The 72,089-nt window shown below is 39.9% G+C and overlaps 1 long non-coding RNA gene and 1 pseudogene across 2 annotated transcripts; both read right to left on the bottom strand.

The window, feature by feature from the left end:
- Positions 1–20,879: 20,879 nt before the first annotated feature.
- Positions 20,880–30,308, bottom strand: LOC131537096 (endonuclease G, mitochondrial-like; annotated as a pseudogene).
- Positions 30,309–30,663: 355 nt separating this feature from the next.
- Positions 30,664–49,422, bottom strand: LOC131537128 (uncharacterized). Of its 2 annotated transcripts, XR_009270171.1 has the most exons (6): positions 49,281–49,422; positions 49,146–49,178; positions 33,949–33,984; positions 32,791–32,936; positions 32,453–32,611; positions 30,664–31,415 (listed from the first exon to the last, which is right to left on the bottom strand). It is a non-coding gene; the product is annotated as an uncharacterized LOC131537128 (long non-coding RNA). The 2 variants fall into 2 exon arrangements; XR_009270170.1 differs by lacking the exons at positions 49,146–49,178; positions 49,281–49,422 and having other exon boundaries at positions 33,949–39,192.
- Between the last annotated feature and the right edge of the window lie 22,667 nt (positions 49,423–72,089).

The raw sequence follows: 72,089 nt of genomic DNA, 5'->3' as shown, positions 1-72,089 counted from the left end.
AATAATATGAACAGCAGCTATGCTAAACTTTCTTCTTTTGATTTCCTGTTTCTATCTTAGGATGCCCATCCGAGGTTACTAGAGATGAAGCCAGCTCCAGTTTGGATCCAAACTCACTTGTGAAGATGCCAACGCTCACAAAGACTACAGATGACGGCAACTGTACATGGACACACAAAACACTGGACACACAAAACAAATATTATCCTTATATTGCCTATAAGGGTAAGTTTGACGATTTTCAACCGCTATTGTATTATTGCAACGTCTGTAATATCTGTAAATGAACAATATTTACTCTTTCTCTGAGTTATATGGACCCTATTTGTCCCCTTTTATTTGTAAGCAGCACTTCGCAAGATGACGCAAAATGAAATGAGTTTTGACAAAATGACAAACACTTTTGCAGCATCTAAATGAAAAATGCTGTTTTGCATCAGTTTGCTGACAAATACACTGGGTATCTCGGAGAAAGAATAAACATTGTTCTTTAAATATGTTACCAACATTGTAACAATACAAAATGGACTGAAAATTGTTGAACTTACCCTTTAATAATGTTGAAGGATAATGTTTAACTGAACAGAAAAATAGAGACTTTAAATAAAAATATTTTAGAATTATTATCATGCTATTTAAAATGTTTAACTGCTTATTTATTGTTTGCCTGGTTTTTAATTTGTGTTTATGCAACTGTTATTGTAACTCAGTTTTTGCCATGAAGATAGCCTTCGATGCTGACAGCACAGAACACATGACTTGTTTTATGAACTACTGTCATATGGACATTATTTTGTTGCCAGAAGATGGTCTTCCCCAGTGAGTCTCAGTCACCTCTGGCTGATTAAAGGATGTTTTTAAATTGTAACCTTGAAATATGCATATTCTGTAAACCTACTTTGAAATGATAAGTATTGTGAAAAGTGCTATACTTGTACAATATTTAACCATGGTTTTACTATAGTAAAACTGTAGCAAGCATGATTATAGTAACCATATGTTTTTTTTATTTTTGAAACCACAGTTTCGATGTCATATTCTACTATAGTAATATTGTAGTAATACTTCAGTAAAACTGGTAACTATGACTTATAGTAACCATAGTTTTTGAAATCATGGTTTTATTACTATGGTTTTCCTGCAACAGCCATAGTTAAACCATGGTTACTGTAGTAAAACTATGGTAGATTTTATTTTTACTATGGTTTTACTACTTTAAATGCTATAGTAATGGTTATTTTTGTACTTACTATGGTTTTACTGCAACAGTCATAGTTAAACCATGGTGATTGTAGTAAAACTAAGGTTGATTTTGAGTTTACTATGGTTTTACTGCAAATGCTGTGGTAAAATCATGGTTAATTTTCAAAAGACTACAAATAATCTTGAATTATCCGCTTTTGATCAAAACATCTGGTAAATGTATTTGTATGTGTAATGTGTTAAATGAAAATATGAATAAAGTTGCAGCTGTTCTTGAGAGTGGTGTGTATTGTTTTATTATAAACCAGCGGCGGCAGCTGCAGGTGGTCCGTAACGATGAGCAAACCGCGTCCACGCAGAGCGGCCGGGATTTACAGCTGCGTCGTCCCAACATCGGCCGGAGGGCATGTCCGATCAGAGGCCGACGTCGCGGCGACGTATTGCCGATTAGCAAACGATCCCTGAGCGACATCGTGCCGACGAAATTTTGTACATCGGGCCGACGTCGGCCAGACGTACGTGTGCTGTCTGGGTTGTACCATTTAAAGGTCTGGAGTCTATTTAACAATGAATCCTGAGAAGAAGAAAAAAAGGTTTACACTGAAATGTTTATCAGCACATCTTTTTTATATATATTGTTAATAATCAGAAATGTTTCTTGAGCAGCAAATCAGATTTATTTTTGAAGGATCATGTGACACTGAAGATTGGAGTAATGATGTTAAATTCAGCTTTGATCACAGCGATACATTACAATTTTAACATACTCAAATAATAATAATAAAAAAAAAACAGTTCTCTTGAATTGTAATATCATTTCACAATGTTATTGTTTTAACTGTTTTTTGAGTTGTGAGTATAAGAGACTTCTTTCAAAGATGTAAAAATCCTGACCCCAGAATTTTTAACAGTTGTGTAAATTAGTTATGATGTTCCTCCCAATTCAATAATACTGCGGCATATGTACACTGTAAAAAATCCAATTAACAAAATGTTGAAAGGGCAAAAATATTTGGTTAGGTAACACTTTAGAATAGGGAACACTAATTCACTATTAACTACGACTTTTACCTCATTAAATTCCTAATTAGCTGCTTATTAATAGTTAGTGCGGTAGTTGTTAAGTTTAGGTATTGGGTAGGATTAGGGATGTAGAATAAGGTCAAGTAGAATAAGGCATTAATATGTGCTTAATTACTACTAATAAGTGGCTAATATTCTAGTAATATGCATGCTAATAAGCAACTAGTTAAGAGACCCTAAAATAAAGTGTTACCTTTGGTTACACTTTATTTTGATAGTCCACTTTAGGCATTCTACTTACTATAAGTAACTTTGTAACTACGTGTCAACTAATTCTCATTAATTTGCAACTACATGTCTACTAACTCTCAGTCGGGTAGGTTTAGGGTTAGTAGAATAAGTTGACATATATTTGTAAAGTTTCTGATAGTCAGTATGTTGTATGTTGTGTACCCATCAAAATAAAGTGTTAGAAGTTATTAAGCAGAGATCGAGTCTACTAATACTCTTAATGACTGCTAGTTGACGTGTAGTTGCAAAGTTTCTTACTGTTAGTAGAATGTCTAAAGTGGACTATCAAAATAAAGTGTTACCAAATATTTAAGTTGAACTCTTTTTATTGCTTGTGCTTAGTTGAGAAGACATATTAAGTCTGCACAAGTATATTTTAAAAAATATTAAATTAATGGTTATTTTCAAATCCAGTCAACATTCAGAATGCTAAATGTTGCAACTTTTTTGAGTGGACATTTAGAAAGTGTTTTATGAGTTGTTAAGTGGATATAATTTAACTTTTTTTAACTTAAAATGTACTTTTCTTTCTCCATCAGGGTGTGGCCAAAGGTTTCTTTGGTGCTTTGTCATCACTGCAAGATTTCAGATGCAACCCAGTCAGTTCTTCCAAGGCACCAAACACCAGACCGCTCCACTACAACTACATACTGTGTGTACCTTCAAGACTAGGAGTTTATTGTTTTCATTCCAGGTAATGTGTGTAAATGTTTAGAGTGTTTACCACAATTAAAATGTGCTTTATTGTTCTCAGTGGCATCTACGCTTATATTAGTCTGTTTCTTATTCTGAGGTCACCATAGCCACCCAGATCCAGTCCGTATCCAGATCAGATGGTGGATCAGCACCTAGAGACGACCTCTACAGCCAGAACCAGACAAGTCCTCTGCTCAGTCTGACCTGTGCAGGAATTAAACCATGCCATGCTGGTTTTGTCTGGCCAGAGGAGAACTGCCCCTCGACTGAGCCTGGTTTCTCCCAAGGTTTTCTACTCCGTTTCTGTCACCGATGGAGTTTTGAGTCCTTGCCGCTGTCGCCTTTGGCTTGCTTATTTGGGGACGCTTGGCTGATTGCATAGACACTATTGGAAGAGAGCTGAACTGAATGATGATTTCATTCTGTTTGACTGTAAAGCTGCTTTGACACGATCAGTATTGTATAAAGTGCATTATAAATAAAGGTGACTTGACTTGATTTTATATACTGTAACTCCTGCTTCATTTTTTTTATTTTTTATTTTTTTGTGACTTCTGCCTCATTTTAAAGATGTAATTGTGAACAGTAGTAATATTTGTAAATGTTTTTTTGCTAACATTTTGTTTAGCTTGTTTAGGTTTTTCTTAGTTCATTAAAGTTTAAACTGAATTTTGCAGTTATATTACAGATGTAATGTTTGTCAGCCGGAGCTTTAAAGGGATAGTTCACCCAAAAATGAAAATTTGCTGTTAATTTACTGACCCTTAGGCCATCCGAGATGTAGGTGACTTGTTTTCTTTAAGCCTGTATGTTTAGTCTGTATGACAAATGTTATAAATGGAGATTGTTATTAAAGAATGGCTATTATGTGTTGTAAATTGTGTGTTTTTAGTGATTGATAAACACCAGTTAATAATTTTTAATAATTTTGTTAAACTATAAAAATATTTTAGTTCCCACGCAATTTCTTATTATGCCTAAATAATAAATCTTAGTTGAGGTAACATATGAAACACATGGAGTAAAGTGTTAAATTTTAATTGACATAACTTGCTGTAGTCTTCTAAATGTTTGACCAATTAAAACATTTTATTTGAATGGACTATAAAACGACTTTTTAGAGTGAGACTGTGTCTGTTCCCTGAATACCGAGGACAAATTATATGCTTACTAAGGGATATAGAATAAAATCAGATTGCGATTTAACCAAATTATAGCAAAGTAAGCTAAATAATGTCACAAAACTCTGGACTATCGATAGTACCCAGAATATCAAAGTCCAGTAAAGGAGGCAGAGATTTTTCGCATTTTACTCTTAAATTCTCAAATAGCCTTCTGATAATGGTTGGGGCTCAGACACACTCTGTTTAAATCTAGATTAAAAATACATCTTTTAGCCAAGCATTCACATAACAACTCATAACCTTGTACTCTAGTAATAAATGCACGTGATCATCTTTTGCCTGAAATAATATGAACAGCATCTCTGCTAATTCTTCTTTTGTTTTCCTGTTTCTATCTCTCAGGTTTCCCATCCCAGTGTTACTACAGCTTGGATCCAGCCTCACTTGTGGTTACTTCAGATGAAGACCCCAGATGACGGCTATAGATGAACATACCAACATGACAAATGTTATATATTGTAATCATTGCCTTAAAGCATACATCGAGTGATTTTCAACCCACTTTGTATTATTACTATGATGGTAATATATGTGAACGAACAATGTTTAATCTTTCTCTGAGTTCCATGAGATATACCCATTTATTTGTCAGCCAAATAATATTTAGCATTATCCGAGTATTGTTTATTTACATATTACACACTTTGTGACAGTATAAAGTGGACTTAAATTCACCAAACTTACCATTTAATGCTTGTCTATTTAACTGAACATGACTTTGAACACATAACTTGTATTATCTTAGAGTTATTGACATATAGACATTAATTTGTTGCCAGAAGATGCTCCCCATTGAGTCACAGTCACCTCAGGCTGTTGATGGGATTTTTTTTTTTGAAACCTTGACATTTTCTAAAGCTGCTTTGATTGTGAAAATCAGTGTACCCTTACAACATTTAACTATGTTTTTACTAAGGTAAAACTAGTAATCATAATTGTAGTAATCAGGGTTTTTTAGTTTTTCTCAAACTTTTGACATCATGGTTCTACAATAGTAATATTTTAGTAATGCTTGAGTAAAACTGTAGTAACCATAGTTGTTGAAACCATGGTGAAGTTTGTAGTTACTATAGGTTTACTACTATGCCGTAGTAAGACCATGGTTATGGTAGTTACTGTGAATTTACTACAATAATCATAGTTAAACCATGGTTAATTTTGTGGTTGACTTTTGTATGGACATATGTGAATTTAATGCTTTTATTTGAAAGTCACATTGGATACTATCTGATAAATATACTGTATGCATTTGTATGTTTAATCTGTGAAAATAAATTAGCAATTATCATTGTACATTGTTTTTGATCCATTATTGTGTGCAAGGATATTTTGGTTAGCGTAATCGAACTGATTATGAACCACGGACCGACCGTGGACCGCCAGCAAACAGTAATTATAAACAGTGGCTCGTCAGCGGACCGCTGCCGGAAAAGTGGTGGCTGCCGCTGGTGGTCCGCTGGAATAACGATGAGCAAAACGCCGGTGAACCGCGGGTGGCGTCCGCCAGTGGGCCGCCGACTCTGCTACCAGAGGGCCGCCAGTGGCCCGCTGGTCTTATGTTAGCTGGGACTATAAAAAGAATCAAACAAAACCAAACCCAAAACAAAACAGCACTTTTTAAAGATGCAGAAATGAGTGCAATGAGTGTATGCGTGTCTGTGATTGGAGGAAACACTGACCAAGCTGGCAGTACGGGTGACTAGAGTGACTCGGGAACATCAGCAGCGGAAGCCGGTCTCGGCTCCTTCCTTTCTGACAGCTCCCAATCACCGATTTTAAGAGTATGGTGCAAAACTCCAGCTCAAATCCCGAATTAACAAAAAGGCATTCACTGGCCAAGAGAAATGCCCATTAGCAACAGGCTAAACAGGTAGCACCACCTCCTCTCCACGATCTACACACTCCGAATCGAAAAATCCACCCGCAAGGACTGCCTCCAAAAGGTACGTAACTGGTCAGACCAACCCTCCAGTCTCTGAACCTTGCACTATATAAACATTGACTCCTCCTCTTAATTAGTGCTCGCCTCCAATCGGATTACATTTCATTAGGAAGAAGGCGATAGAGGAAAATTAAAATAAACAAAGGGGCAGTACAGAAAATATCTGTAATGCCACAACATAAACATGAAGAAAAGTCAAGCGTGTCAATTACAAGTAAGAAAAGTGTCAGGAACAGTTGTATGTAATATTTGTGTGATTTTAGGGACTAAACTCACCTGAAAACGGTGAAAACAGCAGTGAGAGATGCAGTGCTGCAGCTGTCAGTTGGAGTGGTGTGCTCCGTTTCCATTATAACTCCCTTGCTGCAGCATTTGAATGGAAGGTGCATTTTTGTCTCAACTGTACTGGTGTACAGTTGAGACACCCATTCGTAATGCTCTAAAGCTGGCTAACAATTTATTTCTAATGTAATAAATTACAAAATTAGTTTTAAATAATTAGTTTAAAAATAAATGTATTTATTTGCTTTATTTAATTCAGACTATTTCTTATGTTTCATACCTGTTTTTTTATATTCTAATGCAAATATGTATTGGTGTTGCCATGTTGTTTTTATTATTGTTGTTTTAATTATTGAGTTTAAAAAATAAAAATAAATAACTATTTCAAAGGTCATGACTTAGCGGTATAGGCAAAAACATGGTTTAAAATGACCAATCACAGGAGCGGAGACATCTGACATTTGATCCCCGCCTCTAAAGTCTCAAAAGTCAACTTGTCGAGCGAGCAGGGGTTGAGCAGTTGAGAGGGTGTAGAGAGGGTCGAGTGAGCGCTACCCAGCACCATTCTCGCGAGAGCGAATTTTTGCGCGTTGTGTGCCTGGGCCTGCATCACGCGCAGTCAGCGCTTAGCGGCCTGTCAAAATGTCACCACTGTGACAGCCTGTGACTGAAAGTTCTGCGCTCAAGGGTAGAAGTTTTCTCCAAGGTCGCCCCTGCTGTGTCGCTTCTGTGGTTGCCGAGGCGCCACATGAGGCGATGGCTTGGGGCGACATGTGCAACCCGGACCGTGTAGATGGTGCTGCGCTGGAGTTTTCTCCATTTCGCTCGCTCTCCCCCACTCGAGTGCAAGAGGTTGGCGGAAACTTCGTGGAGTCCGTTGTTTTCGCCGACAAGGATCAAACTCCTTCGGCGACGTTTTGTCCACCGCAGCCTCGGAGTCGGAGGATTTACTGGCCGACACATGCGAATATCTCCCTCCTAGCGGACAGGAGAGACGGAGCTCCCCGTCCTACAGAGAGCTGTTGGACGTGGTCACTCGCGCAGTGGATTAGCTGAGGCTGGATTGGCAGGCGGACGCGGCCCGGGCCCAGTCCCAATCTAAGTTGGACGACTGTTTCCTAACTAGTCGTGCACCTGCTCAGCCCTGTAAACCGCTCCCCTTCTTCCCGGACCTCCACCAGGAGGTTTCGAGGTCCTGGAAGCAGCCGTTTTCAGTATCACAAATGCCGCGGCCGCGGATTTCGCCACCATTGGCTGGCCGTGGTTATGCAACAATGCCGCTGGTGGAAGAGACTTTGGCTGAACATCTCGCGCCGAACTCGGCCACAACTTGGAAGTCTCGCCCCCTCCTCCTGTCGAAGCCGTGTCGAGTCCCGTCGAACCTCGTCAGAAAATCTTACTCAGCTGCGGGTCAGGCAGCGGCCACGCTCCACTCGATGGCGGTGCTTCAGGCCTACCAGGCGGAGCTACTGAAGGAGCTCGACAAGGGAGAAGGCATCACACCGAAGGCTGTGAAGGAACTGCGGCGGGCCACGGACTTGGCGCTATGTGCCATCAAGCACGCTGCCCGAACAGTCGGACGTTCGATGGCGGGGATGGTGACGGTTGAGCGCCACCTTTGGCTCAACCTCACCGACATCAAAGAAAAGAAAAGGACAAATCTTTTCTTATGGATGCCCCAATCGCCAAGGATGGACTGTTTGGAGGGTTGGGGTTATCCACCGGCTCGCCAGCACCAGCGGAAAAGATTAGACCTGAGCTCAACGGCGAAAACCTCTCGTCCTCATGGCCCCTAACAGCAGTTCCTGATCCTTCTGCTGCTCAAACATTGACTGTCTCACCGCAGAACGCGCCTCAAGCAACATTGGAGCGAGCCACCACTCCGAGCGCCCCCTCAGACTATCTGCGCGCTTCAGCCTTCAGAGTTCGAGGGACAGCCCAAGGGTCTGGCAAGGACAGCCCGTTTATGACGGCCCACAAAGCTGCCGCATCCTGTTGGAATGAATCCTGCCGTAAACACGCTTCAGGTTCCTATACAACGAAACACAGTGACCTTGACACATGCACTTCCCATTCTTATGGACGCCGTGAGTTTTCCGTGCTCGGAAATTCTAACGCATGTGGAGACATCACAGCCACAGACGGAGGTCTTGAGGCCATTAACCCTCTGGGGTCGACAAACGCGGATACGCGTTTTGTGGCAGATTTTCCTGATAAGGCCGAAATGAGCTTGAATTACTCTGCCATTTTTGATCGTTTGCATGTGCAAACACCCAACACAAACAAAGAGCGAGGAGATCCTTCATCAGGGCTACTGTTCGTTTCTGGAAGAAGACGCGCTGCGTAAAGGCAGGATTTCCTTCGAAAGAAGAACACGATTTCATCCAGTAGAGGAGATCAATCTGATGAGTAAGTAATGTTTATTTTTTGCATTAGTTAACGTGTTGTTGTGACATAAACTTGAACACATTTACTAACAGTTAGTTGGGTTTTTCCCAAACTACAACATGATAAATGCTACGCGTCTAAGAATGTTTAGACCATGTTTATTATTAATACTCTGTTCACAAATATATTTTAATAGCGTGTTAAACAATAACAATTAGTTTCTCAGATATAAAATATCCTTTTTTTTTGTAGTATAAAGCATTCGTGAGTCTATGGCTGCAGAATAATATCATAGGCTACTATAAAATCATAAATACTAGGCTATCATAGTTGGGTTTTTCCCAAACTATAATTCCTGACTACAATGTTTGAAATCGAGTAAAACATTTTGAATATGAAAGGCAATTCATTGTATTTTAATTTCTTATGGCATGATGATGTTTTCATGCTCTATATAAAACAATAAAAGTAATATGAGTGTACACTGTAACATGATGAATGCTACGAGTCTAAGTATGTTTAGAACATGTTTATTGTTAATAGCCTAGCCTACTCTGTTTAAAAACAATAATGATTAGTTTCTCAGATATAAAATGTCTTTTATTTTTTTATTTTTTCGATAGTACAAAGCATGCGTGAGTCTATGGCTACAAAACCTATATATATATATATATATATATATATATATACAGATGCTCCTGATATTTACATGCTCACAAATGTTGTTTTTTTTTTTTGGTTGTTTGTTTGTATTTTATTGAATCAGAGACCTGCATCACAGATGAATACTAATGACTTTCTTCAAACTGTTTTCCTCTGAGGGCACTGTACCAACATCAGATTTTCAACTACACTGATATTCTATGGTAAAACAAGCTCCTTGACTACTGATTATGTTTTTTTTTCTTCTTCTTGCAGAAACACTTAAATAAAACACGTAAATATCAGGTATGATTCACTTGTTGGACAGAATCTGTTGCAGGAATGACACACTACCAGTCCAAACTTTTTGAACAGTAGGATTTTTAATGTTTTTGTAAAGAATAACTGCTTTCTGTTTGAATATATTTTAAAATGTAATTTATTCCTGTGATCAAAGCTACATTTTCAGCATCATTACTCCAATCTTACTCCAAGTGTAACAATATACACTATACCATTCAAAAGCTTGGAGTCAGTACGTATAGAAATTAAAACTTTTTTTTATCACACAAGTGATGATAAAGACATTTATCATGTTACAAACGATGCTGTTCTTCTGAACTTTCTTTTCATCAAAAAAACCTGCAAAACCTCAGCTCTTTTCAAAATAATAATTATTGTAATAAATGTTTTTTGAGCAGCAAATCAGAATATTAGAATGATTTCTGAAGGATCATGTGACTGGAGTAATGATGCTAAAAAGTCAGCTTTGAAAGACAGCTTTGATTGTTCCCAATAAACTGTTTAACTGTTCACAGCAAGTGAATCTCAAGTTGTTTTGTGTGATAGCTAAATATATTCTTAATGAACTACAAACAAAAAATATATAAATTTATTTTGTCCTCATATTCTTTCTTGTAACTCTTCCCTCTCAGTCACATACCTGCCTGAATGGTTCATTATGCAGCTCATTATGCGGGCCTTTGTCTTCTCAGGTGTGAATGTGAAGGTTGACGCCTTCTCTCATAGACCCTTTCTACTCAAAAATTGTCTTAGAACATTTAAATCAATATATTGTTTTCTGTGAGCAAGTAAACAAGAAGATTTTCATATCATTTTGAAGCAAAAACACTAGGCTACAAGATCCAGTTCTCAAAAGTCTTGTGAACAAATGTTCTGTATGTGTTTTATGGCCTTATTTCAGTGACTTCAAAATTGTAGTTTTTCACTAACCACGCATAAACGTTTCTTTCTCAAAAACACAATCATGTACATAAATGCTGCTAACATATTTGTTACGAATCTGGTCTGTACTTCCATTCACTCACCACCAGAGGTCACTCACTCACCATCATCCATCGCACAGATCACACAGCTGTCACATATTACAATTGCACTGATTGCACACACAGCTCTCACTAATCACACACTCTATTTCAATCCTGGTCTTCCGTCACTGCCGAGTATTGTACGCATTATTGCTGCCCTACAGAGCCCCGTTAGCTTTCCTAGTCTTGCCTTGCCTTTGTCGGATTGTGTTTTCCCCTGCCTGGACTATCGCTGACGTTTTGGATTACCTCTCCTGTCTCGCCCCTTTGGATACTGTTCGCTGATCGTCGACCCACGCTTGTCTCTGTTTACTCTTTGTCTCGCCCATGTTATACCTGTTTGCCACTGTTTGACGCTGCCTGTTATGACCACGTCTCTTGTCAATAAAAGTCTGCAGATGGATCCGCACGTCTCACGTCTCATCAGCCCCGTAACAGAATACTCGGCCGCACAAGGATCCAGCGGCTTTTCATGCGGATATTGGCCAGGTATGGACACTGCGAGACTGTTATTAACCCTTGAGCAGGGCTTGCGATCGCTCGAGGATTATATACAGGATTACTTAGAGCTCGCATATTTTTCTGATCTGCCGGACTGTGTGCTCATAGATTTCTTTTGCGAGGGCATTAACCAGCTGCTCAAATCATTATTAACCCTTGAAGGTCCCTGTTCGTCTCTAAGGGATTTTATGGATTACGCTCTCTTGACTGTGGGTTCATTGTTCACTGTGGGTGTTGCGGAGGAATGCGACACCGCACTCAATTGTGTGATCGCAACCGCGCAGGAGCATGCTCACAAGATGGCGGTGACAGCTGAGCCCGTTCACAAAATGGCGGCCACAACAACACCCCGTCATGTTCTTGCTGCCAGCCAGTTAAGCCAAGTCACAGCTTCTCTTTGTGAGTCAAGCCAAGTTGCAGCTGATCTTCATGAATCAGGCCAAGACACAGCTGATCTTCACGAATCAAGCCAAGTCATAGCTGATCTTCAAGTCGCAGCTGATCTTCACGAGTCAAGACAAGCCGAAGCTGATCTTCACGAGTCAAGACAAGCCAAAGCTGATCTTCACGAGTCAAGACAAGCCAAAGCTGATCTTCACGAGTCAAGACAAGCCAAAACTGATCTTCACGAGTCAAGACAAGCCAAAGCTGATCTTCACGAGTCAAGACAAGCCAAAGCTGAGCTTCACGATCCAAGTCAAGTCACAGTTGATCTTAAAGAACCAAGTCAAGTCACAGTTTATGTCAGAGAGTCAAGCCAAGTCACAGTTGGTCGTCATCAACCGAGTCACGTCTCAGCTGACCATCCAGAGTCACTTCACGTCTCAGCTGACCATCCAGAGTCACTTCACGTCTCAGCTGACCGTCCAGAGTCACTTCACGTCTCCGCTGACCGTCCAGAGTCACGTCACGTCCAGGCTGACACACCCAGATCATCAAGGTCAGTCTTCCACTATCCCAGATTGATGTCTAGTTTGAGGGATGTACTGCTGGTGTCTGCACGCACAGCTGGTATCCCCAAACCAACTCACTCTAACCCTCCTGTTCTTATGCATATTCCCCTGTCTTAGGCACTTCCCCTGATGGGAATCGGTTTGTGTTGCGTTTGGGCTGCGTACACCACCGCAGAACTGCCCAAGGTGGCGGCGCCCGCTGTAGCTTCTCCAGAGGTGGCGGTCCACGCTGCAGAACCTCCAGAAGCGGCGGGGCTTGCGTCAGCCCCTTGTATGGTGGTGGCACCCAGCAATGAACTCTCCTGTCACGGCTATGGAGGCCGTCAATGAACTCTCGTTCTGTCCTGTCACAGCTATGGAGACTAATTATGAACCTCGGTCCTTGGGTCCGTGCATGTTCTCTCTCCTTTCTATGTCTCCGTTCTCCTTAGGTCCCAGGCTCTGCTGTGGGTTCCTGATCCATCGTGGTGGGCTCCTGCTCTATCTGCTCCACTGTGGTGGTCTTCGGGTCCGTCTGGTCCGCTCTGGTGGTCTTCTGCTCCGCCCTGGTGGGCTCCTGCTCTATCTGCGCCGCCGTGGTGGTCTGCTGTCTGGCTCTGGTGGTCTTCTGCTCTGCCCTGGTGGGCTCCAGTCCCGTCGGCTCCGCCCTGGTGGGCTTCAGTCCCGTCTGCTCCGCCCTGGTGGGCTCCAGTCCCGTCCACTCTGCCCTGGCTTCCTGCCCTGGGGGGCTCTGTCACGAATCTGGTCTGTACTTCCATTCACTCACCACCAGAGGTCACTCACTCACCATCATCCATTGTACAGATCACACAGCTGTCACATATTACAATTGCACTGATTGCACACACAGCTCTCACTAATCACACACTCTATTTCAACCCTGGACTTTCCTTCCTTCACTGCAGAGTATTATACGCATTATCGCTGCCCTACAGAGCCCCGTTAGTTTTCCTAGTCTTGCCTTGCCTCGCCTAGCCTTGCCTTTGTCGGATTGTGTTTTCCCCTGCCTGGACTATCGCTGACGTTTTGGATTACCTCTCCTGTCTCACCCCTTTGGATACTGTTCGCCGATCGTCGACCCACGCTTGTCTCTGTTTACTCTTTGTCTCGCCCATGTTATACCTGTTTGCCACTGTTTGACCCTGCCTGTTATGACCACGTCTCTTGTCAATAAAAGTCTGCAGATGGATCCACACGTCTCAAGTCTCGTCAGCCCCGTAACAATATTACTGTAGCCCAGTTTGTGCTGTTTACAGTGTTATTAGTCTTTAGCTATTTATATATTTATAAGCAACTGAAAAAAGCACAAATGTCAGGGCATGTCAAAACTTCTCCAGGCCCCCAAAACAAATTTGATTGGTTTGTCGATAGTGAGCGCAAATGCAGGTGATAAGCGGTTTTATTAAGCGAGTCATTGAGTCGTTCATTCAAACGATTAATTCAAACGGCCGATTCATCAAGAATGAGACCGATGTTTGTGCATGGGTCATTGAATCTTTGACTCAACCGACTCGTTCAAAACACTGAATCATTCAAAACACGATTGAGTGTTGCTGTGAGATGCGCTATGCTGTGATCTTTGTTTGGATTCATCGGATCTATTTTCGCTGCTAAAATAGACCAAAACAGTCATTATTTCGTCTAAAATGTAAGTGACTTAATATTATTAACTTGTTTGTTGAACTGCCATATGAAATCAGTGTCACATTTTCAATCGTGAGGTGATGGTAAATTAAGTGATGGTCAGTTGTCAGCTCTCTTGGTCGTCAGGTCGTGTGATGCATGTTGCTGAACTGTATTCAAATGTTATAAATATAAAAATACCACATTTTGAAATTTAACTGCAGTATGTCAATTTAGTTTATTTGTGTGTGCTGTGCTCATAGACTTTAGAAAACGTCTGGCTCTGGTGGTCTTCTGCTCTGCCTGTTTGGTCTGCGCCGCCGTGGTGGTCTGCTGTCTGGCTCTGGTGGTCTTCTGCTCTGCCCTGGTGGGCTCCGGTCTCGTTTACTCCGCCCTAGTGGGCTCCGGTCTCGTCTGCTCCACCCTGGTGGGCACCAGGTCCGTCGGCTCCTTCCTGGTAGACTCCAGTCCCGCCGGCTCCACCCAGGTTTCCTGCTCTGCCGGCTCTACCTCGGTCCCAGATCACTCCGCTTCCACAGGGACCTGGCCCTCCATCCCTCCCCCTGTTCCGCCTCCGCTAGACTGTGTGGAGCGTCTGGAAGCCGCTCTTTTTTTGGGGGGGGGTTCTGTCACGAATCTGGTCTGTAACTTCCATTCACTCACCACCAGAGGTCACTCACTCACCACAGTATTCATTGCACTGATCACATTACTGTTGCACTTCACCATCTACTCAATTTCCCATCATCCATTGCACTGATTGCACACACAGCTGAAGGCACTGATCACATACAGTGAGGAAAATAAGTATTTGAACACCCTGCTATTTTGCAAGTTCTCCCACTTAGAAATCATGGAGGGGTCTGAAATTGTCATCGTAGGTGCATGTCCACTGTGAGAGACATAATCTAAAAAAAATCCAGAAATCACAATGTATGATTTTTAACTATTTATTTGTATGATACAGCTGCAAATAAGTATTTGAACACCTGAGAAAATCAATGTTAATATTTGGTACAGTAGCCTTTGTTTGCAATTACAGAGGTCAAACGTTTCCTGTAGTTTTTCACCAGGTTTGCACACACTGCAGGAGGGATTTTGGCCCACTCCTCCACACAGATCTTCTCTAGATCAGTCAGGTTTCTGGCCTGTCGCTGAGAAACACGGAGTTTGAGCTCCTCCAAAGATTCTCTATTGGGTTTAGGTCTGGAGACTGGCTAGGCCACGCCAGAACCTTGATATGCTTCCTACAGAGCCACTCCTTGGTTATCCTGGCTGTGTGCTTCGGGTCATTGTCATGTTGGAAGACCCAGCCTCGACCCATCTTCAATGCTCTAACTGAGGGAAGGAGGTTGTTCCCCAAAATCTCGCAATACATGGCCCCACTCATCCTCTCCTTAATACAGTGCAGTCGCCCTGTCCCATGTGCAGAAAAACACCCCAAAGCATGATGCTACCACCCCATGCTTCACAGTAGGGATGGTGTTCTTGGGACGGTACTCATCATTCTTCTTCCTCCAAACACGTTTAGTGGAATTATGACCAAAAGTTCTATTTTGGTCTCATCTGACCACATGACTTTCTCCCATGACTCCTCTGGATCATCCAAATGGTCATTGGCAAACTTAAGTCGGGCCTGGACATGTGCTGGTTTAAGCAGGGGAACCTTCCGTGCCATGCATGATTTCAAACCATGACGTCTTAGTGTATTACCAACAGTAACCTTGGAAACGGTGGTCCCAGCTCTTTTCAGGTCATTGACCAGCTCCTCCCGTGTAGTTCTGGGCTGATTTCTCACCTTTCTTAGGATCATTGAGACCCCAGGAGGTGAGATCTTGCATGGAGCCCCAGTCCGAGGGAGATTGACAGTCATGTTTAGCTTCTTCCATTTTCTAATGATTGCTCCAACAGTGGACCTTTTTCACCAAGCTGCTTGGCAATTTCCCGTAGCCCTTTCCAGCCTTGTGGAGGTGTACAATTTTGTCTCTAGTGTCTTTGGACAGCTCTTTGGTCTTGGCCATGTTAGTAGTTGGATTCTTACTGATTGTATGGGGTGGACAGGTGTCTTTATGCAGCTAACGACCTCAAACAGGTGCATCTAATTTAGGATAATAAATGGAGTGGAGGTGGACATTTTAAAGGCAGACTAACAGGTCTTTGAGGGTCAGAATTCTAGCTGATAGACAGGTGTTCAAATACTTATTTGCAGCTGTATCATACAAATAAATAGTTAAAAAATCATACATTGTGATTTCTGGATTTTTTTTTTTAGATTATGTCTCTCACAGTGGACATGCACCTACGATGACAATTTCAGACCCCTCCATGATTTCTAAGTGGGAGAACTTGCAAAATAGCAGGGTGTTCAAATACTTATTTTCCTCACTGTAGCTCTCACTAATCACACACTCTATTTAAACCCTGGACTTTGTTTCCCTCACGGCCGAGTATTGTATGCGTTTACCGCTCCCCTAGCCGTAGCAACTCTACAGAGCCCCTGATAGTTTTCCTAGTTTTCCCCTGCCTGTTTTGGATTGTGGTTTCCCCTGCCTGGACTATTGCTTCGTTTTCAGATACCTCTCTCGTCAAGCCCCTTCGGATATTGTTCACTGTCAGCCGACCTTTGCTTGCCCTAGGATTACTCTGTCTTGTCCCTGCCATACCTGTTTGCCATTGCTCGACCCTGCCTGTATTTGACCATGCCTGTAAATAAAAGCCTGCACTTGGATCCGCACGTCTCACGTCTCGTCAGCCCCGTTACACAGGATGTGAAATGATATTCTTTAAAATAATGGATTAAAATTATTTTAATTAAAAAATAATGTATATTTTGTTTATTTTTGTCATCCAATTACTAGTATTAATTAAAAAAAAATCTACAAATAAATTGATTATCAAAAAATATTGTTAGTTGCAAGCAGCCCTACATAAGATATTGTTAAAGAGGTAGGCGGTATAATGTTGTGTGTGAACACTAAGTCATGTTTATTTGTACAACATGTAATTAATTTCTATAGAGATAATACATTATTACAGTGAAACAATTTGCTATTTTTATTTTGTAAATGAGCAGAAAACCATCTCTACCACTGCAGTGCTTTATCACTATTTTTGAAATAAATGTATAGTTCATAGTTCTGAATCATTTTGTCATGTGACAACAATATTTTCTTTCAGATGATGCAACTGCTTTAATAAAGCCTGTATCATAGAATAGTAACTTGTCATTCTGTTTTTATTTTGTAGATGTTTGTTGAATAACTAGGCTTAAATGTAATTTGAATTACTTAAATGTAATGGTAATACAACCATAGTTAATTTGTGGTACTTGAACCATGGTTTTAAAAACCATGGTTTGCACCAAAAAACCACGGGTACTACAGTCATGGTTAACTACAGTTTTATTATAGTAAAACCATGGTTAATTTTCATAAGGGAAAGATCGGTATTGTGCACAAGTGTGACAATATGTTGTAAAAAGTAATTGTATTATGATTTTGATGGTTAGACGGGTAAATTGTTGAATTGGGGCGTGAGTTAAGTGGCACACGTCCGCCATCTTATGTAAATTCTCTTCCGCTTTGGTTTAGAGTTACCAACAATTCAAACTAGGTGATATGCTGGCTTATGAAACCAAAGAGTCATAGAAAGGGACATAAGAAAACATTGTAGTGTCATGCTTTATTTAGAGTTAATAAGTCATGCTTGGACAGAGAATGTATGTTCTCTGGAATGTGGTTAAACAGACAAAGAATAATGTAAAGGTTCAAATTAAGTTTAATATTGTTTATTTTATGTTATTCAGTCAAATTTGTGTTCATATGCTTGATAGGCAAACTGTATTTGCAAGTGAATATGTTTACGGTTGTTCGTGAACAACAGGGAATGTTATAGAGCATTTAGAAAACGTTATTCTGAGTTAAAACGCGTAATACAGCAGTTAATGCGAGGTGAGCAGATAGATAACACACAGAATTGAGACGCTCCATATGTGATTGACTTTATATTGTCATATCTTTTCTTGCAGATTTACATGCAAACAATCTTATTAAATGTGTTACACCAGAAACGACGCCTGCTCCTTTCTATACTATATGTGTAACACTAGCCTAACTTATGCTGCATTCACGTGCTGTCGGAATTAGTGCCAAGTTACAAAATGCAGAGGAACCTATGACTACACCTCTTGGGAACAGAACAAAATGAGAACACAATCATTTGCTAAGTGAAGTTTATACACTTACCTGAATGAAAATGCCTGGAACACACTTTCAGTGATCTTGGGATGTCTGCGAAGTGTATGTCCGTGCGTCTTATGGTGGATATCCAGGCCATCCGTCTCCGCTTGGTTACATCGGACAAATGACTCCCTTCATTCTGTTTCCAGGCCGGAATACAATAAAAAGAAAGTCCGTTGTCTAATTTTTCGCCCCCTCGATCGTGTGAACGGATATTACATCCAACAACACAACAGGTTCTTCCCATAATCTTTCCTCTAAAACGCGTCGCAACAAGTGGTCTCACAAAATGGCGATGTTTTTGTTTTTTTTCCCATCAGCCACCGCAGCGCTACAGCAGTGACGTCACACCCCCATCCCCTATACCCACTCTGGACTTAGCCACACTTCTTCGCAATTATCCAGGTGGAGTAGCTCTTTGAAAGCGTCTGACCAGCCTCGATTTCCCTGTAAACAACACAGGTACTTCCATTCGTGTAGGTTAGAATGTTTTTTACTTTTCCAGAATGAAAAGAGTTATAAGCATCCAAGCTGCAATATGCCTTGAACGCCTCACTTGTATATACACATTCCTTCTCGACTAGGTATTCAAAGATGTGTACCTGACTGACCTCCGGTAAATCAGACAGGTCTCTAGAAAAAAATTCTTGCCTCAGCATTTTGTTGAATGGGTCTGGGAGAGTAACGTTAACCTCGTCGCATTTAAGTTTGGCGAAGTAACGTTTTTTTTTTCTTCTACTGCGAACTCAAATATTGGCTAGACATAGTTTTAACTTTTTAGCTAATTTACTTATTATTTATATAGCTTATTATAAATAATATACTCTAGAGGGACTTCGCTGTTGTTACTGATTGTTTGCAGAAGTTTACCGGAAGTTTGGGCCACAAAAGCATGCATGCGCAGTAACGTTTGTTTATGTTGTTGCCGCTGAAGTGGTCTATAAGCAATTTTTTGATTTAAAAAAAGGTTCATAAAAAAGGTTCACCAAACAAGCCAGGCTTATTTCAGTTAGTCTGACTTATTTTGAACCAAATCAATTGACAATAAGTCAGGCTAATTGAAATAAACCTGGTGTCACGAATCCGGTCCATGAACTTCCGTTCACTCATCACCAGAGGTCACTCGCTCACCACATTGACTCTTGCACTGCACCTACTGTTGCACGTCACCCCCAGACTACAATTCCCATCATCCATTGCACTGACGACATACACACAGCTGATCACACGCTCACACCTGAGAACTATCACACACCCTACATAAACCATGGACATCCTTTCACAGATTGCCGAGTATTGTTCTGCGTATAGCAGTCCCCTAGTGTTAGCTGCCTTACCGAGCCATTCTGTGTTTCTGTTTTGGTCCTGTATTGTTCTGCATTTATTACTCTCCTAGTTTTAGCTGCGATACGGAATCCTCTTAGTTGTCTTAGTCTCGCCGTGTCTGTTTTCTTGTGTTTTGTTTCTTGTCCGTGTTCCTGGATTAACCCTTTGTCTTTCCCTTTGGACGCTGTTTGCCCCTGCTTGGATTATTTCTGACGTTATCGGACTACCCCTCTTCTTAATCCCTTTGGATATCGTTCGCCGATCAAAGACCCACGGTTGCCATAGGATTACTGTGTGTCTTGCCCATGCCATACCTGTTTGCCGTTGTTTGACCCTGACTGTGTTTTGACCACATCACTGTATAATAAAAGCTTTGCACCTGGATCCGCACGTCTCACGTTTCATTGGCTCCGTTACACCTGGGTTTTTTGGTAAACTTGTTTTATGAAACAGACCAGGAACACCACAAGTGTGACTTTTTGCAATTTTGTACAAAATAAAAGCATTTAAAAGCAAACTTCCTAATTAAACATTAACACACACTAGTGTGATAAACAGTGCACATTTTAATAATTTTTTGTCTAATATTGTGAAAATTATTCATAAATATTTTGTTCACTCAAAAAATAAGGTACCTACTCTCAGATAAATGAGGCATATAGAAACACAAAACCAGTCCTAAATGAAAGAAAACAAGTTGATAAAAAGATTGAATCCAGTATTTTGTGATAATATAGCAAAAATGAGAGATTTATAAGCAGTTGTTTAGAGTCCAGTCATTTTTGACATGGAACACCACAAGTGTGACAGGAATCCGAACACAACACAAGGGTTAAGAAAGGCCTTAGACTTCCTATCTTTGTAATACAACATAAATAGAGAAAAGTATGAAGAGTGTTGATACAAATATTTTTTGAAAACTCTTGCTACTTCATACTTGAGTGCTAAACTTTGACAAAGGTGAGTGTTAAAGGTTAATAGAATTTTATCACATCTAATAAAAAAAAAACTAAAAAAAAAACTAAAAAAAAACAATAGTATAGAGTGGAATTGGCCAGTGAATAATCTTCCACTAAAGGGAGACAGGAAGAAAGAATGTATAATTGGTATTTTCTTCATTATTGGAGAACATGGAGAAAGTTAATGTGTTTGAGATGAAATGCATTCAGCTAAATGTTTTATCAGTGCTTTAATTCTAAAATATTATCAATAATGATGTCCTTCTTGATGTTGGAGGTGATTTTGAAAATAGTAAGGAGACAGCAATGCAGTTTGTAAATTGGTTTAATTTCAACTGATCTTGTTCCAGTACACACTTTCACTTTCCTTCTATAAAGTGTTAAACCAGTTTCAACAATTATAATACAGAGCCAACACAGACAGATTTAAAAGAAGAACAGAGAACTAAAGATAATAGAAATATGAGCAAATATTTTACCAAAACACACTCAAATTCTATTCATTCACATTTTAAAATCATTTACTCACTATTATGTTTTTACATCTTGCAGAAAAAGTCATGAGAACTATAAAATACCACTTGAATAAAGGGAATTATGTAGTAACTAAAGAAAATGTAAAGAATATCAAAACTGTTATATTTTAGCTTCACCCTTCAGATATAATGTTCAGAACTACACACTCATAATTTCCAATGATATTGATGATATTGATACACAATATTGGAGTTCCTGTGGCCACTTGTTCGCTGTTTTTCTGAACTGTTGGGGCTCATGCCGTCCGTTTAGTAATAATAATTATAATAATTCAAAATGTAGTTTTGTAAGGAAAGAAAGAAATAAATTAAGCATCCTTATATGTTTTTCTTCAAAGCTAGTTTCAAGCATTTAAACAAACTTTCAGATAGAAATGTTTATGAAACCATTTTTGAATGGTGTGCATTCATATAAGTACATAAAGTATTTAGGATTATTAATCATATGTCATTGCAAACTCAAACAAATGTTTGGTTATCAGTCTGTGGCATCCATATACACTCTGAAAGGAAGGTCAAACACAACTCACTGTGTTTCAGGGTAATATGGTAATTTATTGTATACATGTGTAACGGGTCCCACTCGCCTGCTCCGAGCGGGGCTCGAATTCTGTTCTCCAGCGTGGGAGGCGGGCGCACTAACAAGGAGGCTAAAGGCTGCAGCCACTAGCATCAGTCGCTAGTGCGTCTCTTGAGATCAGGGGAGTGAGGTTTACTTGCACAGCACCTACTCGCTGGCCTCCGTTACACATGTTAGATGAATAGGCAATCATTCAGTATCATTGGGGGTGCTTACTGTGACTGTTAGCTCAGCTCTACGTGACACTCCATCTTTATCGCTTCCCTCCCATGCCACTCTTCTTGTACTGTCCATCACTCTCAAATTGGGATTGCTTTCTCTGAAGATCAGCCCAGAGTGCCGCTCAATATATTCAATATCCTCTTCGTATTTTTCTAGCAATTTTTTGTAGTGTTTTACTTCTTTTTTCTGTTTTGATTCCTCATCAGGCGATTTTTCCACATTGTCTGATTCCTCATCAGGCGATTCTTCCTCATTGTCTGATTCCTCATCAGGCGATTCTTCCTCATTGTCTGTTTCCTCAATGGGCTGTTCTTCCTCATTGCCTGATACCTTATTCGCTATTTTTTTCTTGTCTTCTAATTCCTCATTGGGAATCACATAGCATTTAGGCTGATTTATTGTCCTGTTCTCATTCTCCACAATTATCACCTTAAAGAAGTGAGTTGGCACTACTTTTCCTCCCAACATCATATAATTCACACGCTCTGGATCCTCTTTGCTTGATAGGTAAAGTGGTCCAGTGTACACATGGACATTGCGGATTTCATTTTGTTTTGCTTTGTTTCGACATTGACTCTCCAACGATTTCCAGATGCCCTGGTTTAAGCTCCGACACTGTGGTGACATGTTGCTGAACAAATAAGTGTCATTGTAGGCTTCCTGACACCACCTGTGATTGGCAGCTGCAGCAAGATGACCTTTTTCATAGGGTTTTTTATACGTTTTCTTGCTCTCAGGTGTCTGGTAGAGTTGATCAGTTGAGTCATCCTCTTTAAATTGTCTGCTCTTCACACCATTTTTAGTTAAAATACTCATGTTCAATATCTCATACACCCATGCAGCATTTCTGGTTTCATTGTTGTATAACAAAGTGTATGATTTTTTTTTTCCTTATTTCAGTAAGTTCAGGAACTTTGTCTATTAATTTATAGGTAGAGCTGCCATTTGGAACTATATCTTCACTAGAGGTTGATTCATTGCCTAACATGACCGAGAGTGGGATGCGCATGTAGATGGTTGGAGAATTAGATTCGTTTGGGCCTTCAGTTTCCAGTGTTTCACTGTCATCTGTTTGACTGGAATGAGTGTTTCCTGACCCATCTTCCAAACTCAAACTCTCAAAACCCAGGGTAAAATTTCCAGCATCCTTCGGACCAGAGTGTGCTGGATTTCCATCAATTTCAGGAGGTTGTGGTGTAGCCATCTCGAAAAACCTCAACAAAGATTTATGATCCGTTTATGACCCTCTTGACTCAATCTGCTGCTATTACTTCAAGATCTTCTCTTCAGGCTGGGCTAAAATAATGTTCACACTTCTGGAAAACAAACAAACAAAAAAACACATTTTTATGTACTTGTAATCAGACTACAGTTACTTTTTATTGATTACAATTTTTTTTTTTTTTTTAAATCTTTTAACTTATAGACTTGTACTTATAGAAAGTTAGGTGGATTTAATTACACCAGGAGTGTCCAAACTTTTTAAAAATTGTATAAAAAATGTATTTAGTATAAATAGAAATCCACAGTTACAAATAGTGGGCTTAATAGTTTGAGGGCTTAAGCCCCTGATGTTTTGCCTGATCTTTTTGAAGATGTACCATTCACCTCACAAATAAAATATGTTTTATAAATTTAGTTTGTTCTACAAGTTCTTGAAATCTAAATATCCGTGATGAAAATCACACTGCATTGCTGGCTGTGGTAGATTACCGCTTACCTTACATGTTCATTCCACTAAACATAGATTCGAAGCCTTTGTTTATTGTTTTGGATATTTAAATATCCAGATCGCAAACACAATTCAATGACCCATGCAATCTTAGTTCTAAATGACAAAGATTTAGCTATGTCTATTAAAGCCTTGAATCACATTTTAACAATGAAATCTGCATTCGCGCTGTCGCTGACCCAGGGAGTGCAGTTAATGTATATGAAACATATTTACAAAGCTTCACAGAAAATGAAAGTTTCACACAACCGGAGCAGTGGGCAGCCATTTTATGCTGCGGTGCCTGGGGAGCAGTTGGTGGTTTGGTGCCTTGCTCAAGGCCACCTCAGTAATGGTATTGAGGGTGGAGAGAGCGTTGTACATTCACTCCCCCCACCTACAATTCCTGCTGGCCCGCGACTCGAACTCACAACCTTTGGGTTGACTCTCTAACCATTAGGCCACGACTTCCCCCTAAAAAACAGCAATGACTATATGTTGCGATCAAACTTATAGGAAAAGTTGGTCGTTTTGTATGATGGTTCAGGGTTGTCATCATCTGACGTCCTCAGAGGGGTCGGCATAATGTTAGCAGGTGGTGACAAGTGACTTAAAAAGAGATTTGTTCAAAAAATGCTGATTCATTCAGGAATTAAACAAGTGAAGTCTTTATGAGTGAGTCATTGAATCATCCACTCAACTTGATTTTTTAAAATTTTTTATATTTAATAAATTTGAATATTGAATATGTTATAAACAGACTGTTGTCTATTTTTTTCACAATCATGGGAGTCTTTGTAACGCCAAGCCAGCAGAGGGAGCCCTCACCCGAGAACTGACTGCATACTGCTCCCTCTGCTTCCTCTACTGACACTTCCTGTTTGGTGGCTTTATAAGCCAGATACTGAGCACATGGCAGGTTGCGAAGTATTGCCAGTTTACCTGCCTTACCGAGCGATTTCTATTGTTATCTTCTGCCTGACTTATTGTGTATTACGCTGCCTGATTATTTTCACTACTGATTACCTGGATTTGCTCCTTTTGCTGGATTGGACTGTTACTCTGGTTTTGACCCTTTGCCTGTCTTCACATTTCTGTCTGCTGCATATCCTTTTATTAAACTTCTGCATATGGATTCTAGTTCTGTTCAGCGCTGTCCTTACAGAATACTTCACCACCGATGAATCCAGCGGAAGTTTCCAATCTGCAAACGGCATTCGCTTACCAAAGTGAACTGTTAAAGGGCTACCAGGAACAACTCGCTAATCTTCAGTCAGTCAATGAACACCTGATGCACTAAATTTCGTGGTAGAAGTCGATGCCTCAGACTGTGGAATCGGAGCGGTCTTATCACAACGCCACGGTCAACCAGGCAAGTTATTCCCCTGTGCATTCTTCTCAAGGAAGCTAACGGCAGCAGAGCGGAATTATGATGTGGGCAATAAGGAACTTCTTTCCATGAAAGCCGCCATGGAAGAGTGGAGACATTGGCTTGAGGGCACTATTCATCCATTTCAAGTTATCACTGACCATAAGAATCTTGAGTACATTAAGAACGCCAAACGGCTCAACCCACGTCAAGCTCAATGGTTGTTCTTCACTCGACTTCAGTTCACAGTCACTTATCAGCCAGGCAGCAAGAACAGTAAGGCAGATGCACTTTCCAGACAGTACGACCCACATACCGAGAGCTCATCCCCAGAACCTATCCTTTCCTCCTGCGTGGTCATAGCTCCTGTAACCTGGGATATTATGGAAGAGCTACAAAGAGCCCAACAGAATGAACCGACTCCAAATAACTGCCCCCCAAACAAACAGTACGTCCCTCACGACATGCAGCCACGTATCATGCAATGGGCCCCCACTTCTATCAGCACAGGCCATCCTGGGATCTCTCGTGCCCTCCACCTCATTCAAAACTCCTTCTGGTGGTCATCCATGACCAAAGATATCACCACTTACGTCAAAGCTTGTCAAGTCTGTGCACAATCCAAGACACCTAAGGAATTACCATCTGGTCTCCTCCATCCACTTCCCATACCACAACGTCCCTGGTCTCACCTCTCTATTGACTTTGTAACAGACCTACCACCCTCTGATGGCCTCACTACTATACTGGTTATCATTGACCGATTTTCAAAGTCCTGCCGGCTAATCCCCCTAAAGGGCCTGCCTACAGCTATGGAAACAGCTCTAAATTTGTTTAACCATGTCTTCCGAATTTATGGCCTACCAGAGGATATAGTCAGCGACCGAGGCACCCAATTCACATCCCAGGTTTGGAGAGCATTCTGCAAACACCTTGATATCAATGTGAGCCTCACGTCAGGTTACCACTCACAATCCAACGGTAAGGTGGAACGCCTCAACCAGGAAATTGGCAGGTACCTACGCACCTACTGCAGCCGCGAACAACACCGATGGTCAGAATTCCTGCCTTGGGCGGAATATGCCCAAAACTCCATAACTCACTCATCTACAGGTCTAACCCCCTTTCAGTGCGTCCTGGGGTTTCAACCCCCTTGTTCCCATGGTCTGGTGAACCTTCTTCGGTACCTGCTGTGGACGAGTGGATACAGCGTAGTAAGATGGTGTAGGACAGCGCCCACGTCCGCCTCCAGCGAGCCATACGAACACAGGAGTTTCAGGCTAACAGGCGACGGTGTCCAACCAGGACAAAGGGTCTGGCTCTCCACGAGGGACATCAAGTTGCGGCTGCCCAGCAGGAAGCTCAGCCCTAGGTATGTTGGCCCTTTCAAGATTCTCAAACGTATTAATGAGGTCACTTTCCAGCTTGAGCTTCCTGCTAACTATCGGATCTCTCCTTCCTTTCATGTTTCCCTCCTCAAACCGGTCCACCCGAATGCTGACCCCGGAGCCGAAATCCTAGAGCAACCACCACCCTTGGATATTGACGGGAACCCCGCTTACAGGGTAAACATGTTGCTGGATTCAAGGAGGAGAAGGGGTCAGCTCCAATATCTGGTGGACTGGGAGGGCTACGGGCCTGAGGAGAGGTCCTGGGTAGCCACCCGTGACCTTCTGGACCCCTCTCTCATCGAGGAGTTTCACAGAGCGAGACCCGATCGACCAGCACCGCGACCACGGGGGACGGCCACGTAGAGCCCCAGGAGGTGCTCCTAGGGGGATTCTGTAACACCAAGCCAGCAGAGGTAGCCCTCACCCGAGTACTGACTTACTATACGTACATACTGCTCCCTCTGCTTCCTCTACTGACACTTCCCGTTTGGTGGCTTTATAAGCCAGATACTGAGCACATGGCAGGTTGCGAAGTATTGCCAGTTTACCTGCCTTACCAAGCGTTTTCCATTGTTATCTTCTGCCTGACTTATTGTGTATTACTCTGCCTGATTATTTCGACTACTGATTACCTGGATTTGCCCCTTTTGCTTTGTTTGCCTGATTGGACTGTTACTCTGGTTTTGACCCTTTGCCTGTCTTCATGTTTCTGTCTGCTGCATATCCTTTTATTAAACTTCTGCATATGGATTCTAGTTCTGCCTCCGCGCCGTCCTTACAGTCTTGTGATATCTATTTATTAAAAAGAGAATTGCCATTCTCAGTTTATCGGGGGTATTCTGGATATCTCTTCCAACCCTAGCGATGTTTGTTCTAAGATCACAATGTGCTGTCTCTCAGGCAGAGTCAATTATGTTCCATACAGACAGTTCAAACAAGTAGTGCTGTTCCACTTTTGGTGCATTTATGAATTCTTGTGCACTAAAGAAATGGCAGCGCATATGAGTTATCAAATTGTTGTTACTCATATTTTGCTGCTACATCTGGCCTAAAATCTAGTGCTGTCACCTTGTGTTGACATTGTGAAACTGCATGATTTGTAAATTATGTTTGGCAGACCACATATATTTTAATAGACAAGCTGCGGGCTGTTCGAAATTCATCCACGGGCCAGACTTTGGACACCCCTGAATTACATAGAAAATTGAGAGGCCACACAGCATTTTAACACTGGATTTACAAAAATAATTTTAATTTAAGTTTATTGAATAATTCTTCACTTCACGAGCCCTGGACTTTCTATTTATCACGGAAACGTGGTTTCCCAATGGAGATTTAGCTCCTCTCTTAGAGCTTCTACTGCCCAAATGTAATTTTTTTTTTTTTTTTTTTTTTTTAATTCCCCCGCTCTGGGAGAAAGGGTGGTCGTTTGGTCTCAATTTTGAAAGATTGTTTTCAATGTCAGACCATGCAAAGAATTACATATAACAGTTTTGAATTGCAGATGCTTGTGTTGGACTCGGACATTCCATTAGTTATTGCTGTGGTCTACAGGCCCCCTAAGCCACATAAAGACTTTTTAACAGATTTCTTGGGGGAATCATCCCCAATTCTGATAGGTTTTTAATTATTGGGGATTTTAACATTCACATATGCTGCCCCCAAAACTCATTTGCAAAAGACTAACAGAAGCCTTTGATTTAGTGCAGCATGTTAAAGGACCTACTCACATTCATGGACACACTCTCAATCTTATGTCTCATGGGTTCTCGATGGGTGACACTGAGATGTGCGATCTCAGCTTTTCTGATCACAATCCTATTTTATTCAACACACCATTGTCATTGAATACCGTAAAACCTCATGTATCAGCTCACCTGACACAGAGGATCACTACTGCTACCTCTGCCTCTTTTTCTTCAATGTTTGAGGAGTTTTCCCATTCTACTACTCTCGCTTCATCTGAGCTTAGTCCTGATGAATTGTTTTTTTAGTTTGAATTCTGTCTGTATTACTATCTTGGATTCCGTGGCTCCACTGAGGACTAAACATCACAAGTTAACTCCTGAGCCATGGTTGAATAATACTACTCGGACATTGAGACAGGCTTGTAGAAGGGCCGAGAGGAAATGGAAAAAGGACAAACTACAGACTTTTTATGAAATGTTAAAGGATTCACTTATTAAGTATCAGAAGGTGGTGAGAGTGGCCAAATCAGACTATTTTTCAACTCTTATAGATAAAAATCATAACAATCCTAGAACCCTTTTTAATATCATTAATGCTGTGTTAAATCCTGTTGTCTGTGTGTATCCTACAGAGTCAGTAGCTATGTGTGAGCGGTTCTGCCAGTTTTTTATTAATAAGATATCTGAGATCAGACACACCATCAAATCAGTTGCTGGTGATCCTGCAGGCCATTTAAAATATAAAGGTGTCTTTAGTCAGTTTACATCTATTTCACTTTCTTTTTTAAATGACATTGTTAATCAACTCAAACCATCTGGTTCACCCTTAGATATACTTCCCTCACGGTTATTTAAACAAGTGTTCAGTGTAATGGGTCCGGAACTTTTAAATTTGATCAATAAATGCTTTGAGTTAGGAGCTGTTCTGGACTATTTAAAACATGCCTCGGTACAACCCAGACTTAAGAGGCCTAATTTAGATTCCTCTGATGCATACAATTTTAGTCCAATTTCTAACCTTCCATTTTTAGCAAAAATTATAGAGAAAGTGGTTTTTCATCAACTACAAAGTTTCTTGGTAGATTACAAAATTTTTGATGTATTCCAATCAGGCTTTAGGAAATTTCACTCCACTGAGACGGCTCTTTTAAAAGTGTTCAATGACATTCTTTTAGCTACCGACTCTGGAGATTCTGTAGCTCTGGTACTTTTAGACTTGAGCACTGCTTTTGATACTGTAGACCACAATGTTCTTCTGTCCCGCTTAGAACAGGTAGTGGGCATTAGAGGTTCAGCTTTAAATGGGTTCCAGTCTTATCTTCAGAACAGTTTCTCAGTTAATATTGGCTAATTTCACTCTTCCTCTGTACCTTTGACCTGTGGGGTCCCTCAAGGCTCTACTCTAGCTCTCATGTTATTTTCCTTGTATATACTTCCCCTCGGATCTATCTTTGAGAAGTATGGTATATGCTATCATTGTTACGCAGATGACACTCAAATATATATTCCATTGATACATAAGAATGGATTAGACTTGGTGGCCGCCTGCCTCTTGGATGTTAAAGCATAGATGTCTCTAAATTGTTTAAGTCTGAAAGAGAGTAAAACAGAGATTGTGGTATTTACCCCTTCGTATACAGACTGTATACCAAATCTAAATCTTGGTGTTCTTATGTAAAGCCATACGTGAAAAATTTGGGTGTGGTGTTGGACAGTGCCTTAAAGCTTGATAGACAAGTCAATCAAGTTGTGAAGTCAAGCTTTTATCAGTTGCGAACCCTGGTAAAAATGAAGTCCTTTCTTTCTTTTACTAACTTTGAAAGAGTAATCCATGCTTTTATCACCACGAGGCTTGATTATTGTAACTCTCTTTATTTGGGGATCAGTCAGTCCTCCTTAAACCACCTTCAGATGGTTCAAAATGCGGCTTCTAGAGTTCTGATGGGAGCTCGAAAGAGTGAGCATATTACCCCTATCCTTCAGTCGTTACATTGGTTACCTGTGTGCAACAGGATTAATTTTAAAGTGCTCTTACTGGTTTTTAAGTCTTTAAATGGTTTAGCACCCTCTTACCTCTAGGATCTGTTGATAGACCACCAACCTACAAGAGCTCTTAGGTCTGCCAACTTAAGGCTCTTACACTGTAAAAAATAAAAAGTTGAGTTAACTTAAAAAAATAAAGCAACCAGCTGCAAAGCATTTTTGAGTTTACTCAACTTCAGTGGTTGATGTTGTGCCAAAATATTTTTGAAAGTTCTCTGAAACTATTGGTTTAAGTTAAGTAAACCTTTCTCAGTAAGTACATCTAACTAGTCATTATGAGTTTGTTGAAAGTTGAATAGGAGATTGAGCAAACTTTAAGAAATCAGTACGCACAACTATATAGGCCTGAAGTTCAGTAAACTCAAAAAAGCTTTGCAGCTGGTTGCTTTATTTTTTTAAGTTAACTCAACTTTTTATTTTTTTAAGTTAACTCAGCTTTTTATTTTTTTAAGTTAATTCAACTTAATTGTCTTCAAAATTTTACGTAGATTCTCGTATGGTCCTGACATTATAAGAATCCAAATGCAGGGATTACTGTAAATACAATGCAAGACTTTGTCAACATTGAAGAAAATCTTTATTGATACTTCAGCATAAGGTACAGAAATTTCAAATGTGAAGTATACTCAAATAATCACCATATGTTGCAAAAAAAGAAAAAACCCTATCCACTAATCTTGTAATGCTTTTAAAGTGCTGGCATTGTACAACATGATTTATTTTAAAGTGCTGGAGTAATAAGATTATACTTAAAGTGCTAGAGTAACAATAATTAAATACTGCAGCAATAAACAAGACCTTGCATGGTATTTTTAAAATTTGTCTTACATCCATGCAACAAACGTGTTAAAGCAATCAAGTAGCCACCTGTTAAAACAACATTTGACCTCACATTAAAACTCAAAGCTTTCTTGTATGTTGTACTGTTAAGGAACAATTGTTACTGTAACTAAGAACAAATGAGTGCTTGCCTTGCTTATTGACTGTAGCTACTTAGACATTAGCACTTTGTTTTTGAATGACTGGACCCTTGGTGAGCACTGGGGGTCAAGGCCAATAAACACCTTTTGAATGGTTTCAAAAGTGTATTTCAGCTCTTTGGGATAGTTCATGTTCAGGCAATAAATCAAGCCAAAGAGGAGAGCAACAGCAGTGGGAAGGCACAACTAGCTCCTCTAGAACAACAGACAGACACCTTACATTTGGGCTGGAATGGATGGTGAATACATTGTCTTTGACGATGCTTAAGATCCCCATCTTCATCCCCTTTGTGTAATCTTCTTCTGGCTCTGTGTCCTGGAGTAAAAAGCAGCATCAAAACAGGGTGAGTAAACTTAATTTCTCTTAGTTTAAATCTGCTGTATTCATATTCTTGTGTACTCTTGTGTATTATATTAATTTTATTTATTCTTTACTATTGCTACACTTTTTTAATCTTGTGATTGTGTGCTGTATTGTTTTCACAGGTTGAAGATCAGATGAAATGTCTCAATATCAAGGTTTTCAATGTCACAGTATTGTGAAGCAGTAATTTTCCATTGTGTTTGCTTTGGTATAACACTTGATGAATTTGTGCTACCAGATGAAATCAGACTGATCACTGAGAAAAATCCAACTAAGATTATTCGGTAAAACTTTACATTAAGGTTTCATTCGTTAACTACATTAATTAACATGAAATAATAATTGAACTGCACTTCTACAGCATTCATTAATCTTTGAACATTTTTCATTATTAACAAAGAACAGTTGTATTTTTATTAACTAACATTTAAAAATGCAGTAGCAAATGTGTGGCTTATGGTTAGTTCATGTTGGTTTATACCTTAACTAAATGTTAACAAATGAATCCTCCTTGTAAAGTGTTACCGATTATTAAATAAACAATTTTTTTTACCATCACTTTGTCTCCTGATTTCTACTCTTTCCCCTGCCTCTTGCCTGATAAAACAGTTAGTTGATGCGTTTTGGATAACAGACAAAATAGTTATCTCCAGACAGGATCTGGGGAAGGATCTCAGGTATGAGTATATGTGCTGATAACACGCATCTTACAAGGCAAGTCCTCAGAAAGTTTCCCGACTTTTCCCTCATAAACACTGGGAGGCCTTTGAGAGCGGTAGCCTTTTTATGAACAAGGACATCAGAGGTCTGAAATTACACTAGGAACTACAAATCAAGTGTTTCAGGCAGCTGCTTTCATTTGGACAGATCATCTAACTTTGCAGATCGATTGCATGCACAAATACGTACATTACACTAAAAAAAGAAGGGTAAAATCCCACAAATCATATTAGGTCACTTTAACCAGAGATCTATTGATAAACACTTACTTGATTATCAAGTTGGTCTAGGAGTGTTTTCATTTCCTCTCCATATGCTCCACCACGGGCTCTGTACAGCTTGATCATCGGTGATGCGTATTCATCCAAAGATGAGAAAAAGGTACTCTTCAGGTTTGTTTGAGTAATCCGGTAGAACTCAGCAGATACCTTTAAAGAAAATATAGCTAACAGTAAGAATAGAGTCTACACAATGTAAAAAAAACAAAAAACAAAACAACTCAAGTGACAAACATCTTTAAAATCACATAACTCACAAGAAAAATTAAAGTGCTCTTTAACTGCAGCAGTCTGTTTGTGTGCTCTTGTCAAATGTGATTTTAACGCACCTACAGTTTTGAAAGTGCAGATGCAGTCAGTATACAAGCAAGGTTGCTGCCAGGATCGTCCTTGATAATGGTGAAACCTGTAGTGCTTCAAAAGGACCTCTCTGCTATTGTGTGCAAATTTGCAAAGCTTACACTGCATTCCAAACCTATAAAAAAAGAAGAGAGAAAAAAGAAATAGTTAGAGATGATGTGCAATGTTACATTTCTACAAAATTAACATTAAATGTAATTAACTAAGAAGGAACACTACTTCTACGACATTTATTAATCTTAGTTGGTGTTAATTTCAACATTTACTAATACATTATTAAATTCAAAAGTTGTATTTGTTAACATAAGTTAATACACTGTGAACTAACACGGACAATGTTTTATTAACTTTGATTAATAAATAATGTAAAAAAAATACTATAAAAAAAGATTAATAATTACTGTAAAAAAATTGCTCATTGTTAGTTCATACATTAATGTTAACAAATGAGACCTTAATGTAAATGTTTCATGTGTGTATGTGAGACACACACACATGCATCGTTAAAAATTGAAATAATATCTACAATAAGAAATCAGCTGTTTCATTACCATTATTGACAGACAACAAAACGTATATTAAATTACTGCTGCAGTCCCGTTACATGATTTGACTGATTTGGACATTAAAGTTTTTGGCGCTCTAATAACCAGTACTGCACGCGTCTTGCGGAAGAACATTGTAGTCGGAGCTACTTCTCTCCGTTTATGTCTATGACGAGTCACACATGTACTGGGCTACTCCGCAGCGTTGGTGATCGTACTGGTCTAAAATAGTCCCAAGTTAAACACTAGGTTTACCATGGTGATTAAGGATACGAAAAAAAAATACGATTTGGAAAATAAAATCATGATGTACTGGCTCATTTGAACAAATTTCAACACAAAACAGTTAACGTTAGTATAACCACTTTAAAGCAAATGAACAGAATGTGGAACAATAACGTTTATATACGTTTATATTATAATGGCGATTATATTGTTTTTATAATCGTTTGAAGACAAAATCAAAATTATATTACGGTTAATCACACAACCTTACACTCGTCTTTTAGGAACATAACATTGCCCTTCATAATTTAGGTGTATTTATCTTACTTTCAAAAATAACGTTAAAAGAAAACTTACCTCTAGTCTTAACAGACGAAATCCACTCCCGAGTCCCTTGTCAGCGTGATTGAAGAGGGAAACCCCGTGCCAAGACAGACAGCGCATGCGCAACGACAGGAAGTTAAACGGTCGAAATTATAAATCAAAACATTACGTTTTCTCAACTTAATTGTTTATATTCAATGGACAAAGTAGTAATCAACATGCATTTAAATAGTTTTTATAAGTTAACTCAACACTGTGTTCAAAAATGTGTCCACTTGACTTACAATTCTAAATTGAGTTAACAATTTGCAAGTTGGATTTTTTACAGTGTAGTGATTCCTAGAACCAGACTCAAGTCTAAGGGTTATCGAGCATTCGCCGTAGCTGCTCCGAGACTTTGGAATAGTCTTCCTACAGAAATCAGAACCGCCCCTACACTACCCATTTTTAAATCCAGGTTAAAAACGTTTTTATTTGATCTGGCTTATTATTCGTGATTTGAATTTGCTCTGCCCTGTGTCTTGCAGTTTTATTTGTGACCTTGTCTTTGTTTTAATTCTGTTTGTGGTTACTTACTTTGTACAGCACACTGGTCAATGGTAGTTGTGTTTAGTGGTGCTTTATAAATAAATTGAAATTGAAATTGAGGTGACTGCAGAGACGGATTCTACATTTGTGAGATAGACATACTCCCGTTATTTTCAGTTCATCAGAGAAAAGTCAAGTGCAATATATGTACTACACCGAACCCTCAACATGGCGAAATAGCACGAGTAACTGAAGAAACACCTGGACTGGTGCCACTAACACTAAGCTAACTGAGAGAGAAAAGAAAGAATGCTGCAGACGAGCGCAGATAAGCAACAGAAATTTAGTTTAACTAAATATAACAAAATCTGTTTTTATTAAATCATAGTCTATATAAAAGGAATGAATGTGAGAAATATATTTGACTTAAATAATTAACAGATAAAAAAAAAGAAAAAGACATAGTGACTAGTGGCCCATTTGCTTCTGAGATTGGTTCATTTTTGTGTGGCGCGGCACTCTATAAACAAGTTCACGGAAAGGAAACCGAGATGGCAGAAATTAAATTAAACACACTGCAGTTTCGAATGATCTGTATGACCAAAAATGGAGTATTTTTTGTTGTTGTTGTTGAACACAGGCGCCTCATGCACACACATACAGCATTGAAAACATTGCAGCCTGTTCATTATCAGGATAATATATAGTCCACCAAACAGCTACACTGGATTTATATATATATATAGTCTTTCAAAGAGGGGAAGCTCATTTTCGGCCTACATCATAAAAATTGTCCATTTATTTACACGTAAATCCTGCCCTACGTTCCTTTTCAAGAAAATGCTCTGTGACCCTTTGGTACCAACTAGGCGTCTTTTCCAGTGATGCTAGCCTAGCCTGCTTTATGAATGAATGAATGAACAAACAATCTAAAAAAAAAGATATTAAACTCGACGGAGGAAATGTGGGAATTAGGTTAAACTGAAACAAGGAATGTGGTGTATAATAGGGTTGTCATGATACCATAAAAATGTCTTACGATACTATACCAGCTTAATTTATAATTCAATTCTACAAAATGAATCAAAATTTAATAAATAAATAGATGTAAGTGAAAACAGACAATATTATTCTCTGAATACTTAATTAATGTGAATGAATGACTGGCTATTGTTATCCATGAAATGATCTAAACAAAACTCATCTCAGCACTGCACAGAAGCTGCATGAAGTGACATTTAGATGTGGCATTTATTCATTTAGACCGTATTTATAATTGCATAAATAATGTTATGAGATTAATGTTTTAAATACTAAATTCTGAATATAGAAATATGTTGTAAAATAATGTAATATGCCTACTTTTAGACAGGAAACTTAAAAACGGCCAGCAGGTGGCAGAAGTTCGTTATTGAATCACTGAGTCATTCAAATGATTCTTTCAAAACGGCTGAATCCTTCAGGAATGAATCAAATGACTGTTTTTATGAGTGGCTCAGTGAATCAGTGTTTCGCTCAAATCAACGCGGATTTGGGTCAAACACAGAAACAAAACAAAAACAGCACTCTTGCTCATGTCGTATTGCCTAAGTGTCAGGAGCATTTTTTGCTCGCATATCTTGAAATTTCCGAGTTAGCAGCATATATATTAAAACATAATATTATAAATAAATAAAAAAATATATATAATGATTGATAAGAACCAAGTGCAAAGCCGCGATGGGACTGAGCTCGAATAGCTTCAGAGTCAGCGGCTTTTTATTGTACACAATCGCTGTCAATCAAAAGGAGATACAGACCCTCCAATCATCACGCAGAAGCCCAGCGTCCAGGCACGCCCACTCCTCCATTCACCTCCAGAGACGCTGAGCGTCCGTGGGCGGGACATAATCACAGCATTTATCCAATGACCATCTAGTTTCGAGGCACTGAAAAAAACTGTTCAAAGCAGCCCCACTGAAGTCAATGGACGCTCAGCTTCAACGGAGAAATACACTGAAGCTACGGGAATGTATGAGAAGGAAATCGAGTCAGCCGACCTGCTATATGTAGCTGATTCTGAACAAACTCGTCTTCGAGATGAACGTGTTCTAACGCATTTTTAGTATCATATATATTTACATTTATGCATTTAGCAGACGCTTTTATCCAAAGCGACTTACATTGCATTCAAGTTACAGTTTTTACATTTGATCAGCTCTTGCTTTCCCTGGGAATCGAACCCATGATCTTGGCGTTGCTAGCGCCATGCTCTACTATTTGAGCTACAGGAAAGCCTAATATATATATATATTTATTAGTGGTGGGCCGTTATCGGCGTTAACGTGCTGCGTTAACGTGAGACTCTTATCGGGCGATAAAAAAAATATCGCCGTTAATCTATTCTCAAAGTTCGGTTGGGAGCTGGGTCTATACTAGTACGCAAGCTATGATGATTTTCACCTGATATTTCAGCGCGGATGTATACCTAGCCGAATTACACTGTAGGGGGCGAGAACGAGTCTTCGAACCTGTGTGTATGCGTGCTAACATGGATGCAGCTATGAAGCCGCCGGGTTTGCTTCAGGGAAAATTTATTTTTAAGAAGCTTCCCAATGAAAATCGGCAAGTCATTTCTGTCTCTACGTTACATGGTCGCGCGATCTGTATCGCGCTCACAGCGGAGTTCCGCCCCGGTTCGCACACACACACACACAAACGTAAGCGCACACACAAGTAAGCTCACTCCCACTCCTATTTGTAAATATTAAGCCGCAAAACGTCTATTTAAATATGACTTCTGCGTGTCTCTGTGTTAATGTATGGCGCAGACGCGCGGGTTTGTTTACTCATGCAGAAGCGTGACGCTTGCGGTCTGCCGTCTCACTAAATGAGGACATAAATACATGAACAACATCTCCAGAACTGCTCTGAGAGTCACTTCATGAGCATTCGAGCGTTTCATTTGAGAAAAACTATCCTCATATCATATACACACAGAAACGTAAAGGTATTCACGGCAACCCGTCAAAATAAAAGTTCGGTTTCACTTGAAGACATTGTGCAGAACGTAATAGGCTACTACTATTAAAACTATTAAAACCTTATCTTTAAGGAATAATCATACAATGTCTTCAATGTTATTATCAATATTAAATTCTTGATGACTGCTAGTTGTTTACTACTAGTAGTGAACTTATTCTGATCTACTTGGCAGAATTCAAATGAGCCATTTTAATCTAGATTAATCTAGATTAATTCCAAGATTAATCTAGATTAATCTAGATTTAAAAAATTAATCTATGCCCACCACTAATATTTATTTATTTTTTTTTGCGTGGAAAGCGCGTTAAGTAACCTACATAGTCTGGTTTACATAATACATAATAGTTTAGCAATCAAATAGATTCCGAATATGGAAACATTTGGATTTGTGCTGAATGAGAGAGGTAGTCTGCATGAGAACAACGGCATTTGTTTTCAGTTTCGCTTTAAATTAATTAATTTTGGCTTGTTCAGCAACTTATATGTTTCATTCTTGTCTTGTTCTGAAAACCCTTCAACATAGCCTATAGGCTAGCTATTGTGTTTATTGTTTGTACATTAAAACATTTATCTTTATTCACTGGTATTATTTCTGAATGTAATAATGCGGTTTGTGCTTATCTGTGTTTATTTAACCTCAGGTCCGGCATTAGCTATAGGCAGAGCAGGCGATTGCCTCGGGCCTCGGGCCTTGAGGAGGGGCCTCCATAGCCGTAGCATCCTCTATATCAGTGGTTTTCAAACCCTGGGTCTTTTAAAAAATGGATCGCCAGGATGATTTAAGGAAAACATATGTAACCAAGTTCAAGACTCAGGAAAGAAGCAACTAAATAACATAAACAACAAAACGAAAGTAACCGGCAACCGCCTCAGGTTAGAATCAAATGTGTAGGGAGTTAAATTATTTCCTTTATGAAAATAACTCCTCGTGAAGCCAAAACCCAGGAACCCTTACAATGCAAATGTCATGCCGCAAGACAATAAACTCTCTAATCAGACAAGAAGATCTGAGAGAAAGACCATTTGGTCCACTCACCCATCCTTCCCCCCTGGGCTCATGGTACTGGTCACTGAAAGAACTCAAGTTGCTACTCTTACATAAATATTTACTGTATCTTAAGAATTAATTATCTTAACCCTTTCATGTTTGGTATCATTTTAAAGGTCTCAGTGCGATGGGTAAACTGGTCTCAATTTCACAGCAGTCACTTATATTATGGGAAATATTGGAAACTTAAGTGAATTCTGTACCTCTGTTGTGGGGGCGGTCTCCTTTCAAAACCTGATAAACATTGCTCTACAGGTGTGACAATTTGGGGCATGAGAACAGCTCCTACTGAGGCTTTCTTATCCCCCATACACAGATCTAATCTGTTTTGGGGCAGAGAATAAATTTTTATGGGCCTTTTGTTCTGGTAGTATTTAAGGGTAAGTTGCAAATCAGTCGGGGCGATTTGTAGCCAGATCAGCCCGTAGTGTGGAGGGTATTTAATATGTTCCATACTATGTATCTTCTTCTTGAAGCCAGGTAAACATTTTGTTCTTAGATTCATCTTTGAACAACTGTTATGTATTTTCTTATTTTTGAATTGGCTTCTTATTGTTTTATTATGTAATTGGAAAGATACGTTTACCTGACTAATAATAAATTGTTATATTTGATTTATTCTGATCTCTTCTGAAATCATTTTTTCCAGTAGATTAATGGTAGAGGTATTTCCGCAAATCTGCGTTCAGGACAGATCACACCAAAGCACTAATGGATGAACCATGGGGAGCACCATGAAGGAGACTTTGGATTTCTGACTGTCGCTGGCTTAACACGGTGTAGCTCTCGTGGTTATAGGAAAAATACACTCTTTGTAATGAGCATCCAGGCGCAGATCACTTAAAGGTATTATAATCACTTTGCACCCTCTGAGTAAGTTCAGAACTGACGAGTTTGTGTCGTGGATTCACTAAAAAATCGGCCGAAGTGTAATTCCTATGCGATACCTAGTCCCGAATGAACGAATAATTGAAAGTATGGGATTTTCGGAATAATCAAATATCTAAGTTAATATACAATCGATATCTGTGATCAGTTTAATGATCACTTGAAATTGGAGTCAGATCAAGCACGGAGCTAGACTAAAATTGAAACTAAATCCTGATAAATTCAGAAGCGCAAGTAAAAGACCGAATACGCGTTCAACCTTTGACCAGGCCGCTGGATTCCGTTGTTTGGGCTAGCGGGTGGAGCCTTACAGTTGGTGACTGTCCCTTCCGTGATCTCCCGTTTCATGTCAGCGAGGGTCTTTTCAGCGCAATGTTCAAAAAAGCTCCGGAAAGAGGTTTGAGCTTCTCCTTGCTTTTCTCCAGCTGCTGCGGTAAGTCATTTCTTATTTACCTTTTTAGAATTATCGAGGGAAAGTTTAAACGCACCCCATATAGACACATTTGTAGAATGAGTCGGAATACTCATCATTAGACCGGAGACCGTAGAAATCCAGTGGGGCTTATAAGAATTAGACAAAACCACATGAACTGACAGGGACATGATAGCAGAAGAGTAGATGAGGAACGAAGTCTCTTGAACCAAAATTAAAATTGGAATAACATCATCCAAATTGTATTCTGGTGCTCAACAGAGGGCTGTAAATTGCAACCTAAATTCTGAGATGAATAATTTCCTGTCACTATTGTCTATTGGCCTTACAATTTTGCCACATTTGAAAAGCAAACATTTATGTGCAAAGAATTTAAGAGAAATTGTGATTAGATGAACTAAAAAGATAATTAATTTATCACTGGAACCTTTTGTATGTGAAAGTGAAGTTGGGCAAGACAGAGCAATGAAATTAAAAATTAGAGAACTTTAAAAGAAACTCTAATCTGGCAAACAATATGTCTCAGTCCGAGAGAACTGCTGCTTCCATGCAGAAGTCTCAGTCACTGTAAAATGAAGAGACATTAGAAATTCAAAATCTAATGTAATGCACATAATGACAATTTTGATGAGGCTTGTAGCCAGGCCTGAGGGTTAAACCCATTCAGAAGACATGCACTACTTTTCCTGTGGGAGAATTAGTCAAACAGTCAAATTAATCAAATTAAATATATTGAAAATATCTGAGATCACAATATTTGGCTCAACAACACTGGTCAAAGCTCAGTCTTAACAAATACAGCCAATAGCTTGGTTTTATTTTAGATTTGACAAAAATCACTACACATTTGTTTGATTCTTAGTCTTTGTCTTTAAGCAGACAGACAAACACGAAGAGGCCATAAATTTAAAGCAACATGTGTACTTTGCATTTGCATTTGCTCTGGGTTTGCCCAAACCCCAAACCTTCTCACACTCAAATAGATTCTCAAGAGAATCAACTTAGTGACGTCTTAGCTCATAAACATAAGAAAATTGTGTCCAATCCCATGATTGTAGTCACAAAAATCTTCAGATTGAGCAATGATTTGGCCTGTGCCCTCAGTATGTGCTTGCAGTTCATTGAATGTTTACAGCAGCACAATCCACAACTGGCTTCCAGTTTGGCCTGCTGCTGTGCACATGATGCACATGTCAGGACTGCTGTGGCCACAGAGACAAATCTTCAAAAAGATCAGTGAGATGATAACCAATCATTCTAAACAAGTTGCTCAGAAAGCCCTCCAGAGACCAGTAATAAACATATTTTAATTTATACTATTTTTAATGTAATATAATTCATATTATAACAACCTTATAATATATTATATTACAATGGCGAAGAATGGCCTTAATCTCATGTTGATTCAACATTAATTTAGAGGAAGAAAGAAAGTTGTAGAAGAATAAGAGGAATGATCAGAATGCAGAAAGAGGGAATGTGTACGAAGAAAGAAGTTGGGAGCACTGTTAGTGTTGGAAGATTGGGAAGAGAAACACAGAAGGTGATGAGAAGCAAGAATTGTTAGAAAGGAAAATGAAAGGAATAATGATCAAACTAATGAGAAAGAGCTTCTTTATCTTCCATTTGTGTAAAAATTTTCAAGGAGAAAAAATAACATGTCTAGAATTTGCTAATCTGATTGCAATATCTTGAATAGGCCAAATCCATCCAAGGCCATAAGATGTTTTAAATTTGATTTCATTGATTTGCAACCCAGTAACATGGGAAGGTATAAGTTTTGTCTTTTCCCTTGCAACAAAACCACAAACACAGCGGTGCAAGTGTTAGCAAACTAAACCATTCCTCTCTGGGAAGGACAGCGCATATGGAATCTGATCAGAGAACTCATTTTTACTGGACATGTGATTAAAGTTGTGTGTAATGTTAAAATCAGGCAGAAATTCACAAGTCTTCACAGACTGCAGAGATGGAAATGGTCAAATTTATGAAGAGAATAAGAAAATATTAATTGCTAAGCTAACATTGCTGCACCAAAACTGGCAAGCTAATGCCCTGAAAACAGATCTGACTAATGTAAACAGTAGCATTTAGAAGTTAAATTTCCCAGCAGATCTGGGTGTCATGGTGCCTGTAACACAGCAGACTGTGTAAACTCAGCTGTAGCAGCCGCTTAAGGTGCAACATGCTTAGACGGTGCTAAAACACTAGCTTCCAGATCTGACCATTAACACTATTTATTTTGGACTTTTGTTTGCAAAACATGATCATGATAATGATATATGCCTTTGTAAACTAAAACAAATTTGCTCCTGATGATATGCAATCTTGGATCACAACCATCTGCATTAACTGTACGGCTGTGGCCATTACAGGAAAGTTAAGATCCACCAGTCTTCAAGCAAATTGTGGAAAGGCACAATATTAGGCTGTCTTTCTCTCTGTCTGTTTCCCTTTCAGACTGACTGCTGCCATCTCTGAGGGACAAACTCCACAAGGGTGCCTGGTCCCACCTACAACAACTTGCACGCACACAACAAGGAGACGGGGGTGTAGATACTTCAAGGGGTCATCCACACCTCATAGCAATACACAAGTAGTTACATGACCTCCCGGTGTAGTGCCGGAACAAAAATTATACAACACAGATTATGGTAGGCCAGACATCACCCATCTCCTACACACAAACATACAGAACACACTTTCATTATTGCAACTGCACAATATGCTTACTAGGTATTGAACATAAGGACATCCAGGTCTAAACTACTCACAGCATTCAAACCTATCAAGCATTATTGACTTCATACATATAGGTCAAAGGAAATTATTTTTTTTATAATTTCATTTCAATTATGGCAAACATTTTTGCAATTTTAAAGTCTTGTGCAAATGTTATGGTCTTATGAACTTACTGTATGTAAACACTGTAATGTGCATAGGACTTGCATGGCTACAGTCACACATAAATTGATTCAAATTCTGTTTATAAATTCTAAGATGAGACCTATTCAGCAATACAGCTGGTCTCTTAGGACAAAATATTTATCATGTCCAATCATTGGCATTGTTGTGAACTAGGGGGCCCACTAGTTTGCAGCATATGTCTAATGGCAATGCAAATTTATCCAAATAAATGAGACCTGATATGAACACTCAAACTTACATTATCAAGTGTGACTTAGTCTGCACATCAAATGCACAGAGAATGATTGAAAAAGTTGAACTACAGATTTTAAATCTTTCTGTTAATCACATTCTCTGATTGACCTAGTTAAAACCTTAGGTCTGTAATTAAAACAATATAGACAATTTTATGATGGTAATTATGAAATTGTATATTTTTATGTTTAATTATGTGACATATTTTAATTATGCATACCACTGGTAAATATACTGGTTATATTGATTTTGCTACTTACCTTTTATTCACCCAGACCAAGAACCTAAATCCAAATTACATTATTTAGTGGTAGTAAACAATCTGGCAACCGAATGAGACCCATCCACTAAATATTTGACTCTGAAAAATGGAGACCTTATTTACCACTCGCACTATTGACATGATTGTTATTTTGTGTATTTTTGTTTATCTTATAACCCTCTTTTCATCCCACAAACATCACCAAAGTCATCAGTGTTTGGTTATTGCACGGTCATTCAGAAGTTGCTTAGATGTCTTGCATGTATTGGAGTATCGTCAGTGAAATGATTCCTTCACCTATGGAGATCTGACAAATCCGGCAAATCACACCTTCTACCTGAAGGTGACTGAAGGCTTCTCAGTGGGTCAGATAAACATCCTGGGGAGGACGGCACTGGACACAGATGTTTCCCCAGAATAGGACACTTTCAACTTGCTTGATCAACTCAACGGACCTGATACAGGAAGTAATCCTACAAACTGATTACCATCACAGCCAGTGCAGGTGGAAACACACCTGACCAAAAGACTGCAGCAATACTGAATGCTTACGCTCAAGGGACTGGGCGTGTCATTGATGTGTATTTTGCAGTGCTTTCCTCAGCCTGTCTTAATGTTGTCATTTCAGGTGACCACTCTGCTCCTGTATGCAACAACTAGTGCTGCCCGCTCTGCAAAGATTATAATGAACATCATGCGGAAATCATCTGATTATGGTCCCTTAGGTACCACTCAACGTTTGCCCCAAGGCACCAAGGGATGGACTGTAGGGAGTGAAATTATCTCCTTTATGAAATTAACTCAGGAACTCACAGATACCATGCAATAAAGCCATGAAACTAACCTGGAGAAGAGATCTCCAAAGACAACAAAAGATCTCCAAAGAGAACAGACAACACCACCCTAACCTAACTTATCTTCTTTGATCATTTACGACCCCCTTCTTCACCCTGCCATCTCTGCATCTCCCTCTTTCTCCCCAAAAGGGTTCACTCAAAGTTCATTAAGAATATGCAAATACCACATATCATGCATCTTGTGAACCTGTTGTTTTTCCCTTTCATGTTTGGTATCATTTTAAAGGTCTCAGGGCGATGGGTAAAATGGTCTCAATTTCACAGCAGTCAATTATATTAAGGGAAAATATTGGAAACTTAAGTTAACTCTGTGCTTCTGTTGTGGGCGGTCTCCTTTCAAAACCTGATAAACATTGCTCTACAGAAAACAGCTCCTAGAAAGGCTTCTCATCCCCCATACACAGATCTAATCTGTTTTGGGGCAGAGAATAAATGTTTATGGGCCTTTTGTTCTGGTAGTATTTAAGGGTAAGTTGCAAATCAGTCGGGGCGGTTCTGTAGCCAGAATGAGCCCATAGTGTGGTGTGTCTCTACACTCCATACTATGTATTTTCTAAGGTCTGGTATGCATCATTTACTCCTAGATTAATCTTTGAGAATTTGATGTTCTGTATTGAGATGATTTGATATTTTTGAATTTGTTATATAATTGGCGTGATACAGTTTTACCTGACCAATAATAAATTGTTATATTTGACTTATTCTGATCTCTTCTGAAATCATTTTTTTCAAGTAGATTAATGGTAGGGGTATTTCCGCAAATCTGCGTTCAGGACAGATCACACCAAAGCACTAATGGAGGAGCCATGGGGAGCACCATGAAGGAGACTTTGGATTTCTGACTGTCGCTGGCTTAACACGGTGTAGCTCTCGTGGTTATAGGAAAAAGTACACTCTTTGTTATGAGTATGCAGGCGCAGCTCACTTAAAGATATTATAACCGCTCTGCACCCTCTGAGTAAGTTCAGAACTGACGAGTTTGTGTCGTGGATTCACTAAAATATCGGCCGAAGTGTAATTCCTATGCGATACCTAGTCCCTAATGAACGAATAATTGAAAGTATGGGATTTTCGGAATAATCAAATATCTAAGTTAATTTACAATCAATATCTGTGATCAGTTTAATTATAAATATTGTCGAAGTTTAATGATCACTTGAAATTGGAGTCAGATCAAGCACGGAGTTAGACTAAAATTGAAACTAAATCCTGATAAATTCAAAAGCGCAAGTAAAAGACCGAACATGCATTAGACCTTCAACCAGGCCGCTGGATTCCGTTGTTTGGGCTAACGGGTGGAGCCTTACAAATGTGTATTTGTGTTTGCGCTCTGTTTTTGCAGCGTTGTACATTGTAGCAAATCAGAGACATATCTGTTGATTTCTATAACGCAATGGCCAATCAGAGGAGCTTTAGTGAGTCAGAATCCACTCACCGCTCAGAACGCGAGTGTTCTTGTTCAGACTTCTAGAAGCTTGCGACGTGAATCTTCTAATTATAACGAACAAAGTGTTGGTGATGTAAATAAGAGATTAATTGTGCTGTGTTGACAGATTGATTATAGCGGAATTAGATATCGCTATAAACTGAAATGAGTGACAACTTTTTAAGGAAGCACACTTTGCACGCTTTCTTTGCTGTATATAGCCTACTCTCCATTAAGAATTTGAATAAAAGTTTTGTTTTTCATGCTGCTAAGAGGACCAATGTGTCGTACTTGCAACAAACGTTCAGAAGTGACATCCGCATATTTTCTCCAAATTGCAATGACATTGTGATTATCAAAACTATGGACTGGACAAAACATGATATGTCAGAATAGAAGGCAAGAACCCTCACTAATTTCAGAAGCACGGACAGTGATTTGATTTTGGGACAGAGCATCCTTCCGGAGCTCTACGGTGGGACTCGAGACCGGTCTGTAGTGCAGTTGTCTTTCCTTCCTTCCTTCCTTCCTTCCTTATATATATATATATATATATATATTAGTGCTGTCAATTGATTACAATTTTTTGTCGCATTAATCACAGTCATGGACATTTAAAATACTAGGATTTACCTGTAAATGTGTTGAAAAAGAAATGCATGACAAACTAGTTTAAGGAAACAGAACCTTTCACACTTCTGCAGGTATGAGACATAATCCTTATTATTCTTTTATCATTATTCTTTTGTTTTTATTCAGCCATTATCAGTCACCGTCCCACCTGTGGGACGCTTGGCGCTCTTTTTTTCGTTGTCTTTTTTCCCTATCAAATATTTGAGTAATCATCATAAATTATATATCATTTGAAAGCTTAAAACCTCAAAATTCATCCTGTGAAAACCATTTTGAAATCGGACATTGCTTTACCATGGAAATTGTACTTTAAAATCGTTTGGCGGTCTCCTCCCCCTTAGTGGGTGGTGTCAAGTGTCATATTACACAATATATTACGGTCTTTTAGAATCAAAACTTTTTATAATCTTGACAAAATACATATTGCCGGAAAGGTCTGACTCTCAGTATTCCACATTTGGTGGTCTTTTCGTGATCGGAGTAATATTGACAGAGAAATTTAGACATTTGTGACAGAAAAATGCATTTAAAAAAATTCAATGAAGTTGAATGGCACCCGGTGGCTGTTTGTGGTATGACGCCCTAAATAAAATCTCACAGGAACCTCAATTTTTCTCATATCAACTTCAAATTTGGAACATAACTTATTGAGACATAAGGCTTTAATTTTATGGCAATTTTAGAGTAAAACCTGTTATGTAAAATATTTATTTTATATAAAATATATAAAAAAATTATATTTTGTATTTTCTTTACAGTAAATTTAAACTTCTATAACTTTTTGATATTTTCATATTTTAAAAATAATTCCACTTTTGCAGTAATCTGCTGATTGTCTTCTTAAAAAAGAGTCCAACCTTATGTCTGTATTCCAAAGCATTCATGAATTATAAGAGTTTAAGTTCGGATAGTGCACTTTCATGTATATGTTCAAAAATGGGGGGTGACAGTTAAGAGGTTAAACTGGTAATAAAACATTTACCAAGCCACATGGCTTCAATCCCAGTATACATTTACCCAACTATTATCAAAAGTATTTATAAATAAATACAACAAAACATTTCTTGCGACCTTACGTGAAGTATTATGCCAACATGCATTATAAAGAAGACCTGTTCTGCAGCTGCATTAGAGCTAACATTAGCATCATGCTACATAAGACAATTTATGAGATTAATAGTACACTTTTACTCAGAACTCACTTCAAACCACCATCGAGTGTTTATAATAACTTCCTTTTGTGATCACATGTGGAATTTGGTAATTTACTGTTGTTAAAATAGGCTATGTATAGCCTTTTATATTGCTGCACAAATTAGCATAGATGTACACATTCTCAAGAAAATCACATATAGACCATATCTATCTTAATCGTGTGTTTATTATCTTATATAATCTATAGTGGCTGTTGTCAAGTTTATTTCTGCTGTGTAAAAGCCTTAACATGTATGCTCTGCTGAAACTCACGTTGTTTGTGATACAACCGCCTCTCCGTTCTTAAGTTGCCAAGGATACATTCCAAGTATAATACACATTAGTAAAAGGATCTATTTTAATTTCTATTTGTCTATATACACATTGGGCGACCGCGGTACATAAAAAAAAAAAAGGTAACCCAAAAAACAGCAACCCACGGCAATGTAATTTTTCCCGCGACTGTATTTTCAAAACAGCCCACTTGTGCCACTGCCCTGGCAACACTGGTTCGCTGTTCCCTCATCACACAATGATAGATAACCTTCCGTGCTGCGATGATGGGAAGAAGTTGAGGTCAAACCTTATCAAATGATTAATCTGCGTTAAAAAAATATTAACACGTTTTTTTATTTTATTTATTAATATATATTTTTTTTATATTAATTTTTTGATTAATCGCATGTGTTAACGCGTTAACATTGACACCCCTAATGTACATATATATATATATATATATATATATGGGTCGCGACAATTTAAAAATAAAAAAACAGGGTCGCTCTGAAAAAAGTTTGAAAACCACTGCTCTATATGCTAGTCCACCAGTCAAGACGGGCAGCAAATTCTAGCCTCATTGTTCATTGGATATAGTTGAATTGCCACTCATCTGCAATTAAACTAATTAATGTTGCAGTTTCAAAGCGGGTACCGCCTTCTGAATATTTGTGTAGCAAACGCATCATTCAGGTGCGGCAAACTGTGCGAAATGAGTGGCTAAATAGGCTCGCAAAGAAGTACAGATCCTAATGCATGTCTGTGAGTTGTCTTCATCTATTTTAGAGTGATTGCAATGTACTCTAAATATAAACCTTTTCTGTCGATCAGCGTCATATCTGGAAAGATCATTCACTGCTTTAATACAAGTTTAATAAAGCGAGTTCCATTGACTTTCATGACGTCATACAGGGCCATACTCAAAAAAAACTTTCTGAAACTATCCGAACCCTGAGTGTATTTGGCACAGAAATACTCTGTCATACATCCAATTTGTTTTTTTAAACTTTGGTCTTGTTTAACATGAGAATCCAACACTTTAACAGTGCAGTCAGAATGCATGAAATAGCATTAAACCTCCCCTTTATGAAAATATTTGAGAACTTAGTGAGGATTTTTCAAGAATTACACTTAGGAACATTCTTACACACTTGTTGGAACTGATCTTAAGAAATTTCTTAAATTCTTTCTTAAGAGGATTTTTGTGAATCCAGCCCCAGATGATTCAGTTAGAGAGTGGTATGAACGAAGAGCAAAGCATTCTAGAGCGCCATGGTTTAAAATCTTTTGCTCAATCAAAAAGTTTGATGGTATCATTATCAGCTCAGCTGGTCAGTGCACTTTAGTTTTATTAATTAAGGGAGTAAAAATGTTTTAAAGTCAAAACCCAACATTATGATTATCAATATCATGTAAGTAAAAAACAAACTGTATACATTTGTTTAAAAAACAGCATAACAATATTGAAAGCAATGTACTGCTAAGCTTTTAACACTTACCTGGAAGTCTCACTTTGGATACCTTGAGGACAGCTGTGAATAAAATTATTCATAAATTCATTAACACAACTGCACTGCATAAATACACAAATTAATTTTTTGACATTAGAATAATGTATTTTGAAAATGTAGTACCTTTGACGTTGTGAAGAGGCAGATTGGAAAAGCACAAGAATGATGGCACAGCCACAATAGCACGTCAGTGTAAGAAGAGTCTTATATAATAAGACGATTCCTCAAACACACCTTCAAGCATGCATGAATCTTACACAGATGTACTGAGGTTACAATAATATAATCTTGACAATGGTCATTAATGAGTCATTTATGCAGATCAAGTTCAACCAGTTTATTGAGACATCAGATTTGTTTGCTTTTGTTTTGTTTCACGATTCCGTTTTTACCAAAGTAAAATAGTCTTCAGTAGAAAACTGTTTGTTGTGCACATACTGTGACTGATATAGTGAGCAAATTACATTAGTGTTACAAAACTGATCTTCTATTGCTTTTGTTTAATAAAAGATTAATAATTTAGTTATTCTAAAATGATTCAAACTAAAGTTTTTTTCAGCACTTAAGCAGATGTCTAACTTTGACTCTGTTGGCAATTTTAATGCTAATAGTCCTGCATACTTTGTGTTTGTAACAATGTCATTGAAGATACAGTAAATATCCCATGTGGACATTATAATCTTTTTGTAAATTTAAAAAAAATAAAGTAGACAATAAGTTGCCCTATAGACATACATTTCCTGCTCACAATCTATTTCTGTACTGTGTACTTTCATTTCTGTTCATGTTTTATTACAAATGCAGGAACAACAGGTTTTGGGTTTAACAGAAAAACAGCATAAGGGTAATGTGCCACATATTTCCAGAGCGCCTCACAATGTTGTTCAGCCGGTAACATACAGTTCATACCTGCATACAGTAAACACTAATAGGTGAGTTTAGTGGAAAATGACAGGCAGGAGTGTTGGAGCAGTTTCTCACGGGTGTTCAATTAAAGTTCAAGAGGTCCGTGAAGTCATTATCTATTTCCTTCCCAGCGGAGGTCAAGAGAAGACATGTCAAGAATAAGGGTATTTGGGTGCTGAAATTTTTCTGAAATGAGTAATTAAGTAAATACATAAATAAATGGTTTAATTAGCTTAATTAATAATATTAGCAGGTATGATCAAATCTTATGAGGCTATAATTATTTTTATATTCAGATACTGGCATAGCAGGCCTTTGAACTGAGAAAATATACTGTATATGGGTATTCAGGGATTGTCCTCTTTAAAAAAAAAATAATAATAATAAAATAAACATTTTTTTTTGTTTTTCAAATGTTTAAACGGAGAAATTGTACACTTTTATCCACTTCAAATTTGATACCTGCTACAGGTCTCAAAAAAATTGGCACAAGGGCAACAAAGGGCTGAAAACCAAGAAACTTTGAAAAGATTCAGCTGGGAACATCTAGCAACTAATTAAGTCAATTGACATCAGGTCTGTAACATGATTAGCTATAAAATGGATGTCATAGAAAGGTAGAGTCTCTCCGAAGTAAAGATGGGCAGATGCTCTCCAATCTGAGAGTGGGTAAAAAGATTGTGGAATACTTTAAAAACAACGTTCCTGTCACATCTCACGGGGAGCACGGGAACCAGGAACGAGGAGACGAGGAATTCACAACACGGGGTTTATTATTCAAAATAGGAACACAGAATCACAGGCAGGGTAGACACTTAAAGACCGACAAACACTAACTGAAAGGACTGGGGCTTATAAAGACAAGACAATCAAGGGACTAAGGAGACACACCTGGAATCAAATTAAACAATCAAAGGGAGACAGAAACTGGGTCACAGGGCACACATGGGGAGCAAAACACACACAAGACAGTCCAGGGGCGTGACATTACTCCCCCCTCCCGGAAGGTGCGTCCTCGCACCGTGGAACAACAGAGGGGGGGAAACGGGTGGGAACAAAGGCGGAGGCTCAGGAAGAGGACGGACCACCGGAGGAGCCAGGGAAGAGACAGGAGGGACCCGGAGCAGGAGGAGCCTGGCAGGACCCAGGCCACAGCCATGATGATGGCCCACGGTGGAGCCGACGGAGGGAGGAGCCATGGAGGAGGCATGGCCGCCGACTCCAGGGGGCCGACCAACGGCGGCGGAGCAGGTGGTGGAGGAGCCCGAGGTGGAGACGGAGAGCCGACGAGCCAGGGGGATGCCGAGGATCCGGGGGGCCAAGGTGGAGCCGAGTGCTCTGGCGACCGAGGCGAAGGCGGAGCTCCGGAGATCCGCGGCGGAGCCGGAGCGACTGAGGACCAAGGTGGAGCTGGCGGGAGGAAGGAGCCCAACTGAGCCGGTGGGACGGAGCGACGAGGTGCAGCCGGAGGAGCGGAGTCCTGAGGCGATGGCGGGTCGACGCCCGACCAAGGCGGAGCCGGAGGGACGAGGGAGCCCGGTGGAGCTGGAGGATCGACGGGTGACGGTGGAGGCGAGGGAGCTAGGAGCCGAGGTGGAGCCACAGGGTCAACGGGCCGAGGCAGAGTCCGGGCCGAGGAGGTTGGAGGCGGAGGTGAGGGATACTCCAGCCCCGGCGACGCTGGAGGATGGCAGTCTCGTGGGACTCGCACCGCATTGATGGTGGGCTGAGGGCGAGCAGAGGGGCTGGAGCGGGTGGGAGGCGGGCATTTGTGATCCTCCGGGCTTTCAGGGTTAATCTTTGTAGGGCACTTTCGAGGGGCCGGCACTGGCGGGCACTTGCGAGGGGCAGGCACTGGCGGGCACTTGCGAGGGGCAGGCACTGGCGGGCTTGCCATACTCTCTGCCGGCAGGCTTTCCTGGACCGCGAACGGCGGCTGGTGAAGGGAAACGTCGACCTCCAGATCCGTCTCCCAGTCAATCAGATCCCCTTCCATGTCCAGCAGCCCCAGATGAACAATCAACTCACCCTCAGCCGTGATGTAGGGGGCGGAGCTCCACTCCGCGCTCACACAGTCAATGGCTGGCTCCCTCGCGATGGGCATAGACGCCGGCTCTCGCACCTGATCTGACGAGTTGGGCTCAACTTCCGGGACGATCTTCCACTCAGTCGCATGGCTTCGCGCTGGCTCACAGATCGTGGCGGGAAATGGCTCTCCGTCATCGGTGGGCTCGGGCTGATGCTCCGCACCGCTGGGAGTTGGTGGGCTGGGCTCTGGGTCAGGAGTGGCTCTGTCGAGATCATCCTCGGAAGAGACGGTGAGGGGTGATCCGTTTCTCACCAGACTCCACTCCACGAAGGCGGCGAAATCCTCTCGAGGACCATCCTCGGACGACAGCGCTCTGCACGCGGTGTTCAGACTTGCGTTGTAGAATGAGCAGAGCGCGCCGTCCGGGTAGCTGGTGGCATTAGCTATCATCAGGAACAGTCTGGTGTGGTCCTCGAGAGATCTGTCCCCCTGCTCCAGCAGGAGGAGGAGGAATTCGGGCCGAACATGGGGATCCATAGAACAAAACGGAAAGAAAAAACACTGGGTAAAATACGGAAACAAAACGGAGGGAAAAATACGGAGGTTACTGTTTTGGGTCGGTCTTTCTGTCACATCTCACGGGGAGCACGGGAACCAGGAACGAGGAGACGAGGAATTCACAACACGGGGTTTATTATTCAAAATAGGAACACAGAATCACAGGCAGGGTAGACACTTAAAGACCGACAAACACTAACTGAAAGGACTGGGGCTTATAAAGACAAGACAATCAAGGGACTAAGGAGACACACCTGGAATCAAATTAAACAATCAAAGGGAGACAGAAACTGGGTCACAGGGCACACATGGGGAGCAAAACACACACAAGACAGCCCAGGGGCGTGACAGTTCCTCAACGTAAAATTACAAAAGCTTTGTAAATCTCATCATCTACAGTGCATAACATCATCAAAAGAAAAGTAACTGGAGAAATCTCTGTGCGTAAGGGACAAGGCCGAAGACCTTTGTTGGATGCCTGTGGTCTTCGGGCCCTCAGACGACACTGCATCACTCATCAGCATGGTTCTATCATTGACATTACTAAATGGGCCCAGGAATATTTCAAGAAACCACTGTCGGTAAACACAATCCGCCATGCCATCTGCAAATGTCAACTAAAGCTCTATCATGCAAAAAGAAAGACATATGTGAACATGGTCCAAGTCAAGTCAAGTCACCTTTATTTATATAGCGCTTTTAACAATACAGATTGTGTTAAAGCACTTAACAGTAGCAAATTGGAGAACAGAGTGTCAGTAATGTATAATGATAAGATTAAACACTCAATTTCCAGTTAAAGGCATTTCATTATTGAATTCAGAGATGTCATTGTCTAGCTCAGTTTAGTTTAAATAGTATCTGTGAAATCAAATTGACGATAATCGATAGAAATGAAGTGTCCCCAACTGAGCAAGCCAGAGGCGACAGCGGCAAGGATCCAAAACTCCCTCTGTGACAGAATGGAGAAAAAAACCTTGGGAGAAACCAGGCTCAGTCGGGGGGCCAGTTCTCATCTGACCAGACGAAACCCGCAGTTCAATTCCAACCGCAGCCATGTCAGATTGTGTAAAGGGCTTACCTGATTCCCGTGGTCTTGTCCCAATGGAGCATTATAATTTATAATTTTAATGTATTTGTTATATTTGTGTTTTATTCATTATTTGAAGTTTTTCATTTATATGATTTATTCATTTGCTATAATTGTAATGTATAGTTTAATGCATTTATTTTTTCTCTGTCTATTTTTATAATATATATTTGTTTGTTTATTATAATTTAAATTTATGTCTCTGGGGCTCATCTAGGTGTCCTGGTCTCCGCTGACGATCAGGGCTGCAGACATCATCTCTTGGTGCTGATCCACCGTCTGATCGGATACGGACTGAGAAACAGAATAAGAAAGAAACAGACAAATATTAGCGTAGATGCTATTCTTCTTATGATATAACGAGTACATTGTGTGTTATGGGGAGTGTTCCCGGGTTCCAGTTGATCTAATTAATGCAGCCTAACAATACTTTAACGGATTTGAATAATAGAAGCGTATTAGTGTGTTATTTGTAAGCCAGGTTAAAGAGATGTGTCTTTAATCTAGATTTAAATTGACAGAGTGTGTCTGCCTCCCGAACAGTGTTAGGTAGATTGTTACAGAGTTTGGGTGCTAAATAGGAAAAGGATCTGCCGCCCGCAGTCGATTTTGATCTTCTAGGTATAATCAAACGACCAGAGTTTTGAGAACGCAGCGGACATGTAGGACTATAATGTGATAAGAGCTCCCTCAAGTACTGAGGAGCTAAGCCATTCAGGGCTTTATAAGTAATTAACAAGATTTTAAAATCTATCCGATGTTTGATAGGGAGCCAGTGCAGTGTTGACAGAACCGGGCTAATATGGTCATACTTCCGGGTTCTAGTAAGGACTCTAGTTGCTGCATTTTGGACCAACTGTAGTTTGTTGATCAAGTGTGCAGAACAACCACCCAATAAAGCATTACAATAGTCTAACCTTGAGATCATAAACGCATGAATTAGTATTCCTGCATTTGACGTTGAGAGCATAGGTCGCAATTTAGATATGTTTTTGAGATGGAAAAACGCAGTTTTACAGATGCTAGAAACATGGCTTTCAAATGAAAGATTGCTATCAAACAGCACACCTAGGTTCCTAACTGATGAAGAAGAATTGGCAGAGCAGCCGTCAAGTGTTAGATAATGTTCTAGGTTATTACATGTGGGGTTTTTAGGTCAGATAATTAACACCTATATTTTTTCAGAATTTAGCAGTAAGAAATTACTTGTCATCCAGTTTCTTCTATCGACTATGCATTCCATTAGTTTCTCAATTTGGTGTTGTGACGTATCAGTGTGCCACTGTCTATTCCTGAGTTACAGGTGAATGGTTGTCTGCAGGTGATTGGCTGATGAGGTGTTGCACCTGGTTTAAATCAACGGTTTTAAAGGGACTCGGAGGAACAATGGCAGGGGAGCAGTTGTTTGTTGGCGTTTGCGTCTGCCGGAGAACTCATGGGATACGGAGGTTATGGGAGATTGCCGTCGCACTGGAGGAGTTTCCGTTTTGATTAATCTTTTCCTAGATTGGACGTTTGGGTTCTGAGTTTTGTTATTAGTGTTTGTTTGGACTGTTATTGGTACTACTTACAAACACCTGCCGACATACTGACTATCACTTATACTGACTACATTACATGTTTTCTTTTCTTTATTGTTAAATAAATTTGTTTTGTTAAGCAGTGGTTGTGTGCGGCGTCTCCCTGACTACTTTTGTTGCGATTTTGGTAAAAGAATTGGGAGGGTTTGGTGGAGAAAGATCCGCCGCAACATTTGTTAGAATATGTAGATGGTTTTCGTAGATGTTTAATTTTGGCCGGAATAACTACTCAGAAGAATCTTGTTGGAGCACAGAGTAAAATGAAAAGCCACTTTGATAAACATGCAGAGTGTCGTGTTTTTACACCTGGTGATCAAGTATTGGCTTTGTTGCCTTCACCAGGATCTCCTTTTTGTGCACGATTTACTGGCCCGTACACTGTTCTTCGTAAATTACCAAAATGATCAAATTGCAACTCCAGATCGGCGGTAGGTTAGGCAATGTTTTCATGTGAATTTACTTAAGCCTTATCTTTCCCGTAAATCAGAAGCTCGAGTGATTAATCCTGCTGTTGCTTCTGTTTCACTTGATAATTCTCAATCTCTTTTTGTAGGAGGAGAAGCGGATATGGTTGTCCCTGAGGATTGTGTGTTGCTTCCTAGAAAAAGATTTTGATTCTTTGCTTTCGCATTTGTCAGAGTTACAGAGGTTAGAACTGAAAACAGTAGTACATGATTTTCCTAGTTTGTTTGCAGATGTACCATCTCGTACTCATTTGATCCAGCATGATGTAGATGTGGGAGAGGCTCGACCCATTCATCAGCGTTTTTACAGTGTTCCTATTAATAAGCGGCAAATATTGGACTCTGAAGTGCAATATATGCTTGAGAATGGGATAGCTGTTCCTTCGTCTTCCAGTTGGGCCTCACCATGTTTATTGGTGAAGAAACCAGATTCTACATATAGATTTTGTACTGATTACCGCAAGTTAAATTCTATTACTAAACCTGATGCTTTTCCACTTCCTCGAATGGAGGATTGTGTGGATCAGGTGGGTGCAGCCAAATTTGTAAGCAAATTGGATCTCTTAAAGGGATATTGGCAAGTGCCATTAACTCCTCGAGCTCAAAAAATAACTTCATTTATTACACCATCAGGGTTATATTCGTACTCTGTTATGAGTTTCGGTTTGAGAAATGCACCCGCTAATTTCCAGAGGTTGATGAATAAAGTGGTATTTGGTCTGGAAGGTTGCGCGGTGTATTTGGATGATGTAATTGTATTTAATGATACTTGGGAACAACATTTGGTTCATCTTTGTGCGCTGTTGAGGCGTTTAGTGGAGGCATCTCTTACAGTTAACCTGGCGAAGTGTGAGTTTGCCAAGGCTACAGTAAGATATTTGGGCAAAGAAGTGGGACAGGGTGAGGTGGGTCCTATTCAAGCCAAAGTTTTGGCCATACAAAGTTTTCCTCCACCATTAACAAAGAAAGAGCTGATGCGATTTTTGGGCATGGTGGGGTATTATAAGGGGTTTTGCCCTAATTTTTCGACTGTTGTGTCTCTGATGACCGACTTGCTTAAAAATTCTGTTAAGTTTGTTTGGAGTGAAAAATGTCAGAAGGCTTTTGACAATATTAAACTGTTGCTAACTTCTAGCCCTGTTCTAGCTTCCCCTAGGCTGGATAAGCCATTTAAGATACAGGTGGTTGCAAGTCAGGTTGGGGCGGGAGCTGTTTTATTGCAAACTGGTGAGACTGGACTCAAACACCCGGTTTCTTTCTTTTCTCGCAAGTTCAATTCGTATCAGAAGAATTATTCTGTAATCGAGAGAGAAGCAGTATCATTAATTTGGGCTCTTCAGTACTTTGATGTATATGTGGGTGGAGGATTGCCTGTGGAAGTTTATTCTGATCATAATCCTTTAACGTTTTTGCATTCCTTACAATCCCCAAGTCAGAGGTTAATGCGTTGGATTTTATTTTTACAGCCTTACACCTTGACTGTAAAACATATTAAAGGAGCTGATAATGTAGTGGCAGATGCATTATCTCGAGTTCCTGATTGTGGTGAATAGGTACTGTTCTGTTGGAACAATTTTTTTCTGTTTTTCCTTTGCTCTCTTTGTCGTCTTAATTTGCTTTCAGGATCCAGATTGCTGGGGATAAGGAGGCAGCTTGGAAAGATTAATAGGACTGTGAGAACACTGTTGTACTGGAGGGGGGGTGGATGTCAGAAGAAAAAAATAGAAATGAACAAAAGGGAAGTAGTTTAAGTTTCACTCTTGATTTTGTTTTTTTGTTTTAAGGATCCTTTATTGGATGCAGGATTTTTTTTAGGGGGTGACGCATCACTGTCTATTCCTGAGTTACAGGTGACTGGTTGTCTGCAGGTGATTGGCTGATGAGCTGTTGCACCTGGTTTAATGCTGCCTTCACGTGCTATCGGAAATTTCCTATTTCCCATTTACGAAGTCGTGATTACAAGTTTGTTGTATTCAAGTGCTTTAATGTCGGAAAGAATAAAATGTAGCATCCCACTGGTTGACAATCATATAAACATTCACCGCGCTATACATGCAGTTCGCTGACAATTTCAGTCAAATATATGCTTATTTCACTGCTTAAAAAACATAATATGCTTCGCATGGTCGTTCATATCTAGCCTATAAATACAATACTTTAGCGACAAGACAAAGGGATGTAGTTGTTGTGAGAACAGCATTGACAGCAGCAATGTTGTCCCCTCCACCATGTTTAAAGTTTATGACCCGCCCAACTCGGAAACTTGGTATCAAAATTACTTCCGAATTTCCCAGTAGTAAATACGACTTGAGAGGCCGTTCACGTCCAATTTCTGATTAGGAAACTCGTATTTACGATAATTCTGATAGCACGTGAAGGCAGCATAAATCAACGGTCTTAAAAAGGGACTCGGAGGATCAATGGCAGGGGAGCAGTTGTTTGTTGGAGTTTGCGTCTGCGTCTGCCGGAGAACTCACAGGATACAGAGGTTATGGGAGATTGCCGTCGCACTGGAGGAGTTTCCGTTTTGATTCATCTTTTCCTAGATTGGACGTTTGGGTTCTGAGTTTTGTTATTAGTTTTTGTTTGGACTGTTATTGGTACTACTTACAAACACCTGCCGACATACTGACTGTCACTTATACTGACTACATTACATGTTTTCTTTTCTTTATTGTTAAATAAATTTGTTTTGTTAAGCAGTGGTTGTGTGCGGCGTCTCCCAGACTACTTTTGTTGCGATTTTGGTAAAAGAATCGTAACAGTGTGTTTCACCGGGCCACAAAGAAATATAGAGCTGAGTATCATCAGCATAATAGTGAAAGCTAACACCATGTCTCCTGATAATATCTCCCAAGGGTAACATGTAAAGCGTGAAAAGTAACGGCCCTAGTACTGAGTTTTGTGGTACTCCATACTGTTCTTGTGATCGATATGATACCTCTTCATTCACTGCTAGAACTGATGGCGGTCAGATAAGTACGATTTGAACCATGCTAAGGCACTTCCACTAATGCCAACAAAGTTTTCTAGTCTATTCAAAAGAATGTTGTGGTCGATAGTGTCGAACGCAGCGTTATGATCCAGTAGAACTAATAAAGAGATACAACCACGATCAGATGATAGAAGCAGGTCATTGGTAACTCTAATGAGAGCAATCTCAGTACTATGATACAGTCTAAATCCTGACTGGAATTCCTCACAGATACCATTTTTCTCTAAGAAGGAATATAATTGTGAGGATACTACCTTTTCTAGTATCTTTGACAGAAAAGGGAGATTTGAGATCGGTCTGTAATTAACTAGATCTTTGGGGTCAAGTTGTGTTTTTTTAATGAGAAGCTTAATAACAGCCTATTTGAAGGTTTTGGGAACATATCCTAATGACAATTATGAATTAATAATAGCCAAAAGAGGATCTATGACTTCTGGAAGCAGCTCTTTTAGTAGTTTAGATGGAATAGGGTCTAACACACATTGTTGGTTTAGATGATTTAACAAGTTTATACAATTCTTCCTCTCCTACAGTAGAGAATGAGTGAAACTGTTCCTCAGGGGATCTATAGTGCACTATCTGATGCGATACCGTAGCTGATGGCTGCATGGTTACAATTTTATCTCTGATAGTATCGATCTTGTAAGTAAAGTAGTTCATAAAGTCATTACTGCTGTGCTGTTGGGAAATTCCAACACCTGTTGATGCTTTATTTTATGAAATACCTCTAGTTTTGTTTTCCTCCAGCTGCGCTCCATTTTCCGGGCTGCTCTCTTTAGGGTGCGAGTGTGCTCATTATACCACAATGTTGAGCAACCGTATCTAAAGTGCTAGAGAAGAGAGAGTCCATAGTTTCTGTTACATCATCAAGTTGTTCTGAGCTATTGGATATGCTGAGGAACTGAGATAAGTCAGGAAGATTATTTATAAAGCAGTCTTTTTTGGTAGAAGTGATGGTTCTACCATATTTGTAACAAGGAGTTGGCTTTACAACTTTAGCTATATGGAATATACAGGAGACTAGATAATGATCTGAGATATCATCGCTCTGCTGCAAAATTTCAATGCCACTGACATCAATTCCATGTGACAGTATTAAATCTAGAGTATGATTTCGACAATGAGTAGGTCCTGACACGTGTTGTTTAACACCAATAGTTTAGAATGTCTGTAAATGCTGATCCCAACAAATCTTTTTCATTATCAACATGGATATTAAAATCACCAACAATTAGGACTTTATCTGCAGCCATCACTAACTCCGATAGAAAATCAGCAAATTCTTTAATAAAGTCTGTATGGTGCCCTGGTGGCCTGTATACAGTAGTCAGTACAAACATCACAGGGGATTTATCATTAACACTTGTTTCTTTGGATAACGTTATATGAAGCACCATTACTTCGAATGAATTACTTGAAACCTGACCTCTGAGAAACACTGAAAATATTGCTATAAACTGTAGCAACACCTCCCCCTTTACCTTTTGGATGCGGTTCATGTTTGTAATAGTAATCTTGGGTTGCAGACTCGTTTAAAATAATGTAATCATCTGGTTTTAGCCAGGTTTCTGTCAAACAAAGCACATCTAGTTTATGGTCAGTGAACATATCATTTACAAAAAGTGCTTTTGTAGAAAGGGATCTAATATTCAATAAGCCAAGCCTTAATCCAGAAGTGATACCAATGTAAGTCAGTCACAGGCATCAGCCGTGCTCCACGCACGGAAACCCTTAGCATCAATATGCCGACGCGATACTGGGAAATTTATCGTCATCATTGTTCAGAACTGGGTAGGTTTAGGGTAGGGGTGGGGTCAGGTACTCCAGTGAAAGTATAACTGCATCGGAGTCACTCTTTTACGTGGTCCGATGCAGCGCTGGTGTTGAACCAGTGAATCCGTGCATAGACCAGGGCTGATGCCTTCTGTGAGCCCATCACAGAATTTTCAGTGATTCCGTGATGCCACCACAGATTCTGGGTTAATTAAGTCCGTGAACATTCCACGGAATTCTGTGAGATCAGGTTGATTATTTTGGTGTGGCTGTTTTCTGTATTTTCTAGTACGGGGAACAGACACAGTCTCTATAGTGTGATATCTAGGTGAAGGAGTCTCTATGTGCTGAGAATTAACTGACTTCTGTGACATGAGGTGGCTAGCAGACGGTCGGTTTAGCCAATCTGTCTGCTTCCTGACATGGGCCCCAGTTAGTCAAGTACGAACTCTAAGACAATGTGCCATATTTCTAGAGAGGAGAGCGGCACCACCCCAGGAGGGATCAACACCATCTCTTTTCAACAGGTCAGGTCTGCCCCAATAATTCTTCCAATTGTCTATAAAGCCTATGTTATTTTGCGGGCACCACTTGGACATCCAGCCATTGAGTGACGACAGTCTGCTATGAATCTCATCGCCACGGTAAGCATGGAGCGGACCAGAGCATATTACAGTGTCTGACATCGTACTTGCAAGTTCACACACCTCTTTAAAGGGGTGGTTTACTGCAATTTCACTTTTTTCATTTTAAATAGTGTGTAATGTTGCTGTTGGTGCATGAACAGTATCTGCAAAGTTGCTGCGCTGAAAGTTCAACGTAAGCGGAGATATCGTTTTTTAAAAATCAGGAAGTTTAATGCCTACAAAAACGACTCATATGGGACTACAACGAGATACTTCCCGGGTTGCATACGAAATAAACGCATCAACCCCTCCCTCCGGAACATGCCAAAGAGGGGGCAAGGCCATGTTCTGCGGCTTTGTAGAAGAGGAAGAGTTATAGTGGAGAGTTGTAGCCATGCCGTCGAAACGGTGTTATTTTCACCCAGCTGTCAGGTCTTCTGTGTTCGGGCTTCCTACGGACGCTGTAGTTCGTCAACAATGGTTAAAATTTATGTTTGATTATGTTCCTGACAATTACAATCCTAATTTAGCTCTCTGTGCTGCGCATTTTACGGAAGACAGCTTCCAGAATCTACACGAGTTCAATGCAGAAACTATTACTAAAACATGGAGCAGTTCCAACTTTAAAACCACAGGCAGCAGTTGTTGGGCCACAACCTATAAGTAAGATTTCATCATTTTAAATGTATTTGCATGTATAATTTCAGACGTAATGTTTTAGTTTTATCAAGGACGTAAACAAATGCCAACGCTGGCTTTAGTAGCCAGTTAGTTAAATGATGTTTTGTGTGTCTATGACAAATGCGTACAAACATTTTGGACCCGAATTTGTAATTATGTACTAATTTTGTAAATGTATTTTCCATGTATACTTTATGACGTAATTTTTCGATTTGATCAAGACCGTAAACACAAGCCAACGCTGTTTGGTTATAGTGGCCAGTTAGTTCGATGCTATTTTGTGTGTATAAGACAAACGTGTACAAACTTCAAAAAATGATATGTAATCACAACAGCAAACTTCCATTCAGAAACGTTTTGTAAGAGCCATGCTTGTGGAAGTTCTGCTTGACTCTCTTCATTACCGCTTTCTGGGTCTGATTCTGGCTCAAACTGATACGGCAATATTGACACCATTATTTACATTTGACCGGAGCACATGCGACTGTCGCCCGTGAAGGTCATGGGCGTGAACATTTTCATACAATGCGCAGTACGCCGTTTAGCCAATCACAACACACCGATCACAACTAACCAATCTGAGCCCATCGCCTGTTTCTGAGGGAGTGGTTTCAGAGAATCAGGAAGCCAACCAGTCGTTCAAATGACAGAGGAGAAAGCGGCTTACAATAATGGTGAAATATATGAAAAATAAGGCGTTTTTTTAACAAACGAAACATGAAGACATGTTATATTGCACCCCATAAACACAATCAAGCAAAGAAAAAAAGCAGTAAACCACCCCTTTAACAGTATTTTTAGTGATCTCTGACTGGCGAAGTCAAACATCATTAGCGCCGACGTAAATAACAATCATACTGAATTTACAGCACTTTTAAATTTGCCAAGATGTCAGGCGCTCTGGCTCCCGGTAGACAATGGACTATGGTGGCTGGTGTCTCTATTTTCACGTTCCATACAATAGAATCGCCAATTACTAGAGCACTTTCAACAGGTTTCTCAGTGGGTGCATCACTGAGTGGGGAGAACCTGTTTGATGTTTTGATCGGAACGGAAGAGCAGTGTTTTGACCTGCGACTAGGCCGCCTCACAGTCACCCAGTTGCCCTGCTGCATGGGCTCTACCAGAACCGAACAATGTACAATACTCCCTGGGCTAGTCACATCCAAAGCAGTATCTACAGCCCTCACATTCTTACTATCCTCAACTAAAGTTTGGATGCGTGTCTCTAGTTTTAAAACCTTCTCTGTCAGCCTAACTATTTCCCTGCATTTATCACATGTGAATCCCTCGCTGCTGACAGAGACAGATAAACTGTACATGTGGCAAACAGTGCAAGCAACAATAGCGGGAGAAAAAGCCATGACTGATGAATGATACCAACTTAACTTACCACTGCTGAACTTGTGAAAAATGGAGCGAGAGAGAAATGAAAATGGAGCGAGAGAAAAAGAAAAGAAAACAATACTAGGCGCGAATAGAAACGCGAATGGAACCGCGAGTGACAAGCTAACTGGCTAACGAATGCTAACGTGCTGCAAGCGTGCTACACTCACGGTTTTCAAAGCGAACGATCAAATTAGTTTGAAAGATAACACCAGAAATATGATGGGAATTAAGTAATATATTATGACTTTAAACAACAGGGAGTGAAAGTAAGGTAGAGATTCAATAAAAAGCAAAGCTACACGGAGCTACAATTGCAAATCTCTCAGCAGCACAACAGACAGGAACCAGGTCCAGAAGCGCCGTCATGTCCTGTGGGCCAAGGCTCATTTAAAATGGACTGTTTCAAAGTGGAATGGTCAGACGAGTCCAAATTTGACATTCTTGTTGGAAATCATGGACGCCATGTCCTCCGGGCTAAAGATGAGGGAGACCTTCCAGCGTGTTATCAGCGTTCAGTTCAAAAGCCAGCATCTCTGATGGTATGGGGGTGCATAAGTGCATACGGTATGGGTAGCTTGCATGTTTTGAAAGGTACTTTGAATGCTGAAAGGTATATAAAGGTTTTAGAGCAACATATGCTCCCCTCCAGACGATGTCTATTTCAGGGAAGGCCTTGTGTATTTCAGTAGGACAATGCAAAACCACATACTGCAGCTATTACAACAGAATGGCTTCGTAGTAGAAGATAGAGCCCTGCACGGGCCTGAAATTTAGGCCCTAGCCCGGCCCGAGTCCGACCCGAGCCCGTCTTTTTTTTCCCCCTTCTCCCAAAACGGCTCATGTTTCAGCTATTAAAAAAGTTTAGTTTTGTATGTAACAGTGATTATATATATATTTTTTATTTTTATTTATTTATTTTTTTAATTAAAGTAATTTATAAAAACCTTTGGGGCATTTTTTGTTCAGTAAACAAGTTTTTTCATTCTGAAATTAACGACCAATGCGGCCAGTGGCAGACAGTAAGCTGATCATAGCATGTTTGATCAATTTAGCCTTCTCAAATCATCACGACTTGCCTAAAATAAAATCTATAGATATACTAAAACAGTTCAAGCATATAACAATGTTTAAATGTTAAACCTAGATAAATGTGTGCTGTATCCAATAGTTTGTGCAGAGAGTGGAAGCTAAAGCGCAGGACATGGAGGCACCAGCGCAATCAATTGCATTTTTTTTTCAATGGAAACAACTTAAAATAGGCCTACGCCATATTTTTCGCTCATAAAGGTAAGAGTAATACATCATTTAGAACTGTAAAGGGTCTGCTTTTATTTGTGTGCACTCACAATATCAACAAAACGTTCTTTTATGAAATAAAGAAAACAATGATGCGCTTTCTGCTGTCTCGTCTTGAACTGGAGCGCTTCACAAAAATTTACCGAAAGTCAACGAATACATGCCTCACAGACATGATAAATATATCTATAGAAAGCTTTAAATTACTACTTAACCAAAAACAAAAACTATTTCATTATGATCATAAACCATGAAGATACACTTCTCTCTAAAGGCGTGTCTAATGAGGAGACGGCGAGTCAGGATCATCATCTTCATCTTTGGGACACTGACACAGAAAACACTAGTTTATTAGTAAATAATTCAAATATCTCCTTACTATTTCCCCCGGACACATTCATGCTAATTACTTTTGCCAGGGATTTATGGCAAGCTTTATTGCGTGTATTTGAACGCAGAACTCTTCATCTGCACTGACGGCACGCTTGCTGCTGCTGGACACTAAACACCGTCGAGCTGCTCTTGACAGTCGCGGTTGCACGGATTCATGTTGTTTCCACCAGCGTGGCAATTTTTTTTCATCATTAATTGATGGATGTCTAAAATATAAAAATAAGGAGAAGCCTAAAACAGGCCCGAGGCCCGGCCCGCGTCTGAACTATGACGTGAAAATTGGCCTGAAGCCCGGCCCAAGGTATGTAAAAAAGTCAGGGCCCGTCAGGCCCGTGCAGGACTCTAGTAGAAGTGTCCGGGTGCTGAATTGGCCTGCCTGCAGTCCAGATCTTTCACCTATAGAGAACATTTGGCATATCATTAAAGGTGCTGTATGTAAGTTTTTGACTCTACTACTAAAGCATAAAAATACCATAATATGTTTGCAGATATTTAAGAAAGATGCTAAGTTAACATACTTGTTTATCTGAAAAACAATGCTACAGTCAGTTATTCTCCTTTGAAAATGTGCATTCCGGGCTGGAATGTCGGTCTCTATTTTGGTTGGTGAAACCCGCCCACTGCCAGTTTACCCAATTGTATTTCGGCACCCCAGGTTGCCAGTTGGCCGAAAACACAGACAGATGAATTTCATTTGATTCATCGTCATGTGCGCTCGTTCTTGTTGGTGTTGTTAATCTGGTAACCTGCGTGTGCCTCAAGTCTGAGGAGGAGGGGCCAGATGAAAAAAACCCTCTCCAATAGTTTGAATTTGGACTGCAATACCTAGTTCAACCACTAGGTGTCAATCCTACATACAGCACCTTTAAAAAAAAAAAAATACGTCAAAGATGACCACAAACTCTTCAGCAGCTGGAAACCTATATCAGGCAAGAATGAGACCAAATTCCAACACCAAAACTCCAGAAACTCATAACCTCGATGCCCAGACTGTTTTGAAAAGAGGAGGTGATGCTACGCCATGGTAAACATGCCCCCTTCCCAACTATTTTGAGACCTGTAGCAGGCATCAAATTTGTGAATAAAATTGTAAAATTTCTCAGTTTAAACATTTGTTATGTTATCAATGTTCTATTGTGAATAAAATATTGGTAACACTTTTCGATAGTCCACTTTAGACATTCTACTAACTATAAGCAGAGGTGGGTAGTAACGAGTTACATTTAGAGTATATTTAAAAATAGGTACTTTTACTCTTACTCAAGTACATTTTTAGTGAAAAAACGGTACTTTTACTTCGTTACTGTGGGCGACGCTCCTCTCGTTACTTTATCTTAATGCAATACAAGTTAAAAATCCTTCAATTTATTCCCAGCGCGCCGTCTACTTTTTTCTGGGCAATGAGCGATGCCCGTTCGCGAATGATTCATTCTTTTGAGTCAATTCTGTTCGAAGGCTTGATCAAACCAGTTGGCAAACCAGTGAATCGGTTCGCGAATCAGTTTGGATGATTCGTTCAGTTCCCCGCCGCACACGCTGAGTCGTCTGAAACGGTTCTCACTTTGGATCTACAGTCAGTTGAAAGCAAAGGCTATGGTTTGCTAGCTATGAAGATCTTTATTAGACGAACATCGCGTGTGCTGTCGGTTCCGCAGGTATAGATTTGATCACAGTACACGATACCACTATGACATTACCAGTTTGTTGTACATGTACCTTACACATTAAATACAACGTATAATTTATTCATTAAATAAGCTGTCACAGAGTATGAAATGAACACCCGCCAAACCGGCGTTAGTTCCAGGAAGAATGCCTAGACACAATTAATATTGATATTTTCACAATATTTACGCTTGCAGAAATAAAGGCTACATTTCTTTACATTTTGCAGAACAGACTGAAGAAGATCCGTCAATGTGCATTTGTTTCGTTATGTTCAGATGTTTTGTAGCGGTCATGTGAGGAGTTTTCACTCTTCTCCGTGTCAGAGGTTATATACATTTATTATACATAATTAATATACTTTAAAATTATTTAATTTAATTCAGTGATGCAAATCAGAATTTTTATCAGCTGTTACTCCAGTTTTCAGAGTCATGTGATCCTTCAGAAATTATTCAAATATATTGATTTATTACCAGTTGTTGAAAAAAACAGCATATGGTGGTTAGGTATGTTTTGAAGCTGGGATGCTGGTTTATGCTGGTCCTTTGCTGGTTTAAGATGGTCCTTAGCTGGTCACGTGACCAGCTTAAACCAGCTAAGGACCAGCATAAACCAGCAAAGGACCAGCTTAAATCAGCTCAAACCAGCATCGAATGCTTTAAAACATACCTTACCAGCATATGCTGTTTTTTTAAACAGAGAACAGTTTTTCTGCTTAATATTTTTTGGAACCTGTGACATTTTGTTCAGGATTCTTTTATGAATAGAAAGCTAAAAAAGAACAGCACTGATAATAAATCAGGCTCATAAAAATTCTGATTTGCATCACTGAAATATATTACATAAAAAAAAAAAAAAAACATTAAAAGTATTTTGAACGGCAGTGTATGTATGTGTGTGTGTGTGTGTGTGTGTGTGTGTGTGTATGTATATATACATTTTATCTAAATCTATATATCTAAATAAAAATAGACTATATTCAGTATATGACCCAAAGTAACTAGTAACTAACTACTTGAGTAGTTTTTTATCCGATACTTTTTTACTCTTACTCAAGTAACTATTCAGACTATTACTTTTACTTTTACTTGAGTAAATATTTCTTCAAGTACTTTTACTTTTACTTGAGTACAGTTTTTGGGTGCTCTACCCACCTCTGACTATAAGTAACTCTGTAACTACATATCAACAACATGTCAACTAATTCTCATTAATTTGCAACTGCATGTCTATTAACTCTCAGAGTAGACTGTTAGGGTAGGTTTAGTAGAATAAGTTGACATATACTTGCAAAGTTTCTTATAGTCAGTATGTTGTATGTTGTGGAGCCATCAAAATTATGTGTTAGAAGATATTAAGCAGACAGTCTACTAATACTCTAATAACAGCTAGTTCACATGTAGTTGCAAAGTTACTTACTGTTAGTAGAATGTCTAAAGTGGACTATCGAAATAAAGTGTTACCAAAATATTGGCTCATGTGATTTGAAAGTCTTTTAGTTTTCATTGTATTCAAATTTAAAAAACGTCCCAACATTTCCGGAATTCGGGTTGTGTATATATACTGTATATACAGTCATGGACTGTGATTAATCATGATTAATCACAAATTTAAAATACTAGGATTTACCTGTAAATGTGTTGAAATAAAGAAATGCATGACAAATTAGTTGAAGGAAACAGAAGTTTCACACTTCTGCCAGGTATGAGACATAATCCTTATTATTCTTTTATTTTTATTCAGCCATTATCAGCCTTTATACTGGCAATAAAATGTTTACCAAGCCTCATCGCTTCAATCCATTCAATACATTTACCCAACTATTATCAGATGTATTTCTAAATAAATACAACAAAACATTTTCTTGCGACCTTACGTGAAGTATTATGACATAATGCATTATAAAGAAGAATTGGACCTGTTTTGCAGGTGCATTAGAGCTAATATTAGCATCATGCTTCACAAGACAATTTATGAGAATAATAGTACACTTTTACTCAGAACTCACTTCAAACCACCATCGAGTGTTTGTAATAATGTCCTTTTACGATCATGTTGCAGGCCCCGCCTTCAGAGACCCCGCAGACAGATTACTGTTGTCTGTAAAACAGGAATAATATAAGAAGAACGGGAGAGTCGCGTCTGCTCTTTTACAGCTCCTCTGCTGATCTGTTTATTTAATGCACAACCAGTAAAATTCCAGTACAAACCATTGATTTTAAAGCATTACTTTACATTCTTTCATCTGTTTTGCTCTTATTACATCACTTAAGTGCCACCAACATTAAAATAAATCACATTCTGACACTCTCTTGTCTCCTTTCTTCATTTTGTCATATTTTTTTAGTTAACAACTAAGACATTTTCTAAACAGCAATAATGATATTAATAACCACAAAGTGATTTTATATGAATTTACTTATCATATTAACTGTAAACTTGAGTATTCCAAACTACTCTTGCTTCTTAAAACCAATGTGAAATGCAATTCACTCCTTTTCTCCCAATAGGAGTATTTTTATAAATGGATCACCACAGATCCAGCTGCTTTCTATGCTTTCGTCAGTGAGTGGTCACATGACTATAAAGCGCGCCAAATGCGACCACAGAGTGAGCCTCCCAGAGATACTTAACGCTATTAATTAACTCATTAGTATGAACAAACAAACATTTTGTGAACTGAACCAAGCAATACAACACTGTAATCAGATATAATGATCACTGGAGCATACTTAAATTACTTTTTTTCACGTTAGTGTGAACATCACATATTACACGGACAACCAGTTCTCAAACTGCATCACAATTAACACTTTACCTTCGCCCTACATTGTAATAATGCAACCGCAGTACTACTAATATAAGTTTCTCTTTTAATCTGAGTCTTTACCTGTAAAACAGGAATAATATAAGAAGAACGGGAGAGTCGCGTCTGCTCTTTTACAGCTCCTCTGCTGATCTGAGGACGCATGCGCAGTTCATCGTTCTATCCGCGACTCTCCAATCAGAATGTCAAAATAAGAGTCCCTTGTTTTCCCCTCCATGTAGATCAGTAAACAATTGTTAATCTCCATATAAACACTGCATTAAGAAATAATATGATCAATGAACTTAAAACAATACAAATAATCAGAGGAAAATAAAACAAACATAACACAATTGTATACATACTTTGTGTGTATCACACTCTCTCTGACAAAATAAGAAAAGCTCCAGTGATCAACCTCTCATTTCCCATTACCAAACACTTTAACCATTCTTAATAAACAGCTGTTGTAACCCCATAAGGTGTGTGGACTGAAGGTGAGTACCAGTGAGAATAAGTAATGGGTGTGGTGTAGTTTTGTAAACCCCAAAATAGGCATGTGTGGGATGGAGTAAGCAGTAACTGAGTTCAGTGTGGGAGTGTAGGGGTGGATCGCAGGTTGGCCCAACATGTCATACGTATAAATCTGCCTTGGTCTCCTCTCCCTAGCTGACCTTCTCATACTGGTCTCTTCTTCCATTCCCAGAGCCTCAGCACTGTCAACAATATCCAGCTCACTTTCTGTATTTGCTCCGTCTCCTTCGCCAGCGTCAACTGGATGCACTGCCTCAAGGTAAGTAGCTGCCCTTCTCTCTACTGGACTCTCACTTGTTCTTTGCACTTCTCTGTCTTGAATCTGCCCTGAGCTTTCCCTTCCCGGCGTAACCTGAATGTTTTCCCTTACAGGGACTTGCTCTGGGGGTCGGTCGCTTCCTAATGTCGGCCAGTTGACTGGAGCTCTTAACCAGTATCCTCCTGCACTGCTCTCTGCATCAGAGCTGGCCAGGTCACTGTCTCTGTCATGCATATTGTCATTGGTTGTGTGTCTCACTGTCCTTTTCTGTCTTTCAGGTCTCATGGATCCGGGTGTCGTCGCTGGAGCTTCTACAGGTAGGTTGTTCACCAGTAGCAACAGGTTTCGATGTAGTGTCCTGGTCTTTCCACGGTCACTGTTCTCAGGATATATGACATACACAGGGTTGTTTGATACTTGTTCCTTCACCACATATACAGCTTTTTCCCAATAGGACCGTAGCTTTCCTGGGCCTCCTCGCTCCCCAAGGTTCCTGACCAACACTCTGTCCCCTGCCTTCAGCACAACCCCCCTCACTTTCCGGTCATACTGTGCTTTCCCTCTCGCACTTGACTGTCGACTGTGGCTTTCTTGTTACGGGCTGCATCCCGTAACAAGAAAAACTCAAATCATTAAAAACTCTACGGATGGTTTCAACATGCTCTTCAAAGGATCTCGCAAAACAGAGGACATCGTCCAAGTATGGGATGCAGCACTCATCCCTAAGTGAATCGAGCATTTCTTCCATGCTGCGTTGGAAGGCAGCAGGTGCATCGGACAGTCCAAATGGGATTCGGACCCACTCATATAGCCCCCAGGGTGTGATGAATGCTGTCATGTGTCTTGATCCCTCTGCGATGTACCCTTGATGGTATGCTTTGCCTTGGTCGAGGATACTGAACCAAGAGTACCCTCCAAGCGTGTCAATCAGATCCTGTATTCTGGGCAATGGGTGACGGTCAGGGACGGTTTTCTTGTTCAGGAGACGGTAATCAACACAGAGCCTGAGTTTGCCATCTTTTTTTCTAATGCAGACAACTGGGGCGGCGTATGGCGACTTTGACTTGACAATCCATCCTTTGGCCAGGAGTTCTTGTATATAGCCTTTTACTTCACTGAACAGGGGTTTCGGCACGGCGGAGTATGCTCGTTGAACTGGAATAGCATCTTGAAGAGTGATTGACATCTGTAGACTGGGGATACATCTGATGTCATCGTCGCCTTTACTGAAGACGCAAGACTCCTCGTACAACATCTTCTGTACGATTTCACATTGATTGTCACTTAGATGCCCCAAGTCAACGGGAGGATGCCACAAGCCTGTGTTCATCTCTGCCTCTTGTGTCCCTGCAGTCTGGACCCTCACCGTCTGCCTTGATTCACTTGATTGTCCAGGATCTACTATTCTTTCTATCCGTTGCAGTGTCCCGAGAATCGTGCCCTGGGGTAGAGCTATGTCACACCCTGTGTAATTCCCTATGGGTACAGATATGCATGACCCACTTTTGTTAGGCATCTCCAGAAGCCCCTCTCCAAGATCCAGACATTTTAGATGGGTGTTATCCTCTTGGGGTTCAAACAAGACTACAGAGCCCAACTGTGCTAACTTTGGCGTGATCCGGCATTGCACCCAGGCAATCTGCCCTGCTGGAATGATGACTCCTCTCTGACCAACCTTCAGACGATCACATTCATCATCTTCTGCAGTCCGTATAACTTCAATTAGGGTTTGTGCCTTCTCGTTTGGGACATCAATGGCTCCAGCTAATAGAGCGGTGCGTGTTTGCATGAGCTGTTCGGGTTGCCCCTGAATCAGTTCCTGAATCACGTTGAAGCCCAGGAGTGGTCTCTCAATTGGCATTTTGCTTACCAGGAATGGTACATT

This window comes from Onychostoma macrolepis, chromosome 03 (genome assembly GCF_012432095.1).
Source record: "Onychostoma macrolepis isolate SWU-2019 chromosome 03, ASM1243209v1, whole genome shotgun sequence".
Taxonomy (NCBI): Eukaryota; Metazoa; Chordata; class Actinopteri; order Cypriniformes; family Cyprinidae; genus Onychostoma; species Onychostoma macrolepis.
Note: the sequence above shows the minus strand (reverse complement) of the source record. Positions and strands in the feature narration are given on the sequence as shown.